General features: G+C 34.6%; 2 protein-coding genes across 3 annotated transcripts; both read left to right on the top strand.

Moving 5' to 3' along the window:
* The first annotated feature begins 30,804 nt into the window (after nt 1–30,804).
* On the top strand, nt 30,805–35,186 carry LOC139868789 (uncharacterized). Of its 2 annotated transcripts, none has more exons than XM_071857136.1 (5): nt 30,805–30,995; nt 31,551–31,745; nt 31,861–32,031; nt 32,624–33,892; nt 34,547–35,186. In XM_071857136.1, exons 1-5 carry the CDS (start codon nt 30,965–30,967, stop codon nt 35,014–35,016), a joined length of 2,136 nt encoding a protein of 711 aa, XP_071713237.1. In that variant the 5' UTR covers nt 30,805–30,964; the 3' UTR covers nt 35,017–35,186. The 2 variants fall into 2 exon arrangements, with proteins under 2 accessions (XP_071713237.1, XP_071713235.1); XM_071857134.1 differs by having other exon boundaries at nt 30,806–30,995; nt 32,624–33,991.
* Nucleotides 35,187–37,102: 1,916 nt separating this feature from the next.
* On the top strand, nt 37,103–46,030 carry LOC139868780 (protein transport protein SEC23 F-like). Its single transcript, XM_071857126.1, has 13 exons — nt 37,103–37,475; nt 38,091–38,557; nt 39,214–39,387; nt 39,567–39,728; nt 40,370–40,512; nt 40,851–40,926; nt 41,065–41,237; nt 41,346–41,427; nt 43,240–43,317; nt 43,403–43,564; nt 44,373–44,636; nt 44,767–44,871; nt 45,424–46,030. Exons 1-13 carry the CDS (start codon nt 37,196–37,198, stop codon nt 45,565–45,567), a joined length of 2,310 nt encoding a protein of 769 aa, XP_071713227.1. The 5' UTR covers nt 37,103–37,195; the 3' UTR covers nt 45,568–46,030.
* Nucleotides 46,031–72,089: the final 26,059 nt, after the last annotated feature.

Below are 72,089 nucleotides of genomic sequence, written 5' to 3'. Positions count from 1 at the left end.
ATGGAAAATGATCAACTTCATAAGTTTCACCAAAGTTTGACCTATGACCTGTGATTTCGAATACAAACTAAGGTATTTACAGTTCATATTCTTAAATAAGGACTCGATCCAAGGAAGTGGCAAGTTGAACCAACGAAAACAGAGTTGTAACGAAGAAACTATGACCAAAACAAGATCGGATATCCAAAACTAGTTTAGCCACGAAAATAATTGGAGAAAAATTAAATGAATCACATCTTTCTAAAATAACATGATATTTTATATATATGTACTCATAATTTAATTTTATATAATTCAGGACCACCCGTAAACAATACGAGAAGATTAATCATAAGATCCCATGATTGTACGCAACACGTCATTTGACAACACCGGTACTTTATGTACGCAACACGTCATTTGACAACACCGGTACCGTGGGTCAAGATTAATCCCGACCAATACAAATACGATGGGGTTTTATTTATTTCGATGGGGGTTTTATTTATTAAACACCTAAATATGAACCATTAAAATTGAATTACTAACATTGGACTGCTAACTACGGACTAAGAAATTATTAAAACTATTAAAAGTATAATAAGTATATATATGTGACGATTGTTTAAAATGGAAATATATTGATAAACTATATATGGATAGGTTCGTGATATCAACCGGAGACCAAGTCAAAATATATATATCTTCAAGGCAAAAGTGAGTATATAGTCCCACTTTTAAACTCTAAATATTTCGGGATAAGAATACATGTATTTTATGTTTTACGATATGGACACAAGTAACTGAAAAATATATTCTACGTTGAGTTGTACCACTGGCATACTTCCCTGTAGCTTGGTAACTATTATTTACAGCAGTATTGTAAACGCGAATCCTGTTGATAGATCTATCGGGCCTGACAACCCCAACCGGACTGGACGACCAGTATTCAACGGTTGCACAGTACTTCATTTCGTGACTACACTTGGTACGGTGTAGTAAGATTTCATAATAAAGGGAATATGCGACGTGATTAAATGTTAAGTATGATTACCAAGTGCTCAACCACTTAGAATATTCTTATTAAAATGTTTACATATGAAATCTTGTGGTCTATATTTATATCGCTGCCGGCATTAAACCTATATCTCACCAACTTTATGTTGACGTTTTAAACATGTCTATTCTCAGGTGATAACTAAAAGCTTCCGCTGCAACATGTTGAATTTAAGCAAGATCTTGAGTATGCATATTTGTGTCAAAAATAAAACTGCATATCCGAGGAATTGTAATGTAAAATATGCTAGAAATCGTATTGTTATCATCACATGTAAAGTTTGTAAGTCTAAGATTATCGCTAAACGATAATCATCTTTATATTGTCTAAAGCTTGTATTAACATAAGAGTTATGGTTTGTAATGTAAAATAAATGCAGTTGTTCTTTTAAAAATGTCGCATATAGAGGTCAATACCTCGCAATGAAATCATACGTTATCTAACTCGTTCTTATGGTTAAGGACGGGTTATGACATGTGGTATCAGAGCGGTGGTCTTAGCGAACCAGGTTTGCATTAGTGTGTCTAACTGATAAGTCGTTAGGATACATTAGTAAGTCTGGACTTTGACCGGGTCTGATTTAAAAACCATTGCTTATCATTGTTGGTTAAAATTTATATGTAAATATTATGTAGTACTAATGGGTTAGTTGTTGTGTGATAGATGTCGGGCTCAAAACTTGTTATCACATTCAGCGACTCCGAATCAGAATCTTCAGATGGTGTTCCAGTCATTAACCTATCCGATGACGAAAATGATATCTTTGGGGAAGACTCACAAATTCCGGATGAACCAACTATAAAGAACTCGGAAAGTGAACCTGAGGAGGAAAGTGAACCCGAGGAGGAAAGTGAACCCGAGGAAGAAATACAGGAAATTACAAAAGACAAGTTCGAACTAGGAAAGAAACGAAAGGCTAATGAATTAGAAAATTCAAATCTCGAGTTTAGTGAGGATGATGTGGCACCAACTCCACTAGACACTACCACCCCTATTCCCGCTATCCCTATTCGTTCTATCCCGGCATCTAGTTCTTCAGCCCCACCGCCAAAATATAGGCAGACAGCTAGGATAAGCGTTAGGCCATTCCTTGAACCTAAACGTCCTAGAAAATAGACCAAACGATGCACTGCCGTATTAAACCATGGGATCATATAATGTTTTGTATAATATTACAAGTGTGGTTTGCTTAATATTCGATGTAAGATAAGCATATGTAAAATAGTGAAGTATGAAATGCAATAATTTTCCATGGTTAAGTATTATTTAGATGGTAGTAATTGGTTCTGTACTAAGCTATTAAGTATGGACATTAACGGGTAGGTACTACCCTAGATATAATTATAAAATGCTAATAAGAAGAAAAGGCTTTTATAATAATACCTGGTTCATATTATTAACAAGCTATAATGTACTATAAATACACACTACATCTATAATAATCCATGTGAATAATTATTTTCTTTCATTAGGAAATGGCGCGATTGAATCGAATGACGGAACAAGAAGTCGAGGAATTCATCAACCAACGAGTGAACGACAGAATGTTATGGGTCGAGGCTGCAAGAGCTGCTGCAGTTAACCCAAATCCTCGTGTAGGATGCACCTACAAAACTTTTCAAGCTTGCAAGCCCTCATCATTCAGTGGAACAGAAGGACCGATCGGTTTAACCCGGTGGATAGAAAAGATGGAGACTGTGTTTAAAATCAGTGGTTGTGTTGAAAAGGACATGACCAAGTATGCATCGTGCACTTTACAAGATAGTGCACTCACGTGGTGGAAAAATTTTGTGAAGGCTGTAGGAGGAGATGTAGCTTATGATACTCCATGGGAAGAATTCAAAACAATGTTAATCAACGAGTATTGTCCAAGGAACGAGGTTAGGAAGTTGGAAGATGAATTACGAAGCCTGAAGGTTGTTGGTACTGAAATCACCAACTACAATCAGCGATTCATGGAATTAGTTTTGCTATGTCCTGAATTGGTTCCAACCGAAGAACGGAAGATTGAAATGTACAAAGATGGTTTGCCCACAAAGGTCAAGGCAAACGTTACAGCATCGAAACCTAAGACAATTCATGAAGCTATAACCATGGCAAACGAGCTAATGGATCAGGTCATCTTGGATAAGAAAGCATCCAATACTGATGTGAAGGTATCAGGTAACAAAAGAAAGTGGAATGGAAGTTATGATCGAGGTAATCAACAACAATCTTTTAAGAAACAAGAAACCACGCAAGGTGCGGGTAGTGGTTCAGGCTTTGGTTATAAAGGACAAAATCCTTTATGTAACCGATGCCACAAACATCACTCTGGCTACTGTAATGTGGTATGCAACAAATGTAATCGAAAGGGTCATCTTGCTGAAGATTGTAGGGCTCTCGTTACAAATACAAATGGTATCAAGACTCCTGCCACCAATGCAAATAGAACTGCTTTGGCTACCATTACTTGTTATGGGTGTGGAAAACAGGGTCATTATAAGAGCCAGTGTCCGAATCCAGAGAAGAATAATGGATCTGCACGAGGAAGAGCATTTGTTATTAATGCTAGAGAGGCGTGTGAAGACCCAGAGCTTGTTACGGGTACGTTTACCATTAATAACTTATCCGCATCTATTATATTTGATACTGGTGCTGATAGAAGTTACGTGTGTAGAGACTTTCACGCTAAATTGAATTGTTCATCATTACCTCTAGATGCTAAGTACATGATTGAGTTAGCTAATGGTAAACTAATTAAAGCCGATAAAATTTGTCGTGATTGTAAAATAAATTTAGCCGGTGAAACGTTTAAAATTGACTTGATACCCATAGAATTAGGAAGTTTTGATGTAATAGTCGGCATGGACTGGATGTCCAAAGTAGGAGCTGAAGTTGTGTGTGCCAAGAAGGCAATTCGCATTCCTTGTAAGGATAAAATGCCGGTGATGATTTATGGAGAGAAGGGTAACTCAAAGCTAAAACTCATTAGCTGTTTGAAAGCCAAGAAGTGTTTAGAAAAGGGATGTTATGCTATTCTAGCACATGTTAATAAAGTCGAAAAGAAAGAAAAAGAGAAGTGCATCAACGACGTGCCTGTGACAAGAGATTTTCCTGAAGTTTTTCCGGAAGAGTTGCCGGGATTACCTCCATTTAGATCTGTAGAATTTCAAATAGATTTAGTACCAGGAGCTGCACCAGTTGCCCGTGCTCCATATAGACTTGCACCGTCCGAGTTAAAAGAACTTCAGAGTCAGTTAAAAGAATTACTGGATCGTGGATTCATACGACCAAGTACTTCACCGTGGGGAGCTCCGATTTTATTTGTTAAAAAGAAAGATGGATCTTTTAGGATGTGTATAGATTATCGTGAATTAAATAAGTTAACTATCAAAAATCGGTATCCTCTACCGAGAATTGACGACTTATTTGATCAACTCCAAGGATCATGTGTGTACTCAAAAATTGACCTAAGGTCGGGCTATCATCAATTACGTGTCAAAGAAGAGGACATTCCTAAAACTGCTTTTCGGACACGTTATGGTCATTACGAATTTTTGGTCATGCCGTTTGGATTGACGAATGCGCCAGCTGTATTCATGGACCTCATGAATCGAGTTTGTAGTCCATATTTAGATAAGTTTGTTATCGTTTTCATTGATGATATTCTTATCTATTCCAAGAGTGAGCAAGAGCATGAGCAGCATTTAAGGTTGATATTAGAGTTGTTGAGAAAAGAACAGCTATATGCTAAATTTTCTAAATGTGCTTTCTGGTTGAAAGAAGTGCAATTTCTTGGCCACGTTGTTAGTAGCAAAGGAATTCAGGTTGATCCAGCAAAAATTGAAGCCATTGAAAAATGGGAGACTCCTAAGACACCAACACAGATACGCCAATTTTTGGGTTTAGCCGGTTATTATAGAAGGTTTATTCAAGATTTTTCCCGAATAGCTAAGCCGTTGACAGCGTTAACGCAAAAAGGGAAGAAATATGAATGGACCTCTGAGCAGGAGAGTGCATTTCAATTACTAAAGAAGAAGTTAACTACGGCGCCTATTTTATCGTTACCAGAAGGGAACGATGATTTTGAAATATATTGTGACGCTTCGCGACAAGGTTTTGGTTGCGTTCTTATGCAACGGAAGAAAGTTATTGCATACGCATCCCGACAATTGAAGATTCATGAGCGGAATTATACGACGCATGATCTAGAACTGGGAGCAGTCGTATTTGCATTGAAGATATGGAGACACTACTTGTATGGGGTTAAATGCACTGTGTTTACTGATCATAAAAGCCTTCAACATATTTTTGATCAGAAACAGCTGAACATGAGGCAACGTAGGTGGGTCGAGTTAATAAAAGACTATGATTGTGAAATTCGTTATCATCCCGGGAAAGCGAATGTGGTGGCTGACGCTTTAAGCAGAAAGGAACGAGAACCAATTCGAGTACGAGCAATGAACATAAAAATTCGCATGAATCTCAACTCACAAATCAAAGAGGCTCAACGAGAAGCTCTTACTAAAGAAAACATAGGAAATGAAATAATGAAGAAGTATGGGAAACAACTCATTATGCGGGAAGATGGAATTCGATATTTTGCAAACCGTATTTGGGTACCAAAGTTGGGTGGATTAAGGAAGTTAATATTGAATGAGGCACATAAGACAAGATACTCGATACATCCTGGAGTTGGAAAGATGTATCAAGATCTTAAGACGCATTATTGGTGGCCTAATTTGAAGATAGACGTTGCAACATATGTTGGGGAATGTTTAACTTGTTCCAAAGTCAAAGCAGAACACCAGAAGCCGTCAGGATTACTTCAACAACCAGAAATCCCAGAATGGAAATGGGACGGTATTACCATGGATTTCATCACGAAGTTACCAAAGACTGCTTGGGGATACGACACCATTTGGGTAATTGTTGATCGTCTTACCAAATATGCACATTTCTTGCCTATAAAGGAAACGGATAGAATGGAGAAATTATTACGATTATATATAAAGGAAATAGTTTCAAGGCATGGAATACCTATTTCCATTATATCTGATAGTGATAGTAGATTTACCTCAAAGTTCTGGCAATCACTACAGGAGGCACTAGGAACTCGTTTGGATATGAGTACCGCATATCATCCGCAAACCGACGGGCAGAGTGAAAGAACAATTCAGACTCTTGAAGACATGCTCAGGGCATGTGTGATCGATTTTGGAAACGGATGGGATAAATATCTACCATTAGCAGAATTCTCGTATAATAATAGTTATCATGCGAGCATTAAAGCTGCGCCATTCGAAGCATTGTACGGAAGGAAGTGTAGATCTCCTATTTGTTGGAATGAAGTAGGAGATCGACAATTAACTGGTCCCGAGATCATACACGAAATGACTGAGAAGATAGTACAAATCAAGGAGAGATTGAAAACAGCCCGTAGTCGCCAAAAGAGCTACGCCGATGTCCGAAGGAAACCATTAGAGTTTCAGATCGGTGACATGGTTATGCTAAAGGTGTCACCTTGGAAAGGTGTAATACGTTTCGGTAAAAGAGGTAAACTGAACCCAATATATGTAGGCCCGTTCAAGATCATCGAACGCATTGGACCGGTAGCTTATCGACTCGAGTTACCGCAACAACTCGCCGGAGTACATAATACATTTCACGTCTCGAACCTTAAAAAGTGTCTTGCAAAGGAAGACCTCACCATTCCTTTTGAAGAAATTCAAGTTGACGAGAAACTACAATTCATAGAAGAACCAATCGAGATCATGGACCGTGAAGTTAAACGGCTCAAGCAGAGCAACATACCGATCGTTAAAGTTCGTTGGAATGCACGAAGAGGTCCCGAGTTTACTTGGGAGCGAGAGGATCAAATGAAACAAAAATACCCGCATTTGTTTCCCGATGACGCAAAATAGGTACGATTTTAAAATTTCGGGACGAAATTTATTTAACGGGTAGGTAATGTAATGACCCGGACTTTTTCGATCAATTTATACTTATAAGATTAATATTTACATAAATTAAACCTTACCAACATGATAAGCAATCCAAATTGTTGAGATTTATGTTTTTGAAATGAGTTTTACACAACGTTTGACCGTCTAGTTTGACCGATGATATCACGAACTATATAACATATGATAATTATACGTTTGTGTATATATATGTATATATACATATTTAACATGATCTAAGGATGTTTTAATATCTCATTTTGTATTAATAACAATAAGTTATAAGTATATTTTGAAACTACTAACTTAAGTTTTCAAAATGATAACCATACGTAACGTTATTTGACATAAATACTTATGACCTATAGTGTTTATACATATATCGTATAAGTAATGTATTTAATCACTTTATAAGGACTTAAATACATAAAACAATATAAGTGTATTCACAAAAGATAGCTATATTTGAATCCTCGTTCCGTTTTCACAAGATTTCTATACGTATATCTAGAGTATATGTACTCTTATCATACCTAGCTTCTATACGTATTTACTATTGGTATATACACATCAAATCACCACCAACCAGCCCTTGTTCATGCCTTATGTATAAGGTAATTACTTTTGTAAGATAGTATGACTAATTACACAAAATAACAACCTAAAAATTTTGTCTTGGTTCCCTTGGTTCACGTTTTTAAGAGGCTAGGGGGGATCATCATTTTGATTCATTTTTACTTCAATTCTCTAGCTAAATACACACACACTTATAAGCCTTAAACCCTTAATCAATTCAGCAAAGTTACCATGAAGATCTAGCTTCAAAAACATCACTTAATCACCATAAGAAAACCCTTACAAAAAACACTTCAAGAATCCTTCCAAGAACACAAGTTTACTTCCAATCTTTCATCCAATTCCATCACTCTTTTGGTTCTAGGTTTTTACTCCTCTTTTACAGCAATCTTGTCCAAGTAACTTGAGGTAGTAACTTTGTTCATAACCTTATTCGATTCATATATATATAGCTATCATATTTTATGGTATACAATTTTAACAACAAGAACATAGTTTGAATGATTTCAAACTTGTTTGCAAACTAAATAGATCCTTCTAACTTAACTTTTAAAATACTTCAAGACCTGTAATATATCATAAGGATATGCTAACTTAACAAGGTAAAACTTGGTTTTTCAAAGAACACCTTAAAAACTGAATTTACGTCGTCGGAGTACAACCGGGGGCTGTTTTGGGTTGGATAATTAAAAACCATCTTGAACTTTGAATTGGAGGCTTATTTTCTGGAAAATTGATATTTACTATGAATATGTTAACACATAAAAATTTCATGATTTAACTCAAAGTATAAGTATTTTTAGAAAAATAATCATTTAAGGTTGTTTACATGATGGAAAATGATCAACTTCATAAGTTTCACCAAAGTTTGACCTATGACCTGTGATTTCGAATACAAACTAAGGTATTTACAGTTCATATTCTTAAAGAAGGACTCGATCCAAGGAAGTGGCAAGTTGAACCAACGAAAACGGAGTTGTAACGAAGAAACTATGACCAAAACAAGATCGGATATCCAAAACTAGTTTAGCCACGAAAATAATTGGAGAAAAATTAAATGAATCACATCTTTCTAAAATAACATGATATTTTATATATATGTACTCATAATTTAATTTTATATATTTCAGGACCACCCGTAAACAATACGAGAAGATTAATCATAAGATCACATGATTGTACGCAACACGTCATTTGACAACACCGGTACTTTATGTACGCAACACGTCATTTGACAACACCGGTACCGTGGGTCAAGATTAATCCCGACCAATACAAATACGATGGGGTTTTATTTATTTCGATGGGGGTTTTATTTATTAAACACCTAAATATGAACCATTAAAATTGAATTACTAACATCGGACTGCTAACTACGGACTAAGAAATTATTAAAAATATTAAAAGTATAATAAGTATATATATGTGACGATTGTTCAAAATGGAAATATATTGATAAACTATATATGGATAGGTTCGTGATATCAACCGGAGACCAAGTCAAAATATATATATCTTCAAGGCAAAAGTGAGTATATAGTCCCACTTTTAAACTCTAAATATTTCGGGATGAGAATACATGTATTTTATGTTTTACGATATGGACACAAGTAACTGAAAAATATATTCTACGTTGAGTTGTACCACTGGCATACTTCCCTGTAGCTTGGTAACTATTATTTACAGCGGTATTGTAAACGCGAATCCTGTTGATAGATCTATCGGGCCTGACAACCCCAACCGGACTGGACGACCAGTATTCAACGGTTGCACAGTACTTCGTTTCGTGACTACACTTGGTACGGTGTAGTAAGATTTCATAATAAATGGAATATGCGACGTGATTAAATGTTAAGTATGATTACCAAGTGCTCAACCACTTAGAATATTCTTATTAAAATGTTTACATATGAAATCTTGTGGTCTATATTTATATCGCTGCCGGCATTAAACCTATATCTCACCAACTTTATGTTGACGTTTTAAACATGTCTATTCTCAGGTGATAACTAAAAGCTTCCGCTGCAACATGTTGAATTTAAGCAAGATCTTGAGTATGCATATTTGTGTCAAAAATAAAACTGCATATCCGAGGAATTGTAATGTAAAATATGCTAGAAATCGTATTGTTATCATCACATGTAAAGTTTGTAAGTCTAAGATTATCGCTAAACGATAATCATCTTTATATTGTCTAAAGCTTGTATTAACATAAGAGTTATGGTTTGTAATGTAAAATAAATGCAGTTGTTCTTTTAAAAATGTCGCATATAGAGGTCAATACCTCGCAATGAAATCATACGTTATCTAACTCGTTCTTATGGTTAAGGACGGGTTATGACAGTGTCAGATCAGGCCATGCGATCGCGTGGTCTGTGTGTTATAAATCCATGCGGTCGCATGGAGTAGGGTTTCGGGCCAGACTTTGGGCTGCTACAGTACTAGGCCTATAACTTTTATATTTTTTTTTTTGTTTTATATTTATACAAAATATATATATAAATTAAATAAAAACTTAATTTTTAAATAAAAATAAAAAAAAACTTTATAATTTTATATATTTTAACCAAACTCTTAAAAATATATATATTTTGTTTTTCTTTTTATATTTTTGTATTAAAACGTATTTTTACAAAAGCGTATTTTTACAAAAGTAAACTAAGAATTTTTTTTTTTATATAGCGTTTCGCTTCCGGCATTTAAGCAAGTCCCCGGCAGCGGTGCCAAAAATACTTGATGTGCGTAGAGGTGTATACAAAATAGTATTAATTTTTGCTACATAAAATACTATTAAATACGATACAATTTTACACAAGTTATTTATTTATTTATAGAGTGGATATACCTAAACCTTGCTACAACACTTATAGGCAGTGTACCTAATCGTACAGTAGTGTAGTTTTTAGTAAGTCCGGTTCGTTCCACAGGGATCTTAGCCAAGTTTAAAGCTATATTTTTAAAACTAAATTTGTATATAAATATATATATAAGAAGTATTATTATTATTATTATAAAAGGGGGGTTTTTACCGTTTAATGACCGATTTGTCGATTTTAAAACTTAAGTCGCAGTTAAAACCTAATGTAAAATATTAAAAATAAATATAACTTAATTTAAAGCGTAAAGTAAATAACAATAATGAAATTGCGATAAATAAAATGACGATAAATAAAATTGCGATAATTAAAAAGTACGATAATTAAAAGTGCAATTAAATACAATGACAGTAAATAAAAGTGCGATAATTAAAAGTGCAATTAAATATGAAATAAAGAAATTATGCTTATTTAAACTTCCGTAATCATGATGTTCGACATGTTGTTTTTAGTTTAGTACCATGGGTTAATTGTCCTTTGTCCTGGATTATTTGATATGTCCATATGGTTTTGTCCATAATAGTCCATCAGTCATAAATATAAAGTGCGAGAGTCTTCGTCAAATTACCCTTATACCCGAAGTCAAATATTCCAACTAATTGGGGATTCGAATTGTAACAAGGTCTTAATACTTTGTTTAATGAATACACCAGGTTATCGACTGTGTGTAATCCAAGGTTTTATTACTTTGTTAACAATTACACCAATTACCCTTGTATGTAATTCACCCCTATTTCAACAAGTCTATTGATTATTAATCCATCCCCGTATCCGGTAAAATGAACAATTATTGGTATTTATAGATATCCCGCTCACCGTACCCGATTAAGTGTATGTGGTTATTTATAAATATGTCAAATTATAACCTTTATATTAAATTAACTAGGTATCGTTAAGTTAATATAAAACCCATTAATAGCCCATAGTCTAATTTCCACAAGTGTCGTTCTTTTATCCAAACCCCAATTATGGTCCAAAGGTCAATTATCCCGTCATTAATATTTAGTCTAACATTACGATTACTTCGGCTTAAATAAGCATAAGAATAACTTAGCTACGAGACATTAATAAAAATAATTTAAACATAACTTACAATGAGTATTAATAGCGTAGTGTTACACGGACAGAGTTTCGACTTATAACCTTAAAACATTCGCTAACATAACCTTATTATTATTAATCTTAAATTAAAATTAAAATTAAAATTATATATATATATATATATATATATATATATATATATATATATATATATATATCGTAAGAGATAGATTGAAAAAAGTGTTTACATTCGACTGAAACTGCGAAATTTATAGCAATGTGGCCTCACTTTTTGGGTCATGCGACCGCATGGAATTCTTTCTTCAAAGCCATACGATCGCATGGCCAGCTGGGACAGCTCAACTTTGGTTGTTTTCTTCTTGCCGACGGTTTTATATAATAATATAATATATATATAATTTTAAGAATTAATTATATATCATATTATATTCATGTGAATAGTTGACTTGTAATTTTTAGTCCGTTGCGTCGAGCATTGAGAGTTAACACTGGTCCCGGTTCCGGATTTTCGAACGTCCTTTTGTACAATTTAATATCTTGTATTTTGCGTTTTGCGGCTTGTACTCTTCTAATTTTGAGACGTTTCTCATCAATAATTTGAACCACTTTGATTGTACTTTGTACTTTTGAGCTTTTTGGTCGTTTGCATCTTCAATTCGTCGAATCTGTCTTTTGTCTTCACCTTTTATTATTTAAACGAATATCACTTGTAAATAGAACAATTGCAACTAAAAGCTTGTCTTTCTTGAGAGATAATGCTATGAAATATATGTTCGTTTTTAGCATTATCAGGACCTAAGTAGACGGTGCCGTCAATGACAATTTTGTCGAGTCGCTACAGATGGTATCAGAGCATTGGTTGTAGGGATTTAGAGTTCATTGGTGTCAACCCCGAGTCATAGGGTACATTAGTGAGTCTAGACTACAACTGGCATATAGACTTGAAGTAGGAATTACTTGACTACTTGTGCATTTATACTCGAACGTTTCTACTCATATCTACTCTTATTTCATCTTAACCTCACGTTGTTTAATTTGATTGACACGCCACCTTGACTATATGAAATAATGTCGAATGCACATATGAATCAGGGTAATATAATTTTCGGGATTATATTACGGTGACTCATATGAACATTACGACATTATGACATAAAGAATTTAAGGCGAGTCAAGGAAAATTTTCTCTCTATCCTTATTCCATATCATGATTAGTATTATTGAAAATACTAATCAACGGTATTCTTGTGTTTTGAAGGAACAATGCCTCCTCGCCGTGTACCACGCCATGAAACACCCGAACAAGCTCTATAACGAATGATAGCCACCGCTGTAGATGCGGCCATGGCCGGTCACTCATCCAATAACAACAACAATAACAACAACCACAATAACAACAACAACAACAACAACAACAATGGAGCTGGTAATTCAAATGAGGGATGCTCCTATAAAGCTTTCATGGGGTGCAAACCTCACACTTTCGATGGAACCGGAGGACCAGTTGTGCTCACCCGATGGTTTGAGCAAACGGAAGCCGTCTTTAGCATAAGCGGTTGTCGGGGCTAAAACAAGGTCAAGTACTCCACTCACACATTCGCCGGCGTCGATCTCACTTGGTGGAACACCTATGTGCAATCGATGGGTACCGATGAAGCTCACGCCCTCTCTTGGGCCGATTTAAGGGAAAATATGATCATCGAATATTTTCCTCGTGAAGAAACCCGAAGGCTCGAACAAGAGCTAAGAACTTTAAAAGCGGTCGGGAATGATCTCAAGGCCTATAATCAACGATTTTCCGAACTAGCCTTGATGTGCCCAAACCTTGCGAACTTCGAATCTTTAAGGGTTGAACTTTACATGGATGGTCTTCCAAAGAGCATCAAACACGGAGTAATGTCATCCAAACCCACTAATCATCAAGAAGCTTTGAACATGGCCCGCAAATTGATAGAAACGGTGGACAAAATTGTAGTGCCGGCACCTAAAGTCGAGGATAAGTCGGGTAACAACAAAAGAAACTGGGAAGCCCCCCAATCAAGCAACAACAACTTTGCCAAGAAGCCTTTCACCTTCGACGGCAAGAAGGGTTATGTCAGAAACCTACCTCTTTGCAACAAATGCAACAAGCATCACTTTGGTGAATGTGGCAAGCTAATTTGCCATCGGTGCCAAGGAACTGGTCATAAGGCCAACGAATGTAAAAGTGCCGCCCCCGTCACTCGAAAGGGGCCCAATGCACCAAAGACGGTCACTTGTTACGAATGTGGCCAAACGGGTCATTATAGAAATGCATGCCCAAAGAAGAAAGATAACCCCAATATGCGCGGCCGAGCTTTCAACATTAACACCGATGAAGACCGAGATGACAATGAACTAGTCACGGGTACGTTTCTTCTCAACAATTCTTATGTCTTTTGCTTATTCGATTCGGGTGCCGATAAGAGTTTTGTATCCAAGACTTTGACTCATTCTTTTAACACTCCACCACTCCCACTAGATACTACTTATACCATTGAAGTGGCCAACGGGAAACTATTGAGTGCTGACAAATTCTATCGGGGGTTCACATTAAACTTAATGGGTAAAGATTTTGAAATTGACTTGATACCTATAGAACTAGGGAGCTTTAATGTAATCATTGGTATGGATTGGCTAGCTAAAACGAAATCTCACATTCTTTGCGATCTTAAAGCGATTCAAATTCCTATCGAGAATGGTGAACCCTTGATTGTCTATGGCGATAAGAGTTGCACCGGACTCAATCTTGTCTCGTGCCTTAAAGTTGAAAAATACCTTCGTAAAGGTTGTTTTGCGATTCTAGCTCATGTAAAGAAAGTCGAGATCGACGAGAAGCATATCGATGATGTGCCAATTGTTAGTGACTTTTCTGATGTATTTCCCGATGAATTGCCGGGTCTTCCACCTCATCGACTGGTAGAATTCTAAATCGATCTTATTCCAGGAGCCGCACCCGTAGCACGTGCACCATATAGACTTGCTCTATCTGAAATGCAAGAATTGTAAAGTCAAATCCAAGAACTACTTGACCGTGGTTTTATCCAACCTATCCATTCACCATGGGGCGCTCCAATTTTGTTCGTTAAGAAGAAAGGTGGATCCCTAAGAATGTGCATTGATTATCGTGAACTAAATAAATTGACGGTTAAGAACCGATATCCTCTTCCTCGCATCGATGACCTCTTTGATCAACTACAAGGATCTCGTGTATATTCAAAAATCGATCTCCGCTCGGGTTATCATCAATTAAGGGTTAAGGGGGAAGATGTCTCCAAAACCGCTTTTTGGACTCGTTATGGTAGTTATGAATTTCTGGTAATGCCATTTGGTCTCACTAACGCACCGGCGGTGTTCATGGATCTTATGAACCGCGTGTACAAATCATACCTTGACAAATTCGTTATCGTGTTCATCGATGATATTTTGGTCTATTCTAAAAGCGAAGAAGAGCATGAACAGCATCTCCGACTTGTGCTTGAACTCTTAAGACAAGAACGACTCTATGCCAAATTCTCCAAGTGTGAATTTTGGTTGAAGGAAGTTCAATTTCTTGGTCATGTTGTAAGTGACCAAGGTATTAAAGTCGATCCCGCAAAAATTGAAGCCATTAGTAAATGGGAGACTCTTACTACTCCTACTCACATTCGTCAATTCTTGGGTCTCACCGGGTACTATTGTAGATTCATTGAAAACTTCTCTTTGGTTGCACGTCCTCTAACCGCGTTAACTCACAAGGGAAAGAAATTCATTTGGGCGACCGAGCAAGAATCCGCGTTTCAAATCTTGAAGACAAAGCTAACCACCGCTCCTATCTTGTCACTTCCCGAAGGCAATGATGATTTTGTTGTATATTGCGATGCCTCGAAACATGGTTTTGGGTGTGTATTGATGCAACAAAAGAAAGTCATTGCTTATGCCTCTCGACAATTGAAAATTCATGAACGGAACTATACGACACATGATCTCAAACTCGGGGCCGTTGTCTTTGCACTCAAAATGTGGAGACACTATCTTTATGGAACCAAAAGTACCATCTTCACCGATCACAAAAGCCTTCAACACATCTTCGACCAAAAGCAACTAAACATGAGACAACGACGGTGGATTGAAACCTTAAACGATTACGATTGCGAGCTTCGATACCATCCCGGGAAGGCAAATGTAGTAACCGATGCCTTAAGTTGAAAAGAAAGAGTGGTGCCTCTTCGTGTCCGAGCTTTAAACATCACCATTCATACTAATCTCAATAGTCAAATTCGTGTAGCCCAAGACGAGGCTCTCGAGGATGAAAACATCTCTCTTGAAAACTTGAACTTCCTCACCTCTCGATTCGAAGGTAAGGAGACCGGACTCCGATATTTCACCGGAAGAATTTGGGAGCCTAGTTATGGGGACTTGCGAAGCCTTATTTCAGGATCGGTTAACTGTCTATCCTCTAATTCATCCCAACATAAAGGTGATCTACATTTCGCCCATATAATGCTTCAAAAGGAACAGCCTTAATACTTGAATGATAGCTGTTGTTGCAAGAAAACTCGACTAAAGGTAGATGTTTATCCCAACCTTTGCCGAAATCAATAACGCACGCACAAAGCATATCTTCCAACGTTTGAATGGTTCGTTCACTTTGACCATCGATTTGCGGACGATAAGCAGTACTCATGTCAAGTTGAGTTCCAAGAGCAGTTTGTAAGAATTTCCAGAATCTGGAAGTGAATCTATTGTCGCGATTGGATATGATTGAAATAGGAACACCATGACGAGAGACAATTGCCTTAATATAAAGTTGTGACAATCTCTCCATTTTGTCAGTTTCCTTGATCGGTAAGAAATGAGCTGATTTAGTAAGGCTATCAACTATGACCCAAATAGTATCATTGCCACTAGAAGTCTTGGGCAATTTAGTAAAGAAGTCCATAGTGATACCTTCCCATTTCCACTGTGGGATTTCTGATTGTTGAAGTAAGCCAGATGGTTTCTGATGTTTAGCTTTAACCTTCAAACAAGTTAGACACTTGCTCACATATTCAGCAACGTCTGATTTCAGATGAGGCCACCAATAAAATTCTTTCACATCGTGATACATTTTACTAGAGCCTGGGTGAATAGAATACCTAGTCTTATGTGCTTCAACCAAGACTAGTTTACGTAGATTTTCGAAGTATGGAACCCAGATTCGATTATTGAAATACCGCATTCCATTTTTCTTAGTTTCCAATTGTCGTACGAGACCTCCAAGTCCCTCAAGTTTGACATCTTCTTCTTTCAATGTCTCAAGTTGCGCATCGCGGATTCGAGGTGTAAGATTTGTCTTAATGACCATATTTAAAGCTCGGACTCGAATAGGTTTCTCACGTTCTTTCCTACTAAGAGCATCGGCAACTACGTTTACCTTATCAGGATGATACTGCAGTCGTAGTCATTTAATAACTCGACCCATCGTCTTTGTCTCATGTTTAATTGTTTTTGATCAAAGATATGTTGAAGACTTTTATGATCGGTGAATACCGTGAATTTAATCCCATAGAGATAATGTCTCCACATCTTCAATGCGAATACCACAGCTCCTAACTCCAAGTCATGTGTGGTATAATTCTTCTCGTGTTTCTTCAATTGTCTAGATATGTATGCAATAACCTTTTGATGTTGCATCAATACACAACCGAACCCTTGATTCGAGGCATCACAATAAATTATAAAATGCTCGTTTCCTTCAGGCAATGATAGAATCGGGGCTGTGATCAATTTCTCCTTTAGAACCTTAAATGCAGATTCTTATTCTTCAGACCATTCAAACTTCTTCCCCTTGTGGGTTAATTTAGTGAGAGGTTTAGCAAGAATGGAAAATCCTTCAATGAACCTTCGATAATAACCAGCAAGTCCCAAGAATTGGCGAATTTGTTTCGCACTCTTAGGCGCTTCCCAGTTTTGAATAGCAGTGATTTTTGCTGGATCGACATGTATTCCTTCGCTATTAACTACATGTCTGAGAAATTGAACTGTTCTTAACCAGAATTCACACTTGGAGAACTTGGCTTACAGTTGCTCATTCTTTACCAATTCTAAGATCAAACGTAAATGTCGTTCATGTTCTTGCTCGTTCTTGGAATAGATTAAGATGTCATCTATGAAAACAATCACAAACTTGTCAAGATAGGGTTTGCATACACGGTTCATAAGATCCATGAATACAGCAGGTGCGTTGGTTAAACCAAAAGGCATGACAAGAAATTCATAGTGTCCATAACTAGTTCGAAAAGCACTCTTAGAAACATCAGCTTCTTTGACACTCAATTGATGATAACCTGACCATGATCAATTTTTGAATAAATACTTGACCCTTGTAACTGGTTAAATAGGTCATCAATACGTGGAAGTGGATAACGGTTCTTGATGGTTAACTTGTTGAGTTCCCGGTAATCAATACACATCATCAACATGCCATCTTTCTTTTTGACAAAAAGAATGGGTGCTCCCCATGGAGATGAGCTAGGACGAATGAATCCTTTCTCTAAGAGTTCTTGTAGCTGAATGGATAATTCCTTCATTTCAGTTAGTGCAACTCTTATCACCATAGACAATCAAAGGTTCACCATTCTCGATAGGAATTTGAATTGCTTTAAGATCACAAAGGATGTGAGATTTTGTTTTGGCTAACCAATCCATACCAATTATTACATCGAAGCTCCCTAGTTCTATAGGTATCAAGTCAATTTCAAACTCCTTACCCAATAAGTTTAACGTACACCCCCGATAAAATTTGTCGGCACTTAATAGTTTCCCGTTGGCCACTTCAATGGTATAAGTAGTATCTAGTGGGAGTGGTGGAGTACAAAAAGAATGAGTCAAGGTCTTGGATACAAAAATCTTATCGGCACCCGAATCGAATAAGCAAGAGACATAAGAGTTGTTGAGAAGAAACGTACCCGTGACTAATTCATTATCATCTCGGGCCTCCTTGGTGTTAACATTGAAAGCTCGGCCGCGTGCATTGGGGTTAGCTTTCTTCTTTGGGCATGCATTCTTATAATGACCCGGTTGGCCACATTCGTAACAAACACCCGTTTTTAGTGCATTGGGCCCCTTTTGAGCGACGGGAGCGGTATTTCTACAATCTTTGGCCACATGGCCACTTCTTTGACAATTGTTGCAAAATGGCTTGCCATTGTGGCGGTTGTTGCAAAAAGGTTGATTTCCGGCATAACCTTTCTTGTCGTCGGAAGTGAAAGGCTTCTTGGTGAAGTTGTTGTTGTTGTTGTAGTTGCTTGATTGAGGAGCTTCCCACTTTCTTTTGTTGTCACCCGATTTATCCTCGGCCTTTGGTGCCGGCAATTCAATTTCATCCACCGTTTCTATCAATTGACGGGCCATCTTTAAAGCCTCTTGTAGGTTAGCGGGTTTGGATGACATTACCCCGTGTTTAATGCTCTTAGGGAGGCCATCCATGTAAAGTTTAGCCTTTAGGGACTCGGGAGTTACGAGGTATGGACACATTAGGGCTAGCTCGGTAAATCGTTGATTATAAGCTTTAAGGTCATTTCGGACTGCTTTTAAACTTCTTAGCTCGTTTTCGAGCCTTCGAGTCTCTTCAAGCATGAAGTATTCGGTGATCATCTTTTCTCTTAAATCGGCCCAAGAGAGTGCGTGGGCTTCATCGGTACCCACCGATTGCACATACGTGTTCCACCATGTGAGAGAGATACCGGCGAATGTGTGGGTGGAGTACTTGACCTTGTCTTGGTCCCGGCAACTGCTTATGCTAAAAACGGCTTCTGTTTTCTCAAACCACCGGGTGAGGGCAACCGGTCCCCCGGTTCCATCGAAAGTGTGAGGTTTGCACCCCATGAAATTCTTGTAGGAGCATCCCTCATTTGAATTACCGGCTCCATGGTTGTTGTTGTTGTTGTTGTGGTTGTTGTTATTGTTGTTGGAGGAGTGACTGGCCATGGTCGCATCTACGTCGGTGGCTATCATTCGTTGAAGAGCTTGTTCGGGAGTTTCGGGAGGAGTATTGCGTTGAACTCGGTGAGCCATTGTTCCTTCAAGACACAAGAATATTATTGATTAGTATTCTCAATAATACTAATCGTGATATGGAATAAAGATAGAGAGAAAATTTTCCTTGACCCGCCCTAAATTCTTTATGTCATATTGTTGGAATGTCCACACGAGTCACCGTAATATAATCCCGAAAATTATATTACCCTAATTCACATGTGCATTCGACATTACCTCATAAGGTCAAGATGGCGTGTCAATCAAATTAAACAACGTAAGATTAAGATGAAATAGGAGTTAGATACGAATAGAAGAGTTCAAGTATAAATGTACAAGTAGTCAAGCAAGTCCTACTTCAAGTCTATATGTCAGTTGTAGTCTAGACTCACTAATGCACCCTATGACTCTGGGTTGACACCAATGAACTCTAAATCCCTACAACCAACGCTCTGATACCACATGTGACGACCCGACAAAAATCGTCAGTGACGGCGTCGTTAACTTAGGTCCTGTTACGTGGTCATAAGTCTTTAATACAAAGTTTGACCAAAATATGTCGCATTCATTTCAAATGTAAAGATGTTTCAAAGTTTACAAAAGTAGTTTAACAACATGATACGTCACAACGTTTAATGTAATAACCCGCCTTTTTCCAACGCCTGTCTTTTTTTATATAATACCTTTCGTATCTTGATTCGTACCTTCCATTATTTAGCATTTCTAATATTCATGTTATTTAATTATAACATCTCCCGTTTACTCGTGCGTATTTAAAATAATTCGTTTGGTAAATTCACGCACTCGCTTTTAAACTCGAGGGACTAAAGTTGCCAAGGGACCAAACTAGTTGACTAGGTCAACTAGTCAAGCCCCAACTCCTCCACTCATTTCATTTCACCTCCCACTTCCATTTTTGATACTTCCATTTTTACTCTCAATCCACTCAACAAAGAATCATCATCTAAATTCAATCTAGGAAGCTCATCACAAAACGAACTACATATTTGTGATCCTTGCATCATCCTCTTAAATTTAGTACCAATTTCATAGCTTGGGGTAAGCTTTTCAAAATCTCTAATTTTCATAAATTAGACCTTTAAACTTAAAAGTATGTTAATTAGTGTCTATGGCTCGAGTCTAGCATGAATATGTGATTTGTTTGCTCGATCTTGTTATTTTGCATAAACTAGTATGAACTCGAAAAAGGGTTTGTTTAATCTTGAGTTTTGGGTGATTTAATATTATTGTTATGTTAAAGTTTATGTATTAAATGTGTTACTAGCATCATTAGCTACATTTTGGTATGTAGGTTGACTTGGAAAAACTTCATTAACATGATTAATGATTTTGTGATTTTTGGTTAGGGTTTGATAAACTTAATTATGAACTTTTGATGCATTGAATGCTTTGCAATATTGTTGGTAAGTGTTTAGTTACAATGTATATTTAATTACCTTCAAAACGGCATATCGTATGTGTAAGTTGGATTCCCGAATTATGAAATGCATTTTATGAACTTGAAACTTTAATGATGAACTTTTAACGATCATTTGACGAGGATTTGGTTATTGTAAATGATGGATTTGATTGATAATATGTGTTTAGTTGTATTCCTCGTTAAATTACCTTTCCAACGATATAAAATACGTGTTTTGAATGTTTGCGGTTCATTAATTATGAATTGGTGAATTTTGGTTCGAGACTTGAACACTTGAAATAGCCCAAGAATCAGCCCAAGTACTTTACCGCGGCGCGGTCAACCTTGGTGTGGCGCGGCGTTTGCCTGGAAAGTGGGATGTTCAATTTCTCGCTTTCACGTTTAATTCTAACTATGCTACGCACCTCTGATTAACATGTAACTTGTTCTAACATGCTCATATATGATTATATAACTCAGAAAAATTGTCCGAGACCTGACCCGAACGTGTTGACTTTTTCGTTGACTTTGACTTGACCAAAGTTGACTTTTATTCAAACTTAACCAATACTTTAGTTAATCGTTATAACCTTTCATTTATACTTATATCTTGCATGAAACTTCACAACGTGATTCACATGCTATATATAATCGAGTCGTAACGAGCCATAGGACTAATTGAACACATTTCGCTCGACCTTGTGTCTTAACCGGTAATTGATACAACTTATTTGCTTAGGTCAAGGCTAAGCAACTTTCATTTGCACAATGTTTAATTACAAGTACGTTGGCATGCAACTACGGTGAGATCATAGTCCCATCTTTTCAACAACTTTTACTCTTTTAAATCGTGAGATGAGAAACATATACAGTTTATAATTTTATACTTTGAACACAAGTACGAAAACAAACATTCCACGTACGAGTTAAAACAAAAATCCTCAAGTCCAATTATCATCAGTTACACTTGCAGGGTGTAAGTGTAAGCGTGAACTTATGTTGTGTGGCCATACGGGTTTGACGAACCCTCATTCGGATGGTTCGCTACCGTCGACGGATGAAATATATTTTCGGATATAGTGTAGGTTCTAACACTACGATTCAGAGGTACCATTCAGTTAAGCGTTGAAAATTGGGTGCTCGACAAACAAACAACATCTTTGGAATGCAAACGATTTGAATAATCAACTTCATACTGAATCTTGTGGTTCAAAAACTACGTTTACAAATACACCTATGATTTCACCAACGTTTTTCGTTGATAGTTTTCTATATGTTTCTCAGGTTCATACTTGGCTACTTGATACATGCTCCCGCATACTTTGATTACTTACTTGGGGTCAAGCACACATGCATACGCTAGTGATAGCACCTTTGGATTCAAACTTAATGTTTACATGCATACGCTATTGATAGCATTCGTGATTTTCAACTTATATTATGTCGCAAGTTATTTCATTTATGCTTTACAACTTCTGTAAACTTAAACTTGTTGTCGAACCATTTGGTAACTTAAAAATTTGCAAGTCATACACGTTTCAAATGAATGCGACATAATTTTAGTCAAACGCGTCTCATTTAGGGACTATGACCACGTAACGGGACCTAAGTTGACGGCGCCGTCAATGGCTATTTTTTCGGGTCGTCACATTTAAGGTACAAATGAAACCTATACGACACAATTTAAAGTAAAGTCAAAAGACGCTCCATGTATGCATGTATACTCGACATCCAAGCAAGTATCAAAATAGTGTGCGGAAGCATGTAACACATAGCATTCAAGGACCTGAGAAAACATAGAAAAATCTATCAACGAAAACGTTGGTGAAATCATAGGTTTAGTAAGTATGTTGTATTGAACCACAAGATTTGATATAAAGTTGATTATCCAAATCGTTTGCATTCCAAAGTTATTGTACGTTCGCGAGCACCCAATTATCAAGGCTTAACTATTTTACGAACCCCGTTATCATAGTGTTAGAACCTACACTATACCCGAAAATATATTTCATCCGCTAACGGTAGCGAACCGTCCGAATGAGGGCGCGTCAAGCCCGTATGGATCCACACAACATAAGTTCTCGCTTACACCCTACAAGTGTAACTAATGATAATCGAATTGAGGATTTTTGTTCTAACTCGCATGTGGAATGTTTTTTTCCGTACTTGTGTTCAAAGTATTAAAGTATAAAACGTATATGTTTCTCATCCCATGATTTAAAGAATAAAAGTTGTTGAAAAGATGGGACTATGATCTCATCTCGAGTGCACGAGTATATAGGCACTTCACAAAGTAAACGTGTGCAAGAACGAATGCTAGTCTTGACCTACACAATAGGTCGTATCAAAATTGGTAAAGTATGAAGTCGGTCAAAGTTATTCAATTAGTTCTATGGCTCGTTATGACTCGATTATATAGCATGTGAGTCAAGTTGTCAAGTTTCATGCAAGATATAAGTATAAAAGCATGTTAGAACAATTGCATAAGTATTTGGTTAAGTTTGACTAAAAGTCAAACTTTGGTCAAGTCAAAGTCAACGAAAAAGTCAACATGTTTGGGTCGGGTCTCGGACAATCTTTCTGAGTTATATAATCACATATGAGCATGTTAGAACATGTTAATCGGAGGTGCGTAGCATAGTTAGAGTTAAACGAAAAATGACCAAGTTGGACAGCCCTTTGCAGTTCATCTGGACGGCGTCCAAAATGACTGGACGGCGTCCAGCAATGAAGGCTTGGACGGTGTCCAAGGTTTGGAACGGCGTCCAAACACCTGGGCTACTGGATTTGCTGAAATTTCACAGTGCACGAACCAAACTTCAAACCAACACAAATCATGAACCGTAAACATTCAAAATGCATACCATACGTCGTTGGAAAGGTAATTTAATGAGGAATATAACTAAACACATTTCATCAACTAAATCTAACATTTATGATAACCGAATTCTCGTCGAATGATCATTTAATGCTCACCATTTAATGTTTCAAGCTCATAAATGCAATTAATGATTCTGAAACTTAACACACACATATAACACGCTGTTTTGTAGGTAATTATGCATACAATACTACTAAACACTTACAAACAATATTGCAAAGCATTTAATGCATCAAAATTCACATTTAAAGTTACCAAACCCTAACCAAAAATCATAAACTCATCAATCATGTTATTGGAGTCTTTCCAAGTCAACCTACATATCAAATTGAAGCTAGTGATGCTAGTAACACATTTAATACATGCACTTTAACATCTATCAACATTTAATAAATCAAATCTCAAGATTAAACAAGTCATTTTTCAAGTTTAAGCTAGTTACGCCAAAATGACAAGAACGAGCAAACAATTCATATATTCATATTAGACTTGAGCCATAGACACTAATTAACACTTTTATAAGTCAAGAACACTAAGAACAAGAAATCTAGATTTTTCGAAAAGCTCACCCCAAGTAATGAAATTGGTATCAAGTTGTAGAGGATGAAGAGAGGATTCCAAATATGTAATTTGTTTTGATGTTAGCTTGCTAGATTTGAAATGGATAATGATTCTTTGTTATGTGAGTATTAGAGTAAAAGTGGAAGTAGTAAGAAAATGAGGAGGTGAATGAGTGGAGGAAGATGGAGGTTGACCATTTGACCTAGTCAAGACTTTGGTCACTTGGCAACATTGCTCCCTCGAGTTTAAAAGCGGGTGCGCGAATTTACCAAACTAATTACCTTAAATACGCTAGAGTAAACAAGAGATGTTATAATTAATAACGGATTTTAAAATAATTAAATGAAAAGTAAACTGAAAAAGACGGGTCATTACAGGTTCTCGAGCAGTAGAGCACTACAGGTTTTCGAGCACTGTTTCTCGGGCACAACTTTTCGAGCATCATTGTATCACCATCAGCTTCGCTGATTTGGTGATTTTATGCCCAAAAGCTCGATTTCAAGTTTCTTGGTCCAAATCAAAGCACAAGGAAATACACCAAACATATATATATACACATATTCCTTACTCAAAATCACTAAGATCTAACACTTATCCACAATATTTAGGATCAAAGTATCAAAATCCCCAAATGATACAAACATGAACCCTAAAACTTAAATCACCATTTATACAAATTTAACACAAATCAATCATAGCCGAATCATAGTTATATCATAACCAAGTTATAATCACTATCAATTTAAGCATATAAACAACAAATAACTAAATTTGATCACTACCCTATTAATTATTATAACTAATAAAAACTATTAAATATGAATATGAATCATATATATACAAATACCTGTTGATTAAGGATTGCAGGAAGAAGAATCATCATAATAATTTACTTATTAAAACTTAAGAATCAAGATCATAATAGCTAAGGGTGTGTTAGTATTCTACGATGCATGTATATGTATGTGTTATTATAATTGAAAAATAGCACAAAAGAGGATAAAAGTACACACAGGGGCCAGCACATGAATACTTCATCTCATGGTAACCCACGTGTACATCACAATTAAATTAGTCATCTTACACAATAACTACATATATTATATCCGTGATCTGAAACATAACGTACCTCGTTAAGCAGTCCTAACGAGGTCCAAATTACACAAACAAATATTTTTCGTGACCATCGTCACAAGCGCATTCACAAGTTCACCTAATAAATTATCAACACATAATTTATTATTTCACTCCTTATAATTAAATTATAAAAATTACTCATAATTTAAATATCGTATTTAAATTATAATAATAAAATAAATAATATACTTATTTCATTTAGGCCCATAATCAGGGTGTTACACATTGCTCGGTCCGACTCGAATATGCGGTATAAGTCAATACATAGTCAACGAAACTCATGCACGTCAAAAAAAGTCAAACTTGGTCAAGATGGTCAAACTAGGTCAAACACGTCAGTGGGTTATGCTATCTTGGTCAATAAGGTGTCAGATTTTTGTCCTATAGCCTGCTGTAACATTTTGTACAAAAGGATAAACAAAATTATCACTGAAAGAATCAAAAATAGGTTGGGAAAGTTGGAATGTCTAAATCAGAGTGCTTTTTGTTGAGTCCCCAAATGTAATTAAGGATTTAATTATGATAAAATAGCAGATATGTACACTAGAATGTTATATACAGCCAGCACAGGTTTGTTTATGTATAGATAGCAAATATTGTTGTGTCGAGTGTTTAGTTTGCTGTCTAGTCTACCAGCACAAGGTAGACAGTATTCTTCAATTAGCACAGGATGTGTACCCATCAATTCAATAATATCAAGTGACTCAGCATAGAAGAATCAGCATGGCTGGAAAGCAACTTATTACACAAGACAGCTATGCTCCATTACAAGCATAGTGGTTTTCTGAGTGGTCTACATCAATTGTACTATTCAACAGTAGTCGAAGACAAAGTTGAACAGAAAAGGACACGCGTCGGCGGCTGACAAGTGACCTTACAAGACCACGTGGGAATGCAGAAGTTTAACGCATGTGCAGACATGTATTATTCTTTGTCAACGCCTAGGGAACACAACATTCTATTTGTTTAATCAAATAGTGGTGCCAAACCAAATTGGAGTGTTTCTGCAAATAGTTACCAAAGAGGAAAGAAGAGAGCACGCTCTCTGATGCAGTTGTCCCCACAAGTACAGACATCCTATGTACCAGTGGACAATAGAACAATTACTCGATTAATAAGACTACTATAAATTGATGTATCCACTATTGTAACAACTAGTGGTGTGGGTTTTATTTTTAAGAGTCTAAATGTGTAATAGCTTTAGATAACCTCAATAGCTATAACTTAGGTGAATCTGTATCAATCAAGTATCATTCCGCCAAGGATAGTTGTGATTCTTTGTGATTTATATCAATAAAGAATAATCGTTGAAAATTACCTTTGACTCTTATCTAATTTACTTGCATGAATACTAATTTGCTTAAACTGTTAAGATAATCAAAAGAATTGTATTCACCCCCCTCTACAATACTCCTGTTGTTAATCAAGGGACCAACACTTTTATTCCTGGTAGGTCAATTTAAGACAATATCTTACTTACACAGGAGCTTCTAAGGGGTTATGGTAGAAAGAGTGGTCCAAAGAGATGTGTTATGAAGATAGACATCCAAAAAGCTTATGATACAGTTTGCTGGAGCTTCCTGAGAAACATTCTGATTAAATTTGGTTTTCATGAAAGAATGGTGTCATGGATTATGACTTTTGTTTCAACTGCTACATTCTCTAAATGTGTTAATGGTGAAATACATGGTTTCTTTAAGGGTGGTATAGGTTTAAGGTAAGGTGACCCTTTATCTCCTTACTTATTCACTTTGATAATGGAAGTTCTCAACCTTATAATGAAAAAACATATAAATGGGTCCAGTCAATTCAGCTATCATTATGGATGTAAATAGATTAAGATATCTCATATTTGCTTTGCTGATGATCTTTTGATGCTTTGTAAAGGGGATGTCAAGTCGGTTTCTGTTATGAAGAAGGGCCTTGAAGAATTCAATGCTATTTCAAGGTTGTTTCCAAATCTACAAAAGTGTACAATTTTCTTTGGCAGTGCTCATCATAATGTAAAGACTGAAATCCTTAAATTACTTCCTTTTAGTGTTGAAAAGTTACCAATGAGATATTTAGGTGTTCCTTACTAGTTAAAAGGCTTGGGATTGGAGATTGTAAACATTTGGTAGATAAAGTTGGAGAAAAAATAAGCTGCTGGATGAATAAATGTCTTTCTTATGCTGGCAGATTACAATTGATCACTTCTCTATTGAGTTCTATACAAGTATATTGGGCATCAGTTTATATTCTTCCTCAATCCATTATCAAAGATATTGAAAGAATGATGAAGGATTTTTTATGGGCCAAGGGTTAGAACAATAAGGAGCTGCTAAGGTAGCTTGGAAACTAATTTGCAGGCCTAAAACATAAGGTGGGCTGGTTTTTATACCACTTAAAGAATGGAACAAAGTTCTGCTTATGAAACAAGTTTGGAGAATTCTGTGTCAAAAAGAATATATTTGGTGGCATTGGATTAATATTGTGAAGTTAAAAGACAAGAGTTATTGGGACATTAGGCATCAGTCAAATGATAGTTGAGGTTGGACACAAATGTTAAGGCTAAAAGATATCATGGAACCTCATATATTTACTTTAGTGATGCTAGAGGTGAATTGTGGTGGGTCACAAATGATAATAAATTTAAGCCATATGCAACAAATCAAGTTTGGAAGGACTTAAGGTGTAATGACCCTAGAGCTGACTGGTATCATGTTGTTTGGCATTCTCAAATTACCCCTAAACATGCAATTATAACATGGTTAACAGTGTAGGGCAAACTGTCTACACAAGATAGGCTAAAGAAGTGGTTTCCTAATGAACTATTTGTATGCAGCTTCTGTGGCAAAGTGGATGATTCACATGGGCATCTTTAAATGTGAATTTACTAGTCAAATTGGGAAACGATCGGAAGAATGCTAGTGTATAAGGGGCTGAATAATGATTTAATGTGTATAATTGAGGATATGGCCATATACCCTGCAGTCAAAGATATCAGGAATATTATCAATAGAGTGGCTATTAGAGCAGTGGTGTATTATATTTGGATTGAGAGAAATCACATGTAATTTAGGAAAGTTATGAGATGTGTGGATAAAGTATGTAATGATGTTATGGAATTTATTCGGGTTAAGTTGACTAGTCTAAAAGTCAAAGTTACCAAAAATGTGCAAAGGGTTGCTGCTCTTTGTAATTTGAAGCTAGTGAAGATAAGTTGCAATTTGATTAAGGGATGAAGTTGTGTTGGTGTTGTATAGATGATATGGTGATTGATTTTGTATTGTATCATGTTGATATTTGGGTTGAATGTTGTATTCTTGTTTTAGGTTAGAATATACTCTGCAGATGTTTTGTAAATTGTTGTCTTGATTAATATATTCTTACCTTTGAAAACAAAAAATTATTTTTATTTATATAATTATATTATATTACTAATATTAATATCAATACAATTGTTTTAAATATTAAATACAATTCATAATTAATGTGGTATAGACACGTGTATTTTACACTTGTCAGAGTATATTATGCTGCTAGTGACATGTCAGTTGTTTATCTTTTTTTTTATAAATAATATATAGATATGTATGTATGTATTTTGCTAAAAATATATATATACTCGTAGTATTTTAACACTAATTCATACATGATCAATTTTTAAAATTTTATATGTAAATAATCTATTTTTTCTTATCTGAATATCGTAAGACTTGTTTATAATACTCATTCCGTTTCAAATAAGTGTCTCGTATTGACTTTTTAAGTGCTACTTGTTATACTTTGACTTTAAATTTTATGTTTGTATTACATTACATAATAATTGATGAAAATTATATTTAAAAAGATATCATTTGAAATTAATTCATTCATAAAAATTTTAGCAAATATAATGTAATATCACAATCATTATTGATGTTCCAGTTTTGCTAAAACTGAAATAGATTTTCCATACTAAAAATTTACTCCGTATCATCAAATGACAAATACGTACAAAACTATTAACCAAACATTATAAGCAATGAACTAGGTTTATGTATTTTAGTTGGCTAAGAATTGAACAAATATAGCAATGATTGTGGGATCCATTAGCTATTGTAACGGTATTATTGTTTTGAAATTCCACATGCGTATACATTAACATCACGTGTAGCTAACTACGGAGTACTTTTGTTTATGAAAATATTATCACAGATAACTCGTATATCAAATGTTTGACCAAGTAAAAAGATTATCAATATGCTTGCCAACGTATTTCTTACTTATCTATATGCACCATTTTAGCAAAATCAATCTCCTAAACAAACGTACGATCTATAAAATTTGAACAAAAACATATGTGCAAATATCGTGCCCTTCTATCCAAAGTTAGATATAAATATCATATGTAAAGTGTGTTCTAGTATAACAACTTTATACTTATCTTTTAGATATTAGACATACTAGTGAAATGACCTGTGGAACCACGGGTTTGTTTAAACGAAACAGTTTAATGATAGGTATTAAGTGAACGTAAATGCTAAAGTTATTTAGTTTAATGACCCGTAGAACCACATAGTCCGACTAAGAAACTTGTCAGCTGAACATTTCATCAAACACCTAAAATGCATATTTAACAATCCACATACAATCATAAGAGATAATATTGGTTGTTATTATATTTTAAAAGTGTAAATTAAAATATAAATGTAGAATTTGTTCCTTTTGCCTAACTTTTATACCTTCTCGTACTCAATTCAAAATAATTAATTAAAATTATTTAAAATTATTTAATTTTAATAACTAAAATAATTATTAATAAGATTTAATAATAATAATTAATTAATAAAATTTAATTTTAATTCAAAATTATTTAGATTAAGACATCACCCACTATGTTTAGATTTTTTCTTTTTCTTTTTGATTTTTTCTTAACAAATGAATTAGCCTAATAATGACATCATCATTTTAGCAATATAATAGAAACTATAGATTAGATTAAATATGACTCAATAAATACTCGTTCCATCCCATATTTAATGTTAAGTATTTTTAAAAAAATGGTACAAATGTGAAGTAGATAAATAATACACGGAGTAGTTTAATAATGACATTCTTAAAACCGTGTGTTCTTTTTTTTTTATATAAATTTAGACCGATGGAATGAATAACTTATTATTAAGCGATAATTGAAATATTTGAATAATTTTGGTATGAAATATGGATATCTTGTAATTAAAGTAAGTAGATCATTAACCAATATTAAAACAAGACAAGAGTATTGTTATTGTTTTAGGGTATATATAATGAACCTTTTGTCTATATGTTCTGTTGTAGCAGCCACCCTCTAACATCAACCCCAAGACTTTATACCAAAACCTTCCCCTCATTCTTCTCAGTAACCCACTCTCCCATTCCCTCTTACTTTTCTTCCCCAAATCTTCTTCATTTTAACCACTTTTTTTTTCTTCTGTTAAACTTCAGACAACCATGGATGTTCAAGATCACACCATCCCCTCAGGTTTGTTTATTTCTTGGTTATTTTTTATGGATTGTTTATGTAATTGTTGTAAAATCCCACTTTTTAACTGGGTTCTCTCAGATTATAATAACCATGATAGATTTGACACATTAATGGCAGTTTTTGACTTCGTTGACTTTTTTCTTGATGGGTTTTAGAATTTCACTAGTTGGATTTCTTGATTTGGTGATTTTTGTCTTTTTTTTTTTTTAACTAAAACCCCATTTTTTACATGGGTTTTTTCTCATAGTGTAATCACCATTATAGATATACACTTAATAAGTATTGACAGTTCTTGACTTAAATTTGACTTCTTTTTATGTAAGAATGTAAATTAGTATTGGGTTTTCTTGATTTAGTGTCTTTTCATACTAAAAATCACATTTTTAACATGTGTCTGTATTTGGATTCTAATGAACATTGTAGATTTAACACATTAAAGGTTGTTTCTGGCTTAAATTTGACTTTTTTCTTTGTGGGTTTTCAATTAAAAAAATGGGTTTATTTTTATTTTCTTTGTTTTTGATGATTTTGTTGGTTTCTTGACATTTGCAGGACATGATAGTCATCATGGGGTTCATTTATGTCATAGATGTGGGTGGCCTTTTCCAAACCCACACCCAAGTGCTAAACAAAGAAGATCCCACAAAAAGGTCTGTGGAAAACTTGAAGGTTACACTACTCTGATTGGTTCACCAGTTGTTTCAGATGATGAACATAATCCAGATGATGATAAAGAAAAGAGCCCAAGTGAGATTTCATAATTGTTATAACAAGTCTGTTAATGGGGTTTTGTTAATTTAGTCAAATCTGTAATCTTTTATGAGTTTTAGTTAATTTTTTGTTGAAATTTCTCCCTTTTAAGGTCCTAAAATTGAGAAGACAAGTATTGATGGTGGTGGGATCAGGGGAAGTTTTAGTAGATCTGAGGAAGATCTATTTGCAGATGCAGTCACTGAATTTACAGATGATGGATCTGCAAAGAAAAGTTTGGATAGAGATTTGTATTATTCCTTTACAGATGCTGATAATGTTGGTGAGTATTAATATTCAATTCAATTCGATTAAATATAATAATAATTGTTATAAAGGTTTAGTTTTTAATGAAGGTTGATGTATTGTTAGATCATATCAATACAATAGTCCTAGTTCTGAAGTCACTAAATGCTATCGGTTGCAAACGCTGTAGGGTCTTGTAAACCTGATTCTGATAATACGACTATGTAGGGGTCGATAATAAGGCAAATACTTATTAATAACCAACTAACCAGTTTATGCTTTATTTCGTATGTTCTAATAAAACCTCAACAATTAGTTAGTTAAATATCTCAACTTCGTACAACCGAAGTATATCGAAACACCATCTCCTCATCACAATTTGTTAATCACTAGCGAAATATTATGTCGATGCGTAACGCACTTTCATAGTCTTATCGGAAAATTCACACAAGTATATACAATTCAATTAACATGTTGTAGGCAGAAATAATTTGTTGGAGGGAAATATTAGAGGTGATCAAAAGTTCTTTTCTAAAGTAGTACAAATTATTTAGTTTATGTTCTTATACTAATCGCATCACAATGCATTTCAAGTTCTCTGATTCTTGTTTTGGTTTATAAATCTGTAGATACTACTGACGTAGTAAAAGCTCCAGTAGAGATCAACAAAGTGGATGTTGTTCTAGAAGCTTCCGAGAAACATGATACCCATGTAGACAAAAGTGGAGAAACTGAGATGACAACGGTATCTGATTTTTCTGAGTCAAAGCTCGAGTTGACCGATGGAGTTGTGGGGCCCACAACCTGCCCAAGTTATGTAGCCGAATCTGTTGAAGTCTTGGATTCAGCAGAGGGAAAAAGTCAAATTTATGTAACTTCTACTGAAGAAGCTAAAGATTCGGATATTAGCAAAACGACCCCTGAAGTTTCTGAAACTGTTGGTGAATATGAGGATGATGTTAAGGAGGAAAACTTGGAGAAGTGGGAATCAGCAAAAGCGGATTTAATCGATGAAGTGATTAAGCAGGAGGTTGAAGGTGTTTATGAAAATGCATCAGAAGTTACCAAAGAATCTGAAAAGTTTGATGGTGCCGAGAGAATCGGTGAAGAAGTTAATCTTGAAAAGGTTAAATCTGATCTTGAACATGTTACAGAAGTTGCTAACGAACTCGAAATCGATCAAAACGTTGCAGGTTTGACCGAAATGGAACAGATTCAGGAAGTTGTTGAGGTGTCTGATGTGGGTTTGACCGAAAAACATGATCTTTGTGCAGTTGAAGTGGAAAAATGCTCAAACCAACAGATACAAGAAGTGGTCGAGGACATCAGTACAGTTTCAACTCCAAAAAATGATCTTGAAGAACCCATTTTGAAAAAAGGGTCAACTGAACAAACCAACCAAGTAGTTGAAAAACTTGATTCAATTTTGGCTGAAATGGAAAATTTTGATGCACCTGAATTGGAAGAATGTTCAAAAGAACAGATTCAAGTAGCTGTGAAGGATCCCAAAACAGTTTTGATTGAAAAGGAAGATCTTGGGGAATTTAATTTGGAAAAACTATCAAACAAACAGACCCATGAAGAAGTTGTTGAAAGACCCGATTCGATTTTGACTGAAAAATCGGATCTTGGTAGACCAATCTTAGAAAAAAGCTCAGATGAAAGTCAACCCGATTCAAGTTTGGTTGAAAAGGTGGATGATGGGGCACCCAAATCAGATTCAGATGAGTGCTCAAAAGAAAACGCTCAAGAAGTTATACAGCTCAAAGTTGATGATGTCAACAATGATGCAGATGAGGTCAGTTGTGAAACGGTTACCCCTAAAGATTCATCCAACATTTCTGTTGACAATGGCAAGAATGTTTCTGTTATTGTTCCTGAAGCTATTGTAGAACAAGGTAATGAAAAACTCTTGAACAATCAAGAAACTTCTGTGGCCTTTTCGGTAGATTCGAGTAGCCGCAACAGTTTGGAGGGAAATTGGGGATCAGTTTCAGGTACATATCCACCCAAACGTAAAGTTTATTCAATATTTTAAATAATTTATTTAATATTCTTCATAAGATGAATTTTAACACTCGGTTGAAGTGTTGACCCATTATGACCCTTAAAAGGTAACTATAACCCGGATCAACAAATTATCCATTTTGACCCTTGAAAGGTAACTGTAATCTGCGTCAACAAATTACCCATTTTGACCCTTAAAAGGTAAGTATAACATAGATTAACAAGTTACCCATTTTGACCCTTAAAAGATAACTATAACCCAGATCAACAAGTTACCGATTTTGACCCTTAAAAGGTAACTACAACCCGGATCAACAAATTACCCATTCTGAACCTTAACAGGTAACTAGAACCCGGATCAACAAATTACCCATTTGACCCTCAAAAGGAAACTATAACCTGGATCAACAAAGTACCCATTCTGACCCTCAAAAGGAAACTATAACCCGGATCAACAAAATACCCATTTTCACCCTTAAAAGGTAACTATAAACCGGATTAACAAATTACCCATTTTGACCCTTTATTTGTAAATGTTGCTATAGTGCTGTCTACTACTTCTCATGATGCTGAAACCTTACACATTGTTGACAAGTCAAAGTTCAACTCTGAGAAGTCAAGTGCAGGAACACTAGTGGAACCTGAAGGCACAGATCAAAAATCTTGTTCATCTGAGTTGCAAGATTCAAAACCGCAGCCAAATTCTGAAACTTTGACCAAAGTCAACAACGAGTCAAAGACGGAGGAGGATGTGATTGCAAAAGTTACTAACTGGAGCACTGGGAAACCGTCTACGCCTTTAAAGAACCTTTTGGGTGAAGCAAAATCACCAAGTGTTGAACAACCTGAGCCCGTGGTGGTTCAGAAAGATGAAAACGAGAAAGCAGGTTTGACCGTGGTCAACCATGATATATCGTCACCACCAAAACTAATTGATGACGGTAAGAAAGGAAGGAAGAAAGTAAGAAGTTGGGTCCCCTTTGTGTGCTGTTCGTCGGTAAATGTTGCTAACTAGATGATGAGGTCGGGGCAGCAACACTTTGGGGTGTTTTGCAAGATCAGTTTTTTAATGGGTCTAAAGTTTGGTTGTTGAAACTGCTGCTAGTTTTCGTATTTGTATATCTTTTATATAGTAGATGGATCGAAATTGTTTCTTCAATTGATACAAAATATGGTTTGTTTGTACTTGGTGTTTGTATTGAATAGTGAATGTTAAATTTATATCAGCGTGTGACTCATTTTGTTACATTAGTACCCCCATATGAGAAACCTTGTTTGTTCGTCTCCTTTGCACGTGTACTTGGTTTAAGTTGAGTATCTTTAGGTGCGTTTGATAAAACTGAATGATTCGGCGTTGAATGGTTCATAATCTGAATGATTTAAAAGTTCTGAATGAAGTTGTTTTTAAACGACAATAATATAATCATTTTGAATGTAAAATGTGAATGATGTAAAATTTCTTTATTTACTTTTAATATTAATAAAAACTACAATGTAATTGTTTAATACAGTATGTGTTATTGGTATAATTTAAAGATAATATTATATAAGATTTATGTGCTTAATAATAGTTAAGAGAGAAATTCACTTCTGAATAGTTCAAGGTTGAATACTGAACCATTTAGCATCAACTGTCATCCAGAGGTCAGAAATAAGTGCGCTGAATGTTGAACGGTTCAGCGTTCAGCGCTGAACCATTCAATTAAAAGGTAAGCAAACGCACCCTTAGAATTTAAAGCTTTAGCCCTAGCCCGAATGGCCGAATGTAGCCCGAATAGTATGCTGATTGTTTGAACTCCACTAACCACTTAAGCTCAGGATGATCTTATATAAGCCATGCTCGACATTCTTTTTTAGCTTAACTTTAAGTTCGCCTAATCTGAAAACTCATTTTTTAGCTCGAGTTTTAAGTTCGCATAATCTGAAAACTCACTTTTTAGCTCGGGTTTAAGTTCGCATAATCCGTTAACTTTATGTCATGGGATATGGGCTTCACCCAACTCGCTAACTTTAAATGATTCGAGCCAAACTAATTAAACATGTCTTCAAGCAAACCAAAACGTATCTTTAGGGTTGAAATAATGATATCAAAATTGTTAACACCCCGAAGTTGGGTTATTATATAACTTAAAGTTACAAGATTTACCTGTTCGTGTTATCTGAAAGAACGAGTACTTTTAACTTTGATGAACATGACCTATCTGAAACAGTAACCGTTTTCTAAATCTTCCTTGACCACCCCATATAAGTGTGCTTCTTCTAAATAAGCTAATTATGTTTGCCACTAATCAACCTTTCTGATGATTGAATCTTATGAAAGTGAAGTTTTGCTAAATCAAGTTACATTAGATTACTGGTTACTTGTTATAAATATAATTATATAATTGTAAGTATATATTAAAATTAAAATTAAAAATTCCATTGGCAAATAAACCTTATTAAAATAATAGTAACAATTAACATTAACAGTTAACAATAATAATACAATTATTAAAAATAGTGGTCTTCTTGTGTAAGAAAACGTTAATTGGTCTTCTTGTGTAAGAAAACGTTAATTGAATAAAGTTTTTCTTTATCTTTTTATGTTGTTATTTGGGAAGTAATAATAAATTAACTCGGATATATGTGGTGTACAGTATTATCCGGTGACTGTTTTCGACCTTTCACCCGGACATCCCAAAAGAGCAAGCTTTACTCATACGTACGCAATCTAATTAGATTATCCGATGATCCTCTAAACGCTAAATGAATAAAGATTTTTCTATTCAAATTATTCGAAAAATAATGCTCCGTATATTTTTAGTGTTATGTACGTAGTTTAACTGAACTATTTGGTGGTGATTGTTTATAACCTTTTACTTGAATCTAGTGAAGTTTTTACTTAAGAGCTCTTACGACAACAACATATTTCAACAAAATAAGCTATCTTGATGATTTGATATATGAATTTTCTTTAACATAAGAATCTAATCTAATCTGATATATAAATAAATAAACAAATAAATAAATACTAAATAAAATATAAATAAATATAAATATAAATAAAATAGAAAATTATATAATTGTTGTTTCACACGTTCATCAAGCTAACACTAAAACCAAAGAAACAGTGTTATAACAGTTATTAGATCCACATCTCATTTGACTCCAATTCTCCCCTGTTTCTTCTTCATCATCAAATCAATCAATCAATCATGGCTACTGAAATCGATCCAGAAGGCATCGATGGTGTTAGGATGACGTGGAACGCTTGGCCTCACACCAAAGTTGAAGCTAGCAAATGCGTTATTCCGTTAGCCGCTACTATTTCTCCAATTCGACCTCACCCTCATATCCCTTCAAATCCTTACCCTCCTCTTCGTTGTAAAACTTGTTCTTCAATTCTTAACCCTTTCTCTCGTGTTGATTTCTCTGCCCTAATTTGGATCTGCCCCTTTTGCTTCCAACGTAACCACTTTCCTCATCACTTTTCAGGTACATATAATAATCAAATACATGTTTTTTTTTTAACATATAGATATAGTGTAATCAGTTTATCTGTATGTATATGTGCTTTATGTTTGTTGCTGTAACTAACTGAACTGAATTTTATTGAAAATATTTAACAATTGGATACAAATTACTTAATTAGGTCACACAGAGTACAATTCATAATGTAATTCACTTCCTGTGTATGTATACGTGCTAATGTTTTTTCAGGTAATTTCGAAGCTAAATGATACGTGATTGAATACTCGTTTCTTATAATGTATACCTACTGCTTGTGCTTATTGTTTTCATGTGAATTCGAAACTAACTGAATTATTGTATCGGCAGTATATCACAATCGAATACAAGGTTTCTAATTTTTCACACATAATGTAACTAGTATGCTTGATTGCATGTGTATGCATTTGTGCTTATTGTATATCACATAATTTTGAAACTAACTGAATTATCTTTATCTGCAATATAATGTGATCTATCTTAACTCTGACACACATCATTATATATAATTTATAATTTAATTTCACTGTCTGTGTATTTATACCTGCTTCTTATTTTGAAACTAACCCCATTGTCTGTGTATGTATATGTGCTTACTTTCAGGTATTTCGGAAACTAATGTTCCGGCAGAATTATATCCGCAATACACCACAATCGAATACACGTTTCCTAACAACGACACCCAACGTGTGATTCCACCACCTGTGTATGTATTTGTACTTGATACGTGTATAATTGAGGAGGAGTTAGGGTTTGCGCGATCTGCTTTACAACAAGCGCTTGAGTTTTTGCCGGAGAATGCGTTGGTAGGGTTTGTGTCGTTTGGGACACAAGTGCAGGTGCATGAGTTAGGATATGCGGATATGTCGAAAGTTTACGTGTTTCGTGGATCGAAAGATATCACTAAGGATCAGGTTTTGGATCAATTAGGTTTAGGTAGTAGTGGTGGTAGGAGATTCGGTGGTGGGCCAGGCCCGGGGCAAGGTTTTGGACAAGGTGGAGGGTTTTTGAATTCGGGAGTTTCGAGGTTTTTATTGCCGGTATCTGAAGGTGCATACATTATTCATTCGGTGAGTTAAAATGCTTTAAGGACATATTACACTAGAATGTATGCAAATTTCCCTTCTTTCTATTAAAAATGTTATGTGTAGCTAACAACGCATAATCTTACGTGCTGTTGTAAAAGCCCCGATTAGTCCGATCACTCCCCGATTACTCCCCGATTACTCCTTTTTAAGAACAGATCGATCCGATTTCCCAAAGTCCGTTTAATTAATCCTATAACGTTAGTTAATGAGTCAAAAACATATTTGTTGGTCAAAGTCGAAATTAGTCAACATTTTAACATGAATTTAAAACTAGAGTTTTAGAGTTTTTGAATTAATAAACAATTATGTTTATTTTTTTGAAAATTATATTAATGTTTATGTTCCTGTTTATTGTTTTCTTCTATATTTTAACCTAATATCTTAATTTTCTTATTTAAATGTATAAAAAATCCAATCCGGTTAATCCCTGATTAATCCTTGAATTTCTAATTACTCCCTCCAAAGTAAGTCCCGACTGAGCACTCCTCGAGTAGCGAGTTTTGCAACTTTGAACATTCGTGCTATTAACTTGAATACAATTCTATGTAATCTGCTCATACATTGTATCGTGATTTTAATCTGACGACGCGAATAATTTAGTTGATATCTGTCTTACTAATTGAAGTGTTGGAATGTAGCTTTTGGAAGAATTAGGAACGGATCAATGGCCAGTTCCGCCTGGTAATCGGTCCCTAAGATGTACAGGGGTTGCATTAAAAGTTGCTGCTAGTTTGGTTTTGGCTTGTATGCCCGGGACTGGAGCTCGTATTGTTGCATTGGTTGGTGGTCCATGCACCGAAGGCCCTGGTTCGGTAAGCTCTTTGAACTCTATTATATACATGTATACATGTAATGTATTTGGACTGCAAGTTGCTTGTATTCAAGCAGTTACATGTATTTGGACTTCATATTTTGAGGATTAAGAAGTTATTTTTTTCATCATGAAAATAGATATGAATCTAAGCTAGTGTTAGTTTCTCGTTCCTTGCAGATTGTATCAAAAGATCTGTCAGATCCAGTACGTTCACATAAAGATCTGGATAAAGATGCAGCACCATATTTTAGGAAAGCTGTTCAATATTACGAGGAACTTTCAGAGCAGATGGTCAGCCAGGGTCATGTGTTGGACCTTTTTGCTTCTGCACTTGACCAGGTAGAAAACTCGTTAGTTATCTTGATTGCAATTTTCTCATTTGTGGTTTTGCTATTTTATCTGATTGTAGTTAGATTTTTATGCAAATAGATGGTAAAGCTAACTATAATGACACTGCTAATGTTTATTCCTATTTAAAGCTAAAGCTACTATTAGTTCTAAGCTTCTATCTGCGTTGCCAGAATAAAAAAGTTCTAAGTTGCTTATGATAAGAGATAGCTTTAATATGGGCTATATAATACTATTTTTGTACTCTTTGATAGTCTTAGAATAGCAAAAATAAATTTTATTTCTTGACAATTAGTTGAAGATTTCTAATGTTTTTTTAATGCCTTGTTGTCCTATCAATTTCCTTTGCATGTTCAACTTTTGTTCAATACCAGGTATTAAGCAATCATTTGAAAAACTTAAACGAAAAGCTGTTTGGTTGCAAATTTGAAACACATTAAGTTAGCCATATGAACCCCTTTACTCAAAATCCTTTCTTTTGGGGAAATAGGTGTTAATTATATATATTTCATGCAAGAAAGGATGATAATGATAATAATGTACTCGCTTTTCAAACATCACATTTGGTATCTTTTCTAGATATTTATAACTGACTTAATGCTTTGTAAATTCAATGTTGTTTATTTTGTTAGGTTGGGGTAGCTGAAATGAAAGTTGTTATTGAAAAAACCGGTGGCCTTGTTGTTCTTTCTGAAAGTTTTGGGCATTCGGTTTTTAAGGACTCGTTTAGACGTGTTTTCGAGAAGGGGGAAGAATCACTTGGTCTCGCTCATAAGTGAGTTTTTTATTCTTCACTATCTCGATCTGTTTTTCTATTTCTTGAAATTAATTTTGATTGATACAAACTAGGTCAATCCCCAAAAACAGGTATGACTTGACACATGGTTCAATAAACACTTTACTATCAAACAGATGTGAAAAATAATGAAATGCACCAAAAAGTATTTGCGAATCAACGCAACCTGTTTCAGTCCTTAATGAAGAAAGGCTTGTTCTGACTGACCCACTAGCCAACATGCCCATTTTGTCACCTTTATTTTTAATAATGGTATTGTTGATATATCTTAAATTTTCATTTCTGGAAAATATTCATTAGTTTATTGTTACTTTCAGTGGCACCCTTGAGATTAATTGTTCAAAGGACATTAAAATTCAAGGGATCATTGGACCTTGCACATCGTTGGAGAAGGTTCTTTACTGACTCTGCCAATAATCTGTTTTTTTATAATCTTACATATTAAATTAATATTAATATTAATATCTTAATTAGTTATATTAATATCAGTTAATGTTTTGGTTGGTTTACTAACTACTGCTCGCCTTGCAGAAGGGACCCGCTGTTGCTAGCACAGTGATTGGGCAGGGGAATACAACAGCCTGGAAATTGTGTGGACTAGACAAAAATACTTGTTTGACGGTTTTCTTTGATATATCATCAAGTGATAAATCAGATTCTTCAGGAAATGTAAATCCACAGCTGTATATACAGACAGTTACTAGGTTAAGTTCAAATTATTATCGTCTCACAAGTCGTGAAATTTTTTGCACTTTAATTTAAATTTTAGTATGTTTTAATTGAATTTGTAAGTATAATAAAATATGATGCAGTTACCAGAGTAATGATGGAGAATCAAAGATGCGAGTTACTACTATTACTAGAAGATGGTTAGAAAGCTCTGCTGTCTCAGAGGTAAAATAGTGTACCTTTTACATACTATTCTTGTAAACCATTTAGTTATTATTTAACAGTTATTAAATATGTGGTTTTGGGTCCTATTTACACTACGACATTGAGTTACAACCACAACATTACTCAATCCAATCGGGGCGAGGTATGAGGAGGTGAGATGTAGACAGCCTCACCGGAATGGACCTCTGGTCGTCACAAATGCATAAAAAAATAAAAAAAAAATAGGATAAAAAATATGGAAGTAGAGAGTATATATATAGTTGCAGACTTGCAGTAGTAATAATAATAAATTAAAGTAATCTGTAGTATTTATTTAGGTATTTATTATCTCTTGCATGTTTAGGCCACTTGCTATGTATCGCCACCCAGCTCCGCCAACCACCGCCACCGTATCACCACCATCACCAGCATTCCGCCACTGGCTCCACCAGTGGCTGCTGCAACGGGAGTAACGGGTGAGTTTGTGGGGCCCACTTCAATTCAATTTTGAATTTTGATCCGTTGGCTTTTTTTTTTCCAACCCATTTTATATATATATATATATATATATATATATATATATATATATATATACATACATACCTCATTACTTAACCCATTTCACAACCAAAACATACACCATCTCAACCAAAACTCACACTTTTAAACTTCCAAAAAAACTTCCAAAAATGTTGACGTTACCTCCGATGCTTGTTTCTTTCGACGTTTTTTACGGTGGTTCATTTGATCTCTGATTACAAAGTATACGATAACACACGTGGTACCAAAGTTTCGTTCGAAAATGTTGACGTCCGCGACCTCAGTGTTGAAGCCTTCCGCGACTTTTTAAACAAAATGTTGCGTTCGAGTGGTCGGACATAATGTTTTTTGAAGATGAGTCCGATCCCACTTTGGCGGCTACGTATCTTACTACCGACGATCGTTGGTACGGGATAAAAGATGCCGTCGAGGAAGATGTCAAACGGATTTCGCTATATCTAATTTATGAAGACGCGGAATCGTTGGGTTGACGCTACATGGAAGAACTCAACCAAGGGTGCGATGAAATGGGCCGTTACATACCCTCGGGACCTGTTTACGACACCGATGGTCGTTTTTTTTGGGATTCGGATTCCGATTATTAAAAACGTACATGTGTTTGTGTGCCGAATAAATTAGTTTATTTTAATTTAATCGTAGTTTTTTATGTACTCGTAGTTTAATTTTAATTTTATTGTAATCGTATTTTTATTATTTAATGTAATCGTCTTTTTTATTAATTTTATTTGTATTTTTTTGTTTATAAATGTTATTTATATTTATATTTTAAGTTTTAAATAATAATAAAAAATGGGTAAAGTGGGGTGGTGAAGTTTATGATAGTGAGTGTTTAGTGAAAGGAATGTGAATGGAATGTTAAAGGGTTTGTGCTGATGTGGCAGGGAAAATGATAGTGAAAGAGTATAACCATAGCAAGTGGCCTTAGTAGTTGGAAGAAAAATGAAAAGCTATTATACTGTATCTATTACTTTTCATATTTCTGATAGAAATTATGAAGGGAAACATAGGTAACAACTATACAAAATAGCATATTCAATAAGTTAATTACTTATTTATCTATTGTGTGCATCAGTGCTTGCATATGTATAAATATAATTATTGTACTTATTATTTGGTAGATTGTCTACATATTTAGACTGCTTTTAGTACATATATAACTTTGTTCTTTAAGTTTCGATATCTTTTTTTTCTAAATCTTCAACATCCCCTATATATATTGCAAAATGGAATTAAGCAAAATGGAATTAAGCAAAATAAAATGTCTTTTTACAGGAACTGATACAAGGTTTTGATCAAGAGACAGCTGCTGTAGTAATGGCTAGATTAACTTCTTATAAAATGGAGATGGAGGTACTAAAACAATACAAATCATTTTACTTAACTACACAATGTTATATTTCTTTCGTTTTGATGAATTAGTTAATAATAATGACAGGAAACATTTGATGCAACGAGGTGGCTAGATCGAAACCTCATTCATCTCTGTTCAAAGTTTGGTGACTATCGAAAAGACGATCCTTCTTCCTTCGCCTTAAACCCTAGTTTTTCATTGTTCCCTCAATTTATGTTCAATCTTCGAAGATCACAATTTGTGCAGGTAAACGTTGTCTCACTTAGTTACTAGTAGAGGTAGTTAATGGCGCGTGTTGGTTGTCCATCATAATTCATAATAGGTTGAGGAATTAAATATTTAATTTTCGTACGGATTGGGTACCTTTAAAACCTTTTAGCCATATATTTCTAAATATTCTTTGCACATAATTAATGGGTCAAACATTATTAAGTATGTTGTTTTAGTAATACTATAATTTTTTTACATGAAATGATTTACGAGGTTTTATGGGCCAAAAGTACACTTCAGGCGACTTTCAATCCATTTGACCTGTTACCCACTTACTCTTAGGTGGTGTTTATTTTTTCAGTCTGCAGATCTTATAATGTCTTATGTTTGCGCGCTCGCAGACGTTTTTACCGCAGACAGTTTGCTTTGCTGAAGACATAAGATAAAATAATGTCTTATTATTATGTCTGCAGCTTCGCAGATTTAGAATTGTGCTTCTAAGCGTTGCAGACAGAATTAAATTATTTTGCAGACATAAAAACAAACAGTTTTCACTATTCAGCATACAGACCTTTAGGAGACATTTAGGTCACATTTTCTTTACAGACATGGTCCGTTGATCTTCAGACAAAAAGATCTTAAAAAAGAAACAACACCTTACCCTCTTAAGTTGTTTTTAGATGTTTCATTCGTTAGTGATAGAGGATAACCTAATCGACCTTTTTATTGATTAGTGAGTCAAGATTTCCACATTTACTTCATATTGTATCTTGATCATATCCGTTTTTTTTCTTTCTATTTTTATTGTTTTTCATATATCCTTGTATTTTAATTTTAATGACAGGTGTTCAATAATAGTCCAGATGAGACAGCTTATTTTCGCACGATGCTTAACCGGGAGAGTGTAACAAATGCGGCTGTCATGATTCAACCTTCATTAATATCATATTCTTTTAATTCACTACCTTCACCTGCATTACTGGACGTGGCTTCCATTTCAGCTGATAGAATCCTTTTATTAGATTCGTATTTTAGCCTAGTTATTTTCCATGGAATAACAGTTGCTCAGTGGAGGAATATGGGTTACCAGAATCAACCAGAACACCAGGTATGCTATTCATTTCATTCCTCATTATTTCTTTTAATATCATATAAATAAATATAATGTATTAATATATAATATTCTGTTTCTTTCATGCTTTTTAATGCAATGTAATATGGCGTGTCATTTTTCACAGGCGTTTGCACAGTTGTTACAAGCACCACATGATGATGCTGAGATTATAATACATGAGCGATTTCCTGTCCCTAGATTGGTGGTGTGTGATCAGCATGGTTCTCAGGTTCTTTATTGAATCTTAATCTCGTTTGCTTCTAAATATATTTTTAATTTCTATACATATTTTTATTGATGGAGTGTGTAGGTTGCAAAATTTATAACTGGTTGTGTGGGCGTAATCTTGTGTTTTCAAATAAAACTAGTGCACGCCCACTACTTCACGAAATTAATAATTAATAGTTATAGTTATAGTTATAGTTATAATAATGAAGTCAATTGAGTGTGTTTTGTTATTCATATTTTTTACAAATCAATGGTTGAAATCATATTTGTTAATATTTGCTTTTCATAGTTATAAGTCACAGTTACCATGAATAAATATTCCTACCAAATTTAACTAAGGAAAGTTAATATTAAAAAACGAATATTTATACTTTGTCATTGATTCAAGTGAGTTTATGAATTTAAATATGGTAAGCTTAAACGTAGCCATAAGGACTATGTTTAGCATTGTGCAGTAAGTAACCCGTTTTCTTTTAATCTTAGTTATTATTATTATTACTCCCTATTAAATATTAATATTAATTAATGTTATCCCTTTACTTGATTACATTAGGCTCGTTTCTTGCTGGCCAAATTGAACCCATCAGCAACATACAACAACGAAGGGTCAGGTAGCATGGATGTTATATTCACAGATGATGTGAACCTTCAAGTATTTTTCGAGCATCTACAGAAGCTTGCAGTTACATCTTCTTGATACTAATTTAATTTTATAAAACTAAAACTATATACACTCTCAAAAGTCATAGTCGATCACTATTTCCAGCCAAAACATTAGGGTTTTTATGTCTCCCCCTCCTCCTGCTTTATATGATGATTTAAGGTGTTGTGAGATATGACTTATCATTTTATACATTGAAAAAGAATAAGGATCATATAGGGTCGTGTTAAATTTTAGTGTTGAGAAAGGAGGTTAAACAGTAAGTTAGGCATTTTACATTTTATGGTTTGGTAAGTTGATAGGGATTGATGGATTATGTCTATTGTGTATTGAATTTATGAGGTTATATGATGACTTTATGCCTTTGGGGAGCTGGAAAATGCAGAAAAATCTGGTTTTCGACTTTTGGTCTTGTTTTCGCATCTGATTATGCAATTGTTTTTATACATGAGATGTACACTTGAACTTGGTTTTCAAATCTAAGTTGTGCTTTGAATTCCCCTTTGATTTAAAGTGGGATTTTGTTTGAGATCCTGGTGGTGTTTGCAGAAACTGTCTAAACGTGGTTTAGCTCCCCTCTAATATTTTGTAAATTGTCGCTACTGCACTAATCGAAAACATATCATATAGTCTTTCTTAATTCAACCTTGTTTGCTAACTTGATAAATAATTGTAAGGTAATTAAATGATTGTTTTCTTCTTGTTTTAGTTTTACATTAACCAACTTCGTAGAATTATAGCAACTTTTGTAGATACGTTCGTGTACTACTCAATATGCTCCTATTTATACGCTGAAATAGCCAACCACATCTGAAGGGTAGTCTTTAAAACTATACAAGCATTTGATGCATCAATCTTTTTTCTTAACTATATGAAAAAATTCTCACTTGATTACAACTGATAGTAAACACTCATAACAGAATGAATTGAATCATTAGCTTATGATATAGCCAACCATAATGATCTAGTTTGATCAAGTATATAACTTAAACATGAAATATATAAATGCAACATCTGGTCATCTATTTGCAGAAATTGAAAGATGTATCAACCTTAAAATGTCAAAAGAAGAAAAGACAGTGCATATTTTCTTTTTAATTTATAACCACTTTGTTTAAAAGGACGCACAACGAACACCTCATTCCTACCTCACGGCAGAAACACTAATCTCCAATCAGATTTATGACCTATTGGTTATCAACACATTTAAAGGCCAACCATAAAAAGACAGATACCAAATAACAAATATTGTATAGCAATCAATTGCGAGACAGACAACCATTTGTATAAACTTATAGAAGAAATATATGTGTAAACCATAAACATAAACTTCAACATAAGTGTTTAAAAATATAAACATAATCGTTTAATTGTCAAAAATTCTTGTTTAAATTCATACTAAAATGTTGATCAATTTTGACTTTGACCGACTTTAACCAATAAATCCGACCCATTAACCGACGTTGACCAAGTGTGATAATCATGCATACTAAATAATACTCACCCATCTGCTCTGAGAAGAAATGCATGCATACAACCTACCAAAACTGAACTGTTCTTCAACATGTGGATCAAGTTTACACTCTTCCTGACGTTTCTCGATCTTTCTCTAGACATGGTTGTTCTTTTTCTCTTCTTCTGTTGCTCCTTCCCCTTCCTGTACCATAACATGAGAGATTAACATTAAAATAAACATATTATTTAAAGAGAACTCCTTAAGTGTCCTACAAGTGGTTCGAAGGTTGGAGGGAAGCTGAAGAAGTGAAGCTGAGACTTTGTCATCATCGCAGCTACACGGTGGCACATCTGGCGGTTCTGGAATAGCGTATTGTTTCATTCACCTCTTATGAAGAAATGTTTGCTTTTCGATTCTATTTATATATTCTCGTTGAATTGGTTAAATAGTAGAAGCAAATGTAATGCAAGTTGAAACTCATGGCTTTTGAAGCCTTTTTAATTCTTTCCTAGTGCCTCGCTAGGGAAGGCTAATTATTAATGAATTTTGATGTTAAAAAAAAAACAACTCTTACTCTAATTCTAATATACATATATAAGAAATATGTATATTCTCAAGAAGCAAACTCTTTATCTTACAGTAGAGCATTTTTCAGTTTATAAGGCTGCTTTCAGTGCAGCGTCAAATCGAACCCGTCAGATAAGGTGGCACCGGTTGAAGAATTGTGACGGCAATAGTGCAAGCGTCGAAATTTGATGCAACCCGGCGTTAGTCGGAAAATTGACGGAAGAGTGACGGAGCGTGAAGAGAGAAGGAACCAATCAGCGTGAGGGAGCGTATATATTTGTGTTATTATTTATTTTCTCCACACAATTTTCAATCAAATTTTACCACATCACTCTACAAATATTTGACACAAAAATTCAACATTTTGAGTTAACAAGCGTCAAATACAATCACAGTCAAAAAATCATTTTTTTTTCACTGATAAGTGGATGCACATACACCATTAGGAAGAGTGAGAGTTGAGGAATACGACTGGTTACCCTATGTTATAATAATGTCTATCTCCATTTTACCTCTATCATACACCTCATACCCTATATTATAATAATGTGTATCTCAATTTTACCTCTCTCATACGGTAATACCCCTCGAACGGAAGTTTAAGATGATTGTTAACAACTTGTCGAATACTAAGACTACTAATGTGTTTCTCAATATTATCCATAATTCATCTACACTTATTTCTCTTGATTAATGTGTTTGTCTCTCTTCATTAACGTGTTCATTTGATGTGATCTACACAATGTGTTCATGTATATTCATAATTTATAATCTACAATTGACTAATTGTAAATTTTTAACCTGCACACGAGTAAAGGTTTGTTCCTTGTCTAAGTTATGAGTTTTTTTTCTTTTACCTAGTATCCAATATTTTTTAACTGACTAATCACAGGGCGACTACCCGCTTTGTAAGCAGCCCGGAGTCATTGCAGGCGAACCTCCGTAGCCATGAGGGAGAATAACTTTGTGGATGCAAGAAATCGAACCCTTAACCTACACATTGAAAGGTCAGGGTCTTACCATATCACCACTACGCTCATGGTTGTCAAGTTATGAGTTTCAAATCAGGCTTTGTTACATACTTAAGTGCCATATATTGGTTTGTAATCCCAAGACCCAACTAACATTCAAGTACATCCCCAAAAGAAATATTTCATGTGCAAAATGGAGTACATACGGAGTACATTATTATCTCCATCAAAGGCACTATTAATGTAATCTTAACCGACATATTACAGATCCGTACATTTTATTCATAAACTCGTAGCAGTACAAAGTCACAAACAGATAACTACTCATTAGATCTCTTACACCAACACACTTACCCACACTGATTACTGCTTACTAATTATTCGGTGATGGTTTAAACCCTAGCAACTGCTTCGAATGAACCCACGGTTTAACCACAACTTCCGCATCAAACACCTTCCGTGCACCAGACTTCGAAACCGCTTCAATTTTCAAATAATATTTAGTTCCGGAAACCACCTGCGACTCCGCCGCCACCACCTGAGAAAACTTCAAACGTCCGTCACCGCCTTTTTGTAACCGATTGTATTCATCAACTGAATACCTTCCGAGTTCCTGAATTTCCTCATTCGATTTCACATCCGAGATTTTCGTACGGCCGCCTGGAATCGCGTTCGCAATGAAAATTGAAACGAATAAAACGGAAATTAGGATTGTGAGATACGAAATCGTGGTTCTGTTCATTGTGAATTGAAGATTGATAGGTTTAATTTTGAGAATTTATGTTGGATTTGAAGAAATTAAAGTGATGTGTGTCTGTGTGTGTATAACCGTATAGGTACGTTTATATGCAGCGGAGTAACGCGTTTGGGGAAAACAACAGGCACCGAGTTTGTTTGTTTCTTAGTTTGGATAAGAGGACACAGGTTTTTGCGGGTCGGATTGTGAGGGCTGTATGGGTATAATAACCAATAAATTAATTAATACATACTCCCTCCTTAATAATATTTCAAACACTAAAAACGCACCGTTTAAAAAAATATTATATTATTTATTTTTCAGTTTTATCCTTACTTTTTAATATTATAATTTGTTTATTTTTGAGTTTTATCCTTACTTTTTCTTTTTATTTTTTAATATTATCCACATACATTAAGGGTATAATAGAATTTAACCTGATTATTCTTATCTATATATGAAAATAAATTCATATAACAACTCAAAATAAAATACTGGACTATCAATATGAAATGAAGAGAGTAATAAATACGAAATATTAAATATAAATAATTAAAAACTTCGTAATAAAGAATTAACTTAATGAATAAATAATAAAATTAAATAATAATAGTACTAAAAGAATAATACTAATAAACTATTTTCCTTTGGCAACACTCGACAAAGGAAAAATGACTTGAAGATGTTGGGGTTGCTTATAATGCGTATTCGATTGAGTAGGTTGATCAAAAGCTTAAGGGTGTAAGTCCGGGTCCTTTATCAAAAAAAAAAGAAAAAAAAAAAAAAAGACAATTTGTGGAAGTTTTGTCACCGGTTGCAGGTGATAAAGCTAATTGTGAACTTTTTGATAATTTGGCCAAAGTTGCTACCGGTAATAGTGTAGTTCTAAAATATTGTATTTTTGCGGATAAGAATTGCAAAGGGCATTGTAGGGGTTGACACGTATGCTAATAAATTTAAATTTTACACGGGAAAGAAGAGTGATACCAAGGGTACGGGTAAGAGGAAAGGTAGAGAAAAGAAAAATAATGTAAAGGACGGGCGTTTTGTTTGCATGATTTGAGTGACGGGGACGAGATCAAGGGGGCGGCTAAAGGGATTTCAAAAGTTGACAAAACTTTTAAAAGTGTTAAAGGGAAGCGTATTGGAGCGGAGGCGGGAGATGTGTTAGTTGGTGTTGGCTTCTTTAACGAATTTAGAAATGGAGATTTGAACTCGGATAGGATTGGGATAGAGTCTACTTTTTCGTTTAAGGCGACCGCGGAAGACGACTTCAACAATACAAACAGTGGTACTTGATTAGGTCTTTATTTAGTGTTTGTTGTTTGGTTTGTTTTTGCTTTGATGTATGTGTTTGTTTTCTTGTGTGTTGTCTATTACACGTTAAGGCTCAGTTTTAGTTAGCTTTTCGGATTTGTCTTGGTTAGAGCTGTTTACTGTCTTCGAGCCTCAATTTGTGGTGGTCCTTTGTATCTCTGTTTTCCGGTCTCCTTTTGGAGATTAGATATTTATATGGAGTATAGTTTTTGTTTCTTTACCAAAAAAAAATACTAATAAATCACCGGGTTTAATTCTCCTCGGGGTTTTCTCTTCCTGATTTTCGGATGGGATTCCTCCGTAGCGTGCGTAATAAATAATAACTGATAATACTTAATAAATATGAATAAGACCATCTTTATCCCTGAAGCTCATGATGGGCGTGTTGCTGGGTGGGGTGAGGTGCTTGATGAGCGTGCTGTCAAACTGCTGAGTAATGGGTGGCGTGCTGAGTGGCGTGTTGGGGTATTTTTTAATTTTTTTTTTCATTTTTCTTGCATTTAATTTATTTTGTTTAATTAGTTTATATTATCATTTTGTAATTATAATAACAAATTAATTTAATAAAATACACTAAAATTAATATTAAAAAAACGATTACAATCCTAAAAATAGAAAATTACAATAAATAAAAAGACGACCTAAAGTTACTTCATTTTTTTTTAAAAAGTTCTAAAAATTTAAACTACTACTCGTCGTCTTCATCCGACAACTGAATCAAGTCGCCGTACTCTTGGAGTGTAACATCCCGTTTTCTCCCTACATGTCTTAAGGTATATACTTAACCGTTAGTACGTCTATATTTCGTTGTTATGTGATTAATAAATTTAAATGGTAATTTGATGTGTATGCGTTATGTATATATATAAATATAGGTAACGCATGAGAACGTATATGTGCATGAGTATATACGCGGTTAGGAGTGTAGTAAGTCTTGTAAGACTATTTGGTGAAGGGTAGGGAATATAGGAAGCGGGAATGGAATGTACAAGTCGAATAAATCGGTGATGGAGTTTAAATTTTCGAAATGACCAGGCGCAGGCCTTTGCCGCGCCGCGGAAGTCCATGTCGCGCCGCGACGTTGGACACAAAACAAAGTCAGGAGGCTCGATATTCAGATCAAAAATCACTTGCAATGTCGCGCCGCGGTAAAGGGAGTCGCGCCGTGACACTAGGCGCAAACCAATGTCAGGAGGAGATCAAAACAGCTCGAGAATTACGTGAAACGCCGGGCCGCGGCAAAACAGGGTCGCGCCGCGACCATCTGTGCAGTCTGGTTCCGAATTTAGTTTTAAAAGGTGTAGTTCGAGGGTAACTTTGTCTTTTCGTGTGTAGATCTGATTGGAGCATTTAATCTCCACCACTTATCCATATTATTCATTTCTTTTCCATTTTTCTTCTCCATTTACTCTCAAAACATAAAACCCACTTAGATTCAAAGTGAGATTTGAGAGTGAAGAATTTAGAGTTGATCTTTGGAGCAAGAATTAAAGTTGTTCTCCTCGTTCTTAGCTACGAGTGAATAGTGTTGGTAAGTCTTAACTTCGTATTTTGAGTTTTAGTTAATTTATGGCTAGGGTTTGGCCATTTGGGACTTGTAAGACCCATTTGGGGATATAATGGGTGGATTTAGGTTAATTTGATGTAAGAAAACCCAAATAGTGTTAACCTAGGGTTTGTTCATATAATTGGGGTTTTGTAAGTGTTAAATTGATTTGCTAGTCACTAATACACTTGTAAATGATGAAAGCATGTTAAGGGGTTAAGTTTGACCAAGTTTGTGGGTATAAGTGTTAAAATGGGTCAAATGAGTCATGGTTGACCTAATTGGGTGAAATGGGTATGAAATACCCTAAGTTTGTGTTAATTGGTGATAGTAGGCTCTAATCACTAGCTTTTAGTGATTTATGACGAGTCATAGCCATTAATGGGTGGTTTGGTGGGTGTGAGTCATTTAATGCGGTTAGGACATTAAATGCTCAAGAGTGAGTAAGGTGGTTAATTCCACTTGTTGTGTATTGAATGTGTACTTATGTATTAGGTACCTTGCTTGAAGCATTCGGGAGTAATTAATCACCACCGACGTGATAAGGTGAGTGGAATAATTATATGCTTGCATATATGATGTATTTATTTGTGTGGTATGAGTCGTGAAGTGTCGACGTGTTAAGACACCACTTCTCACGTGGCGAGTGAAGTGTTGACGTGTTAAGACACCACTCGGGAGTGAAGCATCGACGTGTTAAGATGCCACTCCGAGAGATGTAACGAGTGAAGTGTCGATGTGTTAAGACACCACTCGGGGTGAAGTGTCGACGTGTTAAGGCACCACCCGGGGTGAAGTATCGACGTGTTAAGATGCCACCCGTGGAGTTAGTGTACGACGTGTTAAGTGCGCTAATGGTTGTTATGAACTCCGACGGTCTTTTAACTACCGTTACCTCGTTCGATTGGTTAACCATGGTTGTGCGTCGTATTGTAGCATATTACATTGCTCGAGTTATATGCTAACGTTATGCTAGCTTGTGTAGTTGGAAGTTTAGTTATTATACTTGTGATGGTATGATTATTTATATTGCTAGCATGTATGCGGTAAATGCATAAGTGATTGCAAGTAAGTAGGTTGTATATGTATTCGTATAATTGTTGCACTCACTAAGCATTAGCTTACCCCTCTCGTTGTTTATCTTTATAGATGCAGGTGCGGATAGGGAAAAAGGGGTTGTTGGGCACTAGGTGTCCCTTGGTGATACTTGTTGAAGCTTTTGAAGTTGGCCTAGTGTTTTGGGTAGTTTAGCCCCAAACCATGCTCTAAGTGTTGTTTGGATTAAAACTATCATTTTTGAATGGGTCAAACTTGTAATACATTTATTAAGGGCCTTCGTGTCGTTTGTAAACATTTAACTTGTGGTATGGTTTATTGGGTTATATGTAACCGTTTAAATGGAGCATAAATGTGTATTACTTTAAAAAAAAAATTATCGTATGGAATAAGGGTTGGGTTTGTTTCAAGTGGTATCAGAGCATGGTCTAAGGGATTTAGGCGACTTGAGATAGGTGCCTAGACTTAGACTTTAATGTGTATGCGTTTAATGCGGGACTTGTAGGAGACGGGTCGGACCGGGAGTTGATTAGTGCTTAGGTTTATGTGAACTAACCTTGCGCTAATTGTTTTGTATTGTGTTAGCAATCATCAAGCGAGATAGACGTTGTACTAGCAAGTTAATGCGACGTGCTCACGTAACAATGATTAGCTACTATTGTTACGGGTTCAAATCGTGTCAAACAAGCGATGTACGACGATTGTTGAGCAAGATGGGGTAGTGTGGTGTATATGTATATACATATGTGTTAAGTCCTTTCGTTTCGTTGTTTAATCTTTTCTGTTTTATAGAATGAAGACGAGAAATGGACCCGAAAATGATAATGGAGGTACGAGCGAGGACTCCGAGTTTACGGTCAAAGTTGAGGCCATCTTTAAACGTCAAAAGGCGGAGTTTCTCGAAGATGTTAAGAAGATGTTCCTAGATACTATTCACTAGCAACTAGTCAATGTGGTAAAGGAGCAAGTTAAGGCCGTTCTTCACGAAGATAATGTGGGAAGACGGGACTTTTTCTATAAGAATTTCAAGGATTCTCAACCTCCCACCTTTGAAGGTGAACGAGACCCTCTTAAGAGTACAGTTGGATCTCCGATATGGAGGGGGCCTTCCGTACTTGTGAATGTCCTCTCGATAAGAAGACAAGGTACGTGTGTAGTATGTTGAGGGGCGATGCTAAGTTGTGGTGGGACGCAAAGATCCAAGTTTATGGTGAAGAACAATGCATGGAATTCACTTGGGATGAATTCAAGGCGGAATTTTTCGATGAGTATCGAATTTTGGCCGATCTTACAAGGCTTAAGGACGAGTTGCATTCCTTGAGGCAAGGGTCGATGGATTTGAACACTCTCAAATTCGTGCTTTTGTCCAAGACTCAATTTTGCCCGGAGTATGTCGGTAATGATAAAATGTTGAAGGAAGACTTCTATCGAATCTTAAATGATAGTTATCAAGAGAAGATAAGTGTGAATGTGGTGAAAAGTTTTGATGAGTTGTTCAATATGGCCAAAGGTTTTGAGGCGCTCGTGTTGAGGAAGAGTGGCTTTACTTTTGGCAAAAGAAAGATAGAAGGTTCGAGCCATTCGAACTTTTCAAACAAAAAGAACAAGAAGGGTTCCGAGAGTGTTGGTAGTGTGAAAAAAGGTGCTTCCGGAGATTTTTCTTATGCGTGCTACAATTGTGGACAAAAGGGCCATATGGCACGTGAATGTTCGAAACAATCATCTACAACCAAGCTTACTTGTTTTAATTGTGGTAAAGAAGGGCACAAGTAAAATGTCCCGTTCTTATTGATTAAAAACGTTCCATATTAATTGATTTCTTTGCGAGGTTTTGACCTCTATATGAGACGTTTTTTCAAAGACTGCATTCATTTTTAAAACAAACCATAACCTTTATTTCATAAATAAAGGTTTAAAAAGCTTTACGTAGATTATCAAATAATGATAATCTAAAATATCCTGTTTACACACGACCATTACATAATGGTTTACAATACAAATATGTTACATCGAAATCAGTTTCTTGAATGCAGTTTTTACACAATATCATACAAACATGGACTCCAAATCTTGTCCTTATTTTAGTATGCAACAGCGGAAGCTATTAGTATTCACCTGAGAATAAACATGCTTTAAACGTCAACAAAAATGTTGGTGAGTTATAGGTTTAACCTATATATATCAAATAGTAACAATAGACCACAAGATTTCATATTTCAATACACATCCCATACATAGAGATAAAAATCATTCATATGGTGAACACCTGGTAACCGACATTAACAAGATGCATATATAATAATATCCCCATCATTCCGGGACACCCTTTGGATATGATATAAATTTCGAAGTACTAAAGCATCCGGTACTTTGGATGGGGTTTGTTAGGCCCAATAGATCTATCTTTAGGATTCGCGTCAATTAGGGTGTCTGTTCCCTAATTCTTAGATTACCAGACTTAATAAAAAGGGGCATATTCGATTTCGATAATTCAACCATAGAATGTAGTTTCACGTACTTGTGTCTATTTTGTAAATCATTTATAAAACCTGCATGTATTCTCATCCCAAAAATATTAGATTTTAAAAGTGGGACTATAACTCACTTTCACAGATTTTTACTTCATCGGGAAGTAAGACTTGGCCACTGGTTGATTCACGAACCTATAAAAATATATACATATATATCAAAGTATGTTCAAAATATATTTACAATACTTTTAATACATTTTGATGTTTTAAGTTTATTAAGTCAGCTGTCCTCGTTAGTAACCTACAACTAGTTGTCCACAGTTAGATGTACAGAAATAAATCGATAAATATTATCTTGAATCAATCCACGACCCAGTGTATACGTATCTCAGTATTGATCACAACTCAAACTATATATATATTTTGGAATCAACCTCAACCCTGTATAGCTAACTCCAACATTCACATATAGAGTGTCTATGGTTGTTCCGCAATATATATATAGATGGGTCGACATGATAGGTCAAAACATTGTATACGTGTCTATGGTATCTCAAGATTACATAATATACAATATAAGTTGATTAGGTTATGATTGGAATAGATTTATTACTAACTTTCACGTAGGTAAAATGAGTAGTTTTTATCAATCTTGTTTTACTCGCCATTTCTTCGTTTCTAATCCGTTTTGAGTGATTCCAGTGGCCACGGTTTCGTATTGAACTAAAATTTATGAATCTAAATAGAAAAAGTATAAGTTTATAGTCGGAAATACAAGTTACAAGTCGTTTTTGAAAGAGGTAGTCATTTCCGTCGAAAGAACGACATCTTGATGACCATTTTGAAAAACATACTTTCACTTTGAGTTTAACCATGATTTTTGGATATAGTTTCATGTTCATAAGAAAAATCATTTTTCCAGAAGTATAGCTTTTAAATCAAAGTTCTTCTTAGCTTTTAATTATGCCAACCAAAACAGCCCCCGGTTTTACTACGACGGCGTATATCCAGTTTTATGGTGTTTATCGTGTTTTCGGGTTTTAAATCATTAAGTTAGCATATCATATAGATATAGAACATGTGTTTAGTTGATTTTAAAAGTCTAGTTAGAAGGATTAACTTTATTTGCGAACAAGTTTAGAATTAACTAAACTATGTTCTAGTGATTACAAGTTTATAACGTTGAATAAGACAGCTTTTTATGTATGAATTGAATGATGTTATGAACATCATTACTACCTCAAGTTCCTTGGATAAACCTACTGGAAATTAGAAAAATGGATCTAGCTTCAAAGGATCCTTGGATGGCTTGAAAGTTCTTGAAACAGAATCATGACACGGAAACAATTTCAAGTAAGATTTCTACTCGAAATAAGATTGTTATAGTTATAGAAATTGAATTAAAGTTTGAATATGATTATTACCTTGTATTAGAAAGATAACCTACTGTAAGTAACAAAGATTTCTTGATCTTGGATGATTACTTGGAATGGATTTAGAAAACTTGGAAGTAAACTTGCAATCTTGGAAGTATTCTTGATTTTATGAAACTAGAACTTTTGGAATTTATGAGGAACACTTAGAAATTGAAGATAGAACTTGAGAGAGATCAATTAGATGAAGAAAATTGAAGAATTAAAGTGTTTGTAGGTGTTTTTGGTCGTTGGTGTATGGATTAGATATAAAGGATATGTAATTTTGTTTTCATGTAAATAAGTCATGAATGATTACTCATATTTTTGTAATTTTATGAGATATTTCATGCTAGTTGCCAAATGATGGTTCCCAAATGTGTTAGGTGACTCACATGGGCTGCTAAAAGCTGATCATTGGAGTGTATATACCAATAGTACATACATCTAAAAGCTGTGTATTGTACGAGTATGAATACGGGTGCATACGAGTAGATTTGTTGATGAAACTGAACGAGGATGTAATTGTAAGCATTTTTATTAAGTAGAAGTATTTTGATAAGTGTCTTGAATTCTTTAAAAAGTGTATGAATACATATTAAAACACTACATGTATATACATTTTAACTGAGTCGTTAAGTCATCGTTAGTCGTTACATGTAAATGTTGTTTTGAAACCTTTAGGTTAACGATCTTGTTAAATGTTGTTAACCCAATGTTTATAATATCAAATGAGATTTTAAATTATTATATTATCATGATATTATGATGTACGAATATCTCTTAATATGATCTATATACATTAAATGTCGTTACAACGATAATCGTTACATATATGTCTCGTTTCAAAATCATTAAGTTAGTAGTCTTATTTTTACATATGTAGTTCATTGTTAATACACTTAATGATATATTTACTTATCATTTAACATAATTAACCAAGTGTATCAATATCTTAATATGATTCATATGTACCTAGTAAGACGTTATAACGATAATCGTTATATATATCGTTTTCGAGTTTCTTAATTTAATAGTCTCATTTTTATGTATATAACTCATTGTTAAAATACATAATGAGATACATACTTATAATAAAATCATGTTAACTATATATATAACTATATATATGTCATCGTATAGTTTTTACAAGTTTTAACGTTCGTGAATCACCGGTCAACTTGGGTGGTCATTTGTCTATATGAAAACTATTCCAATTAATCAAGTCTTAATAAGTTTGATTGCTTAACATGTTGAAAACACTTAATCATGTAAATATCAATTTCATTTAATATATATAAACATCGAAAAGTTCGGGTCACTACAACAAGAGGCCGGAGTGTCCCGATTTGCGCAACGATAATGTTAAGCGGCTAGAGAAGGCGGCGGGTACGGCTAGGGGTCACAATTATTTGATGACCAATGATGAAGCCAAGCAATCTAACGAAGTTGTCTCAGGTACTTTCATGGTTAATTCTAATCCGGCAAGGATACTTTTTGATAGTGGTGCTAACTTGTCTTTTGTGTCACCAAAATTTGTGCCTAAACTTAATAAACCGTTAGCTAAGTTAAGTCGTCCGGTAGAAGTCGAAATAGCGGATGACAAGACGGTGCTAGTGGTTGATGTGTGTAAAAATTGTGATGTTGTGTTTGGTACCGAAACTTTTAAAATTGATCTCAATCCGATGACTTTGGGTGATTTTGATATTGTTGTTGGTATGGATTGGCTCGATCATAATAGACCCGATATTGCATGCCATGATAAATTTATTCGTGTGAAGACTCCAAGTGGGGGAGAGTTAATTATTCATGGCGATAAGCGAAGGAGACTTGTGCCGATATGCACTTACGCACGGGCACATCGTTTCCTTGTTAGTGGCAGCATGGCTTTTCTTGCCCATGTTGTTAATACTCGTGATGAGCCACCATCCATTCGTGAAATTCTGGTGGTTAATGAATTTGAAGAAATTTTTCCGGATGAGTTACCGGGTGTTCTGGCAGAAAGACAAGTTGAATTTCGCATTGAGTTGGTTCCGGGGGCTACCCCCATTGCTAAAACTCCTTATCGTTTAGCACCGACAAAAATGCAAGAGTTGTTAAATCAAACCCAAGAGTTGCTTGAAAAGGGTTTTATTTGACCGAAGTCCTCGCCATGGGGTGCTTCGGTTTTATTTGTGAAGAAGAAGGATGGTAGTATGCGGATGTGCATCGACTATCGGGAGTTGAACAAAGTGATGATCAAAAATCGTTATCCATTGCCTCGGATTGACGATTTGTTTGACCAACTGATAATGCTAAAAACGAACATATATTTCATAGCATTATCCCTCAAGAAAGACAAGCTTTTAGTTGCAATTGTCCTATTTACAAGTGATATTCGTTTAAATAATAAAAGGTGAAGACAAAAGACAGATTCGACGAATTGAAGACGCAAACGACTAAAAAGTACAAAATACAATCAAAGAGGTTCCAATTATTGATAAGAAACGTCTCGAAATTACAAGAGTACAAGATGCAAAACGCAAAGTACAAGATATTAAATTGTACGCAAGGATGTTCGAAAATCCGGAACCGGGACCAGAGTCAACTCTCAACGCTCGACGCAACGGACTAAAAATTACAAGTCAACTATGCACATAAATATAATATAATATTTAAATAATTCTTATAATTATTTATATATTATATTTATTTAATTAAAACGTCGACAAACAAGAAAACAAGAATTTTGAGCTGTCACCTACCACCATGCGATCGCATGGCCTGGAGGCACAAAAGCCATGCGATCGCATGGCCAACTTTTTCAGTTCACAGGCCTATAAATTTCGAGCTTTGGTGCACCATATATCAATATCTTTCTCTCTATCTCGTAAACATATATATATATATATATATATATATATATATATATATATATATATATATATTATAATTTTAATTCTAATAATAAGGGTATGTTAGCGAATGTTGTAAGGGTGTAAGTCGAAATTCTGTCCGTGTAACGCTACGCTATTTTTAATCATTGTAAGTTATGTTCAACCTTTTTACATTAATGTCTCGTAGCTAAGTTATTATTATGCTTATTTAAGCTGAAGTAATCATGATGTTGGGCTAATTATTAAAATTGGGTAATTGGGCTTTGTACCATAATTGGGGTTTGAACAAAAGAACGACACTTGTGAAAATTAGACTATGGGCTATTAATGGGCTTTATATTTGTTTAACTAAATGATAGTGTGTTAATTTTAATATAAAGATTTACAATTGGACGTCCCTATAAATAACCATATACACTCAATCGGACACGATGGGCGGGGTATTTATATGTACGAATAATCGTTCATTTAACCGGACACGGGAATGGATTAATAGTCACTAGAATTATTAAAACAGGGGTGAAATTATGTACAAGGACACTTGGCATAATTGGTAACAAAGTATTAAAACCTTGGGTTACACGCAGTCGATAACCTGGTGTAATTATTAAACAAAGTATTAAAATCTTGTTACAGTTTAAGTCCCTAATTAGTTGGAATATTTAACTTCGGGTATAAGGATAATTTGACGAGGATACTCGCACTTTATATTTATGACTGATGGACTGTTATGGACAAAAACCAGACGGACATATTAAATAATCCAGGACAAAGGACAATTAACCCATGGGCATAAAACTAAAATCAACACGTCAAACATCATGATTACGGAAGTTTAAATAAGCATAATTCTTTTATTTCATATTTAATTTCCTTTATTTTATATTTAATTGCACTTCTAATTATCGCACTTTTATTTATTGTTATTGTATTTAATTGCACTTTTAATTATCGTACTTTTTAATTATCGCAATTTTATTTTATCGCACTTTTATTTATCGCAATTTCATTATCGTTATTTACTTTACGCTTTAAATTAAGTCTTGTATTTATTTTTAATATTTTACATTTGGTTTTAACTGCGACTTAAGTTTTAAAATCGACAAACCGGTCATTAAACGGTAAAAACCCCCCCTTTATAATAATAATATTACTTATATATATTTGTATTTTTATAAAATAAAACTAATATAGCGTTAAGCTTTGTTTAAAGATTTTTCCCTGTGGAACGAACCGGACTTACTAAAAACTACACTACTGTACGATTAGGTACACTGTCTATAATTGTTGTAGCAAGATTTAAGTATATCCATTCTCTAAATAAATAAATATCTTGTGTAAAATTGTATCGTATTTAATAAGTTTTTCATAGTAAAATATAAGCTATTTCATATACACCTCGCATAACATCAAGTATTTTTGGCGCCGCTGCCGGAGAACTTAAAATCTAGCTTAAAAGCCGGAAGCGCAACGCTAAATAAATAAAAATTTAATTTTTAGTTACTTTTATAAAAAAAATACGCTTTTGTAAAAATACGTTTTAAATATTAAAAAAAATATAAAAACAAAAACAAAAATATAAATATTTTTTAGAGTTTGGTAAATATTTAAGTTCTATAAAAGTTTCTTTATCTTTATTTTACAAAAATATAAGTTTTATTTAATTTATATAAATATATTATATAAATATTTAAAACAGAAAAAAATAAATACAGCAAAAACAAAACTGAATTTTTTTTTTCTATTCGGCCCGTGCTGTAGCAGCCCACTCTGTGGCCCGAAACTCTAGCCCATGCGATCGCATAGCCGGGTAACTTAGAACTCATGCGATCGCATGAGCTCTGCAGACACGCCAGAATTGACTGAAAACTGCAATCATTACGGTTTTATTATTAATTATTTATATAAACCCTAATTAGGTTATTCTTAATTTATTAATTAGTTATTAGTTTTTATTTAATTTGTATTATTTAGTTAAATTAGTTTAATTAAAATATAAATTTAATACTTTTATAAAATAAATAATATAAAAATAATATTTTTATAAAAAAATTGTACTTTTTACAACTTTTAGTATATTTTTATATTTTGTCCCTTTTTAATTGTTTTAGCATAATTTTTGTATTTTTCGCTCTTATTTAGTTTTAAAAATAATTTTTGCCATAGTTATTTTTATATCTAGAATTTTAGGCTTTGCCGTAAAATCCCTTCAGTGCTTTTTCTTTAGATTAAGATCTAAGTGCTTTAGAATTTTGCGACGCCTTTTTAAGTTTTAGTACCTTTTTAAGATATTGCCATTTGGGATATAGTTTTACTTTTAAGCTTTAATATTTTTAGACGCAACTTTTAGTTTTTAGTTTTTAGTTCCTTTTTAAATTTCAACGCGCTACTTTCTTATTTTTATTTTTCGACGCCTTTTACCTATGTATCAATTATCACTCCAATTAGTAATCTCAATTTGCAATTTTAATTTTAAGTTAGTGATAGTAATAAGGTTGGGTTAGTCGAGTGTTTTTAAAATTTTATAAGTTGCTCTTTTTCTTTTCTTTTTCGACCTTTTTTGACGCGCTCTTTTTCTTTCTTATTTATCGCTATTCTAGTTTTAGGACATAGATTTTTATTCTACTTCTTATCTAAATTTCTTAAAATTACGAAAATTTATTTTAAGTGGTTAAATTGATAGACATCAAAATTTTCTGGTTCGTAGTAATAGTTGGATTTGTACGTGGACCGGGTTATTGGAGCCAAACAGTACTCAATTATATTGAGACCAAACGAATCCTGCCTCTCTGCTGCATCTTTTGGCTATTCGAAACGTGGGCAAAATCAGAAAAGTTTATTAATTGGATAACTTATATAATTTTTCTTTCCTTTTAAAAACTAATAGGATATTCAGTGAATGCACCGAGCAAGACGTTCACCACCTTTTGTACGTTCACCACCTGTAACTCGATCAATACATTTAGCAAATATTACCGCCGTTGATTTTTCTTTAGAATCATCATCCAGTCGACCAAGTACTCCAATTCAAATTTCCGATAATCCATTTTTTGAATCCGACCTCACAATTGAGAATCCGGAGAATATTCAGGGACGATTCGTAGATCCTGAACCATTAATTTTTCCTCCGGAACCACCAATCATTCAAACAGAGATTGTTGAGGAACGAACCATTAAATCAGAATCTTCTAGTGATTCAGATTCAACAAATTCAATTATGGAAAATCTGGAACCTTTAAGTATGGAAGACCGAATGAGAGCTAAACGCACTGGCCAAGGTCACGCAATTACTCATCCTGACATTAATGCGCCAGATTATGAAATCAAAGGACAAATTCTACACATGGTGACTAATCAATGCCAATTTAGTGGTGCGCCGAAGGAAGATCCAAACGAACATCTTCGTACCTTTAATAGGATCTGCACACTATTTAAAATAAGAGAAGTGGAGGATGAACAGATATATCTCATGTTATTTCCCTGGACTTTAAAGGGAGAAGCCAAAGATTAGTTGGAATCGTTACCTGAAGGGGCGATTGATACATGGGACGTTTTAGTTGAAAAATTTCTTAAACAATTCTTTCCGGCATCTAAAGCCGTAAGACTTCAAGGAGAAATTGTTACGTTCACACAGAAACCAAATGAAACTCTATATGAGGCGTGGACAAGATTTGGAAAGTTATTAAGAGGATGTCCGCAATATGGTTTAGACACCTGTCAAATAGTACAAATATTCTACCAAAGATGCGACATCACTACAAGGAAAGACATCGATATAGCAGCTGGTGGTTCCATTATGAAGAAAACAGAAACTGATGCTTACAAAATTATTGATAACACTGCTTCCCACTCACATGAGTGGCACCAAGAAAAAGATATCGTTAGATCAGCTAAAGCAGCTAGAGCCGATTCTAGCCATGACTTAGATTCCATTTCCGCAAAGATAGATGTTGTCGAGAGACGAATGGAAAAGATGACTAAAGATATCCACTCAATACGAATTAGTTGTGAGCAGTGTGGAGGACCACATTTGACAAAAGATTGTCTTAGTATTGAGCTAACGATGGAACAAAGAGAGAATATTTCATACATAAACCAAAGGCCTGGAAATAATTATCAGAATAATTATCAACCGCCAAGACCGATTTACAATCAAAACCAGAATTATAACCGAAATATTCCATACAACAACCAACAAGGTCCTAGTAATCAACAAGTATCCAATAATACTTACAATCAGCAAAGACCTAATTTTCAAAACAAACCACCACAAACCGATGATAAAAAGCCGAATTTAGAAGATATGATGACAAAGCTAGTTGAAACTCAAACACAGTTTTTCACATCTCAGAAACAAACTAATGAACAAAATGCTCAAGCATTTTGAAATCAACAAGCTTCTATTCAAAACTTGGAACAAGAAGTAAGTAACCTAGCAAGGTTAATAGGTGAAAGAAAACCGGGAAGTTTACCTAGTGATACAAATGCTAACCCCCGGAATGAAACAGCTAAAGCCATTACCACAAGAAGTGGTACAACACTTAAACCACCTGAAATACCTGGAACTTCTGATGAAACTATTCCTAATCCACAAGAACCACAACCTGATCAAGATAAGGAAAAAGAACCGGTAGTTGAAAAGGTTAATGAAGATAACATAGTTAAGGCTAAACCTTATGTTAAACCATACCAACCACCACTTCCTTACCCGAGTAAAATGAAAAAAGAGAAACTTGAAGCCGAGCAATCCAAATTCTTGGATATGTTTAAACAAATAAATGTCAATCTTCCTTTCATTGATGTGATTTCAGGAATGCCTAGATATGCTAAATTCTTGAAAGATCTAATCTCAAATAGAAAGAAAATGGAAGAACTCTCGGCTGTTACTATGAATGCTAATTGTTCTGCAGTACTGTTGAATAAGATACCAGAAAAATTATCTGATCCAGGAAGTTTCACAATTCCATTTTTCTGGGTAGTCTTAGTTCAATAGAAGCATTGGCAGACTTAGGTGCTAGTATAAATCTAATGCCGTATTCAATATACACTAAACTAGACCTTGGAGAATTGAAACCAACAAGAATAAGTATACAACTAGCCGATCGATCAATAAAATATCCTAGAGGGATAATGGAGAACATGCTAGTTAAAGTTGGTACTTTAGTATTTCCAGTAGATTTTGTTGTTCTGGACATGGAAGAAGATTCTCAAGTTCCTCTCATATTAGGAAGACCATTCTTAAACACGGCTAAAGCAATGATAGACGTGTTTGGTAAGAAATTGATCCTAAGTATAGAGGACGAGAGTGTTACCTTTTCAGTTGATAGAGCAATGCAACAATCGCAATCTGCAGATGATACATGTTATTATATTCAAACTATAGATTCACATGCAGAATTATTAGAAGAATTTTCAGAATTACAAGGAACAGGAGAATGTTCTTTAGGAGAAGGTAATGAACAAATTGATGAAGCTGAAATGTTAGCTACACTAATGGCTAATGGATATGAACCAACAACAGAAGAAATTTAAATGCTAAAAGAAGAAGACAGATATCGATACAAATCATCGATAGAAGGACCTCCGACATTAGAGTTAAAGCCACTTCCAAACCATTTGGAATACGCTTATTTACATGGTGAATCTGAATTACCTGTAATAATATCGTCTTCTCTTACTGAAAATGAAAAATCTCAACCCATTTCTGTGTTGAAAGCTCATAAACCAGCCATTGCATGGAAGATTCATGATATTAAAGGAATAAGTCCTTCGTATTGCACACATAAAATCCTTATGGAAGAAGGTCATAAAACGTATGTGCAATGCCAACGAAGACTAAATCCTAATATGCAAGATGTTGTTAAAAAAGAAATAATTAAACTACTAGATGCAGGTTTAATTTATCCAATTTCTGATAGTCCATGGGTAAGCCCAGTTCAATGCGTACCTAAGAAGGGTGGCATGACTGTCATTAAAAATGTGAAAAATGAACTTATTCCTACTAGGACTGTAACAGGATGGCGTGTATGTATTGATTATAGAAAATTAAATGACGCTACCAGAAAAGATCACTTTCCCTTACCTTTTATTGATCAAATGTTGGAAAGATTAGCCGGAAATAGTTACTATTGTTTTCTTGATGGATTTTCCGGATATTTTCAAATTCCAATAGCACCCGAGGACCAAGAGAAAACCACATTCACGTGCCCTTATGGTACTTTTGCTTACAAACGCATGCTATTTGGACTTTGCAACGCCCCTGCAACCTTTCAAAGGTGCATGATGGCGATTTTTCACGACATGATAGAAGAATGCATGGAAGTTTTCATGGATGACTTTTCAGTCTTCGGTGATACTTTTGAATCATGTCTAGTTAATCTGGAACGAATGCTTATTAGATGCGAACAATCAAATCTAGTTCTTAATTGGGAGAAATGCCATTTCATGGTTAAAGAAGGCATCGTTCTTGGACATAAAATTTCAAAGGAAGTAATTGAAGTGGATAGAGCTAAATTAGATGTAATTGCTAAACTTCCACATCCCACCAATGTTAGAGGAGTTAGGAGTTTTCTAGGGCATGCCGGTTTTTATCGACGTTTCATAAAAGATTTTTCTAAAATTGCCACTCCTATGAATAAACTCCTAGAAAAGGATGCTCCATTCATCTTTTCAGAGGAATGTATCAAATCTTTTAATATTCTTAAAGAGAAACTCACTAATGCGCCGATCATGATAACACTAAATTGGAATCTACCGTTTGAACTAATGTGCGATGCAAGTGATTTTGCAATGGGAGCCGTTTTAGGACAAAGGATTGAAAAACGATTTCAACCTATATATTATGCTAGTAAGACGTTACATGGAGCACAAACAAATTACACAACTACTGAAAAATAACTCCTTGCTATTGTCTTTGCTTTTGACAAATTTCGTTCATATCTCGTTCTAGCAAAAACGGTGGTCTATACCGACCATTCTGCTCTTAGATACCTATTTTCAAAACAAGATGCCAAACCAAGATTAATCCGTTGGATCTTACTCTTACAAGAGTTCGATATTGAAATCCGAGATAAAAGAGGAGCAGAAAATCTCGCCGCTGATCATCTTTCTCGTCTTGAAAATCCCGGATTAGAAGTTCTAAATGAATCGGCCATACAAGACAACTTTCCTGATGAATATCTATTGAAGATAGATTATAATAAAATTCCATGGTTTGCAGACGATGCAAACTACTTAGTATGTGGATTCCTTGAAAAAGGATTATCGTACCAAAAACGAAAGAAATTCTTCAGTGATATAAAACACTATTTCTGGGAAGACCCACATTTGTTTAAAAGTTGTCCAGTTGGAATAATACGACGATGCGTATTCGGAGATGAAGCCAATCAAATTTTAAGCCATTGTCACACAGGACCAACAGGAGGGCATTATGGGCCTCAACTAACCGCAAGAAAAGTTTATGATGCTGGATTCTATTGGCCTACAATTTACAAAGATGCACACCTTCTTTGCAAATCCTGTGATGCTTGTCAAAGGGCCGGAAAAATAAGTCAACGTGATGAAATGCCACAAAATGTCATTCAAGTATGTGAAGTATTTGACATTTGGGGTATTGACTTTATGGGTCCATTTCCAAAATCTCATAATAATCTCTATATTCTCGTAGCCATTGATTATGTATCTAAATGGGCGGAAGCACAAGCTCTCCCAACTAACGATGCACGAGTTGTAGTCAACTTTTTAAAACATCTTTTTGCAAGGTTTGGAAAACCGAAAGCTTTAATAAGTGATCGGGGAACTCATTTCTGTAATAATCAACTTGAGAAAGTTCTTAAAAGATATGGAGTAACTCATAAAATCTCCACCGCATATCATCCACAAACAAGTAGACAAGTTGAAAACACCAACCGAGCTTTAAAACGTATTCTAGAGAAAACCGTAGGATCAAATCCGAAGGAATGGTCCATTAAATTGGAGGATGCACTCTGGGCTTTTAGAACAGCCTACAAAACTCCAATTGGAACCACACCTTTTAAACTCGTTTATGGAAAAGCATGTCATCTTCCAGTAGAAATTGAACACAAAGCATTTTAGGCTTTGAAGACATGTAATCTTGATTTACATGAAGCTGGACGTCTACGGTTAAGTCAACTAAACGAATTAGAAGAATTAAGACATGAAGCATACGAAAATTCGTTAATCTATAAAGAAAGAGCAAAGAAATGGCATGATAAAAGAATCAGAAGTTTAAAAGAATTTAAAGAAGAAGACAGAGTTCTTCTTTTCAATTCACGATTCAAGCTATTTCCTGGAAAATTGAAATCAAGATGGTCTGGACCATTCATAGTCAAAAGAGTTTTCCCATACGGAATGATAGAATTAATAAATTCAAATGGAATTGAATTTAAAGTTAATGGTCACAGAGTTAAACATTACATAGATAGTTCGATGGAAGTCGACAACGAAGTTAATCACAATTTCGATACCACAACTAACTAAGTGTGGGGAGAATCAAGTCTTTAAAGGATAATATGTATTTCTGTTAGAGTTAGATTTTCTGTTTTCGTGTAGTTCTCGAAAATGGAACCCGAATGGTCTTTCCCTAGCAGACCCTAAAGAACTAGTCTTCTCCCCCCATTCTGAATTTTTATTTTTTTAGGTTTTTACGAAATGAAGACTTCCTGTGAACTAAACCATGGTCTAATGCTACACACTTTGATCACTAAGCGTAATAATGACACACTTCCAAGTGAACTAGTATCAGTAATCAGAGAAAGATTGGACGGAGTAAGAAAAGAATCCAGATGCAAAGATAATAAGTTACAATTTGGTAAAGAAAAATCAAAATCCGCAGCGAAAAAAAGAGCACGACACCTTGAAAAATGTCACAAATGCGGAAAATGGTCACATGGAGGTAAATGTTCAAATAATCAAACCTATTCAAACACCGAATTTGTTACTTTATGCAGAGACGGACCGTTCATATGTTTAGAAGAAAAAACACTGAATGCTCGAGGTTACGCCTATGTAGCTATGGAAAACCAATTAAACCGACTATCTTATGAGTGGGATAGATCGTATCACTAAGAATACTATCTCAAGGTAAGTCTGTACAGTTTTTATTTTTTTATTTTTATTTTTAACCTTTTGATAATAAACGCTAATTTGTTCGCTATAAAGTAATAAATTGGTATTGAATAAAATTAGGTTTGGCGACCGAAATTATTGATATCGTTCAAAAATTTATTACATCACTGCGAAATTTAACGTTTATTCTTAAGGTATAAATATCTTTAATCAATCAACCCAAAATATTTCAAAAAATCGTCATGAGTTAAATTAGGTCATGGAACCGAAATTACTTTACCGAAAAGAGGGGCGCATATTTTTGATAATATTTGATTGATTAAAGTGGGATAAAAGCCAAAAAGATTTTTAATTTTATTTTTACCATGTTTTTAAAATTAATAAATTAGTATAAAAAAAATTATTGTAAACTTTTTAAATCAATATATTTAAAATTGTAAATATTTGAAAAAATGAATCTTTTTAATATAAGTTTGTATGTATAAAAACAAAAATATAATATAAGTATGGTATGAATTTTTAATTAAGTTTGGTGTGAATTTTTAATTTTATACATTTTAAATTTAAGTTTGGTGTGAATTTAAAAACAAAAATTTACTTTATTTTGCTAAGTTAAAAATATGATTTTTAAAATTCGTCGTAAGTTGAAGACTAGGTCTTTGAACCGAAATTGCTTTACCCGAGGGAGGGACGAGAACTTTTATTATCATTATTTTTAATCTTATTGAACTAAAGTATGCCAAAAACATTAAAAAACCCAAAAATCTTTACTTTTAAAACCGCACTTTGATTTGACAAATTTTAAAATTTTGTCGAGGGACAGACTAGGACGACGATCCGAAACGCCCTCGCTCCTAAAGGAAATCAAATTTTTAAAATTTTATTAATTTTATGTTTTATAAAGTATAAGGATAAAAAAAAAGCCAAATCACTGTAGCCGGATACCCATGCGATCGCATGGGATTTAAACTCCAACTCCATGCGATCGCATGGAGCTGGATTTCAGGCCTGATACAAACAGACCAGTGGGTCTGTCTTCTCCACACAACACACACACAAACACGAAACTCTCTCAAATCTTCACCAAATTTCGCCAATTTTCCACCGTAATTCGTCATTTTCTTGCTCTAATCATGCCTAGATTCTCATTCTTCAGCAAAATGGTAAAAATTACACCCCTAAACTCTATAAATTCCTAGTTTTTGTGATAATTACCAATTTTTTATCTAATGCGATTTTGTTAATTTCTAGTGTAATTAGTGTTAAATTGTTAGTATTTTATGCATGTATAACCTAGATTGATGCTATTTAATATGATTTGAAGCCAAAAACTTCAAAAATTTTAGAAATCTAGGGTTTGTGTTCTTGAGCAATTTGGGGCTTTTTGATATAAACAGGTTATGGCCGATTTTTGTCATGAATTATTGCTAAATTGAGTAGTGTAACATGTTTAGATAGTTAAATGATCCAAACATTGATCCTAAACATGATTTTTAGAGATTAAAGTGGACTTTTTAAGTCAAAAATTCATGAACTTGATTAATTTGATATATTTGCCATTTGAGACTTGTTTAATTACTAGTAATGACTATTTTGACATGTTATTTGAGTTAAATGCTTATGAACTTTGTATACATTTTCATATGTGCTTATTTGAAAAGTGTAGAATTGTGAAAAATTGTGAAAATGTGTATAAGTTTAATTTTGATTTAACATGTTATAGTGATTGTTTTAAGTTGTTATTTTGATAACACTAATGCATATTTGGATGCACAAATTTTGTGTTTAATGTGTTTTGCAGAAAGCCGATACTGGAGGTTCAGGAGCATCATCATCTAGACGACCAGCACCAGCACCAGAACCAGAAATGCAACATGAACAAGAACCACAACAAGAACCACAACAACAGCCTGATTAGCACATACCTTATTATGATCTGGTACAGTTTGTTGATGAATTCATAGTATTCCCAATGAGACCGCAAGTAGAATTCCCAACGATTCCTGAGCACACTCTGCATCCTAATCTGAGATTTGATAGGAGATGAAGAGATTACGAGACATATCAAAGGAACAAATTCAAATTGGTAACAAAAAATGTAGAGGTGCCAAGGGTAATCGATTGGGTTCCTTTGGAAATGGTCCATCTAGCTGACCGTGTTAGACAGCTTTTAGTTCAAAGGTATGGCAGTTCTTCTTTTACAGATTGGGAACCTCTTTTCACCATTCGTAGACCTGTATATAAGGAATGGTGTGTTGAGTTGATGAGTACTGTATCACTTGATACAAATATAGTTAGAATAGATGATAGAAGATTTCTTAGGTTTATCCTTGGCGATAGGATGTACAGAATGTCCATGCTGGATATGGCCAGGACTTTACAGATATATACTCCTGGTGAGTTGCTACTACCCGATTGAGAATACATGCACTTTATTTTAAACGCAAAGGACATAAGTACATACTAAATTCTACACTGAGTTTGAACCGAAAATCCCTTAGCTTTGGTAACTAGTAACTGCCGGTTATAAGAACTGGTGGGCGCGAGTAGTTATATATGGATCCATAGGGCTTGATATCCCCGTCCGAGCTAGAGCGCTAGCCTTTTAACGGATGTATGCTATTTGAGAAGCGTACACGTTGGTTTGCGTGTATTATTAAGATGATTATACAAAGGGTATAAAATATATATACGTTAAGTTTAGTTACCATGGTGCTCAATTTCGTAGAATATTTTGATAAACATTTCTGGATGAAACAACTAAAAACTTGGGATTCACCTTTACATACAGATTATACGAAACAATAAAACTATGAACTCACCAACCTTTGTGTTGACACTTGTTAGCATGTTTATTCTCAGGTTTACTAGAAGTCTTCCGCTGTTGCTTATATGTTAGACAAGCTATGTGCATGGAGTCTTACATGACATACTTTTCAAGGAAACGTTGCATTCACCAAATCATCACCATGTATCTTATTTTGACTGCATTGTCAACGGAAGTACTATTGTAAACTATTATTTAAGGTGATTGTCTATATGTAGAAATCATCAGATGTCGAA

The sequence above is a fragment of the Rutidosis leptorrhynchoides genome, chromosome 1 (assembly GCF_046630445.1).
Source record: "Rutidosis leptorrhynchoides isolate AG116_Rl617_1_P2 chromosome 1, CSIRO_AGI_Rlap_v1, whole genome shotgun sequence".
Classification (NCBI taxonomy): domain Eukaryota; kingdom Viridiplantae; phylum Streptophyta; class Magnoliopsida; order Asterales; family Asteraceae; genus Rutidosis; species Rutidosis leptorrhynchoides.
Note: the sequence above shows the minus strand (reverse complement) of the source record. Positions and strands in the feature narration are given on the sequence as shown.

What these genes read in the sequence shown, in the direction of transcription:
- LOC139868789 (XM_071857134.1), top strand. Translation starts at nt 30,965, where the DNA reads ATGGATGTTCAAGATCACACCATCCCCTCAG. An exon ending in TGATAAAGAAAAGAGCCCAA is followed by an intron (nt 31,746 to 31,860) that starts GTGAGATTTCAT and finishes CTCCCTTTTAAG; the next exon opens with GTCCTAAAATTGAGAAGACA. An exon ending in TACAGATGCTGATAATGTTG is followed by an intron (nt 32,032 to 32,623) that starts GTGAGTATTAAT and finishes ATAAATCTGTAG; the next exon opens with ATACTACTGACGTAGTAAAA.
- LOC139868780 (XM_071857126.1), top strand. Translation starts at nt 37,196, where the DNA reads ATGGCTACTGAAATCGATCCAGAAGGCATCGATGGTGTTAGGATGACG. An exon ending in CTTTCCTCATCACTTTTCAG is followed by an intron (nt 37,476 to 38,090) that starts GTACATATAATA and finishes GCTTACTTTCAG; the next exon opens with GTATTTCGGAAACTAATGTT. An exon ending in TTGCTTCTGCACTTGACCAG is followed by an intron (nt 39,729 to 40,369) that starts GTAGAAAACTCG and finishes TTATTTTGTTAG; the next exon opens with GTTGGGGTAGCTGAAATGAA.